The sequence below is a fragment of the Polypterus senegalus genome, chromosome 8 (assembly GCF_016835505.1).
Source record: "Polypterus senegalus isolate Bchr_013 chromosome 8, ASM1683550v1, whole genome shotgun sequence".
In the NCBI taxonomy this organism is placed as follows: Eukaryota; Metazoa; Chordata; class Cladistia; order Polypteriformes; family Polypteridae; genus Polypterus; species Polypterus senegalus.
The window spans coordinates 51,664,780-51,736,868 of NC_053161.1; positions in this window are offsets into that span (position 1 = coordinate 51,664,780).

Here is a 72,089-nt window from a genome sequence, read left to right on the forward strand (position 1 = left end):
TCAGGGCAGCAGTTTGTGGAGACCAAACAGCACACTAACAGACCTATAAACCTGGCAGAGCTCTCAAGAGCAGCATGTTTAAAATTTAGAAGTGTGAAAAATAATGTTTGTTTGCAGTTATTGCTAATGATTTTGACATAGTTTATAAAAAATTGCTTATTGAAGAGAACAATTTGTTTCTTGTTGCTTATAGCATGCAAGGCTTGCGTCGGATTAAGTTTTAGTAAGCTCATATCGAAACAGTGATGCAGCTGGTATAGATTCTAATGGTCCTCTGTAGAACATGGTGTTTCCGATAGGAAAAGGAGATGCTCTCGCCTTAACGAAAAGTGTATAATTTGTTTTTTGGAATCGTAAAGAAGATGAAAGTTCCTCAGTTAAGTGACAAGAGGAAATTGAATTCTAACAATTTCCACTTCTAAACCATTGATGCAGTGGGATTTGAGGAATAGTTATTTCTTGAAGTCCACATTATTCTTTTCCTTTTCGCATTTGATTTCTTTGGTGTGTAAACGTGCTTGTGCAAACAGAGTACAAGGGTGAAGAACGCAGTGGACTCAGTCATGCAGCCCTGCGGACTCTAGTGCCATGTGTGATGTGAAGTGTTGCAGCCCTAAATTCTACTGGGGCCTATAAGTCAAGGTCCGATTCCATTTAGAGTTGGTTCTAGCAACCTGCTTCAGTTTACTGTAAACAGCTTTTGAGGAAAGTGAGGATGATGATGATCTAATAGAGTAGTCATGCAACTCTCTCTTCATGATGTTTATGTGAAAATGCTTTTCTATGTATAACTGATTATCTGGAGTTTTCCAGTCTCAGTTTGGTATTTTTATTCAATTGGTTAAAGACTCCAAACCTTTCATTTTCATCCTGAAACTCATTAAAATCAGCTGCTTTCTTCAAAAAGTTTCGGAAGAGCCTTATCTCCTCTGCATTTGCCTGTCACTTGAACCATTGGCTTACTAATCCAATCAAAATGCATTACTCCTTAGGTCCCCGATATACTCCATCATATTTCATAGGGACCATTATACTTTCATGTTAGAAAATGCTAGGATCTGACACTGCATATTAGTTAATAATTATAGTCGGCAACTGGAGCACATCAGTTCTGATCCCTTTGTTTCCCCATCAGCTAACTTTCAGTTAATATTCTACGTTCTCCCAATTGCACCTGGAGGTTGAAATTTTCTAATAGCCATTCATATTTCAACATTTATCTATTGAAAAGTATCAAAGCTATCAAATTAGGCTTTAAACAGTGGTCTTATCCAAACTCCCTTCCTAGGCTGAATAGCAAAGTGAATTTTTAATGTGGTTCCACAATAAATTTTATCAGCTCAATGATTCCCTACCTTCCATTTGAATTAATTTCTCCAGCATCGTCTTGTCTTTCAAAATTTATCTGAATGGCAAAAGAAAGTGGATTAAAACTAATTTGTTATTTGTCAGAATAAAGTTAGTCCAGCTTTAAGACATTAGAACTTTATCCATAGTGTGGTAATGCGAGTTTTGTCCATGGCTTTATTGAGACTTTGATATCATGAATGTGTCTGCAAAAACGGGGGTCTCCTGCCCAGCAAAAGTCGAGCAGCCATCGCGCGTGCATTGCTGTGCCGGCCTTTGAGACGTTGATTGCGCTTCTGCCTTAAGTCAAAGTGAGCACTTTTAATTTTTTTCATCCTCCCCCTGCGCTATAGCCCAGACAAGTGCAAACACGGGACCCCTTTTCTACACCACGGAAAAATAATATTAAGGCGATTCACACTTTCTTTGCACGTATACGATTATGAGATCCTCACCCTCGGATTATGAAGACACGCACACGAGTGGAGGACTGACAGTGCCATCACAGCCGATTAATGGCGAGGACGTCTCACCAGTCTACACAAGACCCAACGCAACTGTCCCCAAAGGCGATCATAACGTCAGCGAACACATCTCTATACTATATAAAAGAAAAAGGCAACTTTCGTTTCTTTACACCTTTATCCCAAACCAAAGCCTTTCTCTTAACAGTGCAGAGGACACAAACTAATTTTCTTTAAATGCCGTAAGGCACATTACCAGAGGCACAAATTTGAACGTTCACATAGAAAATGTAATTTCTATACCACAGCCGTCGTGTAGCGCCTTTCAAAAGGGATCTACTACCGAGAGATGATCCATATACATTTTAGCTGCTGTTAGTTACTTACCTGTTTGTTACACAGTCTTTAAAATGTAGTTTACCCGCAACCACTCCAGTAGTGCTCAATGTACCTGTACTTCTTAAAACGTTAATGTTTTACTGTTTAATAACTTATAGACTATAATTTATTATTTTTACCTTGCACACAGTGACCAAAGCTATACACACACATATAGACACATACAAACATACACACAAGTATATGTATGTGTATATATATGTAATATGTATATATATATATATATATATATATATATATATATATATATATATAAACACACACACACCCTATCTACATTATATATATATATATATATATATATATATATATATATACACACACACACACACATGCATACATACATACATACACACATATATATAATTTGTGTGTATGTATGTATGTGTGTGTATATATGATGTAGAAGGGTATGTATATATATATGTGTATATGTAGATATGTATATAGATATGTAGATATGAAGATATGTATGTGTATATGTGTGTGTGTGTGTGTGTGTGTGTGTGTGTGTGTATATATATGACAGCAGCAATCCAAGCTGTGAGAAAACACTAAAAAGGAGGCGTGTCAGACGTTGTGGTACATTTTCTGATGCAGGTAGACGAAAAAAACTTTGTGACGCTGCCGCCAAATACACAAAACAATTACTTTGACAATCATGTTACATTATTTTTAAAATGTTTCCTTTTCCTTTCATAACTTCTTTAAACATGACATCGCTAAGGCTGGGTATTTTGCTATATATATATATCACAGCGACACTCATAACAGTGACAAAACAATTACATTGACAATCATGTTACGTTATTTTCAAAATGTTTCCTTTTCTTTCTCTTTCCTTCTTTAACACACTACTTCTCCGCTGCCAAGCACGGTATGTATGTGTATATATATATATATATATATATATAGATAGATCTATCTATCTATCAATCTATCTATATCTATCTATCTATCTCGATAGATAGATAGATAGATATGAGAACAACATATATATATAGATAGATAGATAGATATGAGAACAACACTCATATCAATGACAAAACAATTACATTAACAATCAAGTTACGTTATTTTTCAAATTTTTCCTTTTCTTTTTCGTACCTTCTTTAACACACTACTTCTCCGCTGCGAAGCGCGGGTATTCTGCTAGTATAATAAATAAATAATAGATATATTATGTATGATAATAGTTGTTTAAGACATGTGTAAACAATGACAGGTCAGAAGGTTTCACAGCAGAAGGATATCAAAGAATGTCAAAGTGCAGTGTGCAAAACACTTAAAGGTCAGTATGAGATTTCAGTTTTTTATACATGCCCACTCATCTTCGTAGGAAAGTGGCTTGCATGTATAAAAATTCTGTTTTTGGAGGTGGTTGAGGCAAAGTGGAATATCCCAGGGGGCAGCATGATGTTAAGGTGTCTGACAGCTTTGGTGGCAAAAACTATCCAAAGCCTGGCAGAGCTGGCTCTGATGCTGCAGTATCTTCTCTTGGATGGCAGAAGTGTGAAAAGTTCATGTGAGGGGTGTAATGGGTCCTGCACAATGCTGCAGGCTTTGCGGACACTGCGTTTGTAAAATATGCTCGGTAGTGAAGGGAGAAGCACCCCAATATTGTTCTTTGCTGTCTTCACTATCCTTTGCAGGCGCTTGCGGTCGGATATGTTGTAGTTGCCATATCAAACAGTGATGCAGCTGGTCAGAAGACTCTCAATGGTGCCTCTGTAGAACATGGTGAGGATGGAAAGGGGAAGACTTGCTCGCTTCAGCCGCCTCAGGAAGTGTAGTCTCTGCTGGGCTTTCTTGATTATTGATGAGGTGTTATGCGTCCATGTAAGTTCCTCAGTTATGTGCACACAGAGGAAATTGGAATTCCTAACAATCTCCACTTCTAAACCATTGATGCTGAGTGGGATGTAGGCAGGATGTGATTTTCTGAAGTCCACAATTATCTCTTTTGTCTTGTCGACATGATGATTTGGTTGGTGTTGTGCGTGGCTGTGCAGTCGTGAGTCAGCAGGGTGAAGAGCAGTGGACTAAGCATGCAGCCCTGTGGCACTCTAGTGCTCAGTGTGATGATGCTGGAAGTGTTGCAGCCCATCCGAACTGACTGGGGCCTCTTTGTCAAGAGGTCCAGGATTCAATTGCAGAGGGTGGTGTTCAGGCAAACCTGCTCAGTTTTACAACCAGCTTTTGAGGGATGATGCAGGATGATGATGAATCTAATGCAGGTAGTCATGCAACTCTCTTCTCATTGGATGCTTTGGATGCTGAAAAAGCATTTGACCATGTAAACTGGGATTATCTGTGGAGTTTTCCAGATCATCTAGTATTGGAGATTATTTTATTCAATTGGTTAAAGCATCACATACAAACCCTTTCATTTTCATCCTGACAAACTCATTAATATCACCTGCTTTTCTTTTCAAAACAGTTTTCAGGAAGGGATGCCTTATGTCTCCTCTGCATTTTGCACTGTCACTTGAACCATTGGCCATAACAATTCACAACTCAAAATGCATTACTCCCATTAGAGTCCATGATACTTCTCATCATATTTCTTTATATGCAGATAATGCTGTTTCATTTTTAGAAAATGCTGGATCTGACTTACTGCATATTAGTTAATAAATATTTATCAGAGCAACTGGAGCACATCAGTTCTGATCCCTCTTTTTGTTTCCCCATTCTTAGCTAACTTTCCAGTTAATATTCTAACGGTTTCTCCCCCAATTGACACCTGGAGGTTGAAATTTTCTATTCGCTCATTCATATTTCAACATTTAATTATTGAGGCATGTTATCAGCTATCAAAAAAGGCTTAAAACAGTGGTCTTTATTCAACCTCCCATTCCTAGGCTGAATAGCAGTGGTGAAAATTAATGTGGTTCCACAATTAAATTTTATCAGCTCAATGATTCCCTCCCTTCCATTTTGGATTAATAGCCCAGTATCTGATCTTGTCTTTCAAAATTTATCTGGAATGGCAAAAGAAAGGTGGTTAAAACATAATTTGGTTATTTGTCAGGGGAATAAAGTTAGTCCAGCTGCACCAGACATAGAACTTTATCACTAAGTGTGTGTACGGAGTTTGTGCCATGGCCTATTAAACTCTGGTGCAACTCCAACCCCTAGCCCTCCTGGCTAGCATTAGAGATGTCTTTGGGCTCTCCTTCCCTTTTCAATGAGAAGCATTTTGTTAAAATGAACTTGAAAAATTGTAAAATTCACTTTGGTGTTGCTTTATCATATGCTCTGCAGATCTGGCATACCACAGAAAGAAGGATTGAATAGGAATATTTTACTTTTATCTGTCTCTCCTGGTTAAATAATGGTATTTGCAAAATGGAGCAATCTGTCTGATAACGGTGAAGCGCTCTACATATTCCAGGAGATAACAAATTTTTATAATATCCCTGACACCGCCTTTTTCTTTTTCCTGCAATTAGGATCTGTTCCAAAATCATGTGGTATACAGTCTAATTCCCCACAACATGCTCATCCTCTATTTTTTTTTTCAATTGCATTCCTCAAAGGCAAAAGGATTTCTTCCTTTCCATATTCAATGCTCCATGACTCTTATTGTAAAGATTTACAAATGGCTCAAATTTGGCCATGTGATCTTTAAAATGAAAATACTTGTCACCATTACTGCTGGAATGTCTACCAATATACACTACTTCATTGGTTACATAAGCTATATTTTACTCCTCGGAAATATTAAGCTCTTCCCTGATCCTACTTGTCAGCTTTGTTCCCAAAGACCCCTTTGCATATGATCTGATTTAGGCCTTTAGTACTCCTCTTTTAGAAACACATTTCCAAGGCTCTATCTAATATAATTAGTCATGATCTTCTTTTCATCGACAAATGTTTATCTTGTTAGATACTTCTCTTGACATTCTCCAAGTGCAAATGGTTTTAATGTTGCTGCCAAACTACTTATTGCTTCTCAATGGAAGTCCCCAGATAATCTGTTCGTCAGGTAGCAGTATGCCCAATTTTATGTATTACTTTATTTAAAGTTAACTTCAGCCAAGATTAATACTGCTTCCATCAGATGTCTTGAAAGGTAGCTTTCTGTGAAAATCTTTTTTTAGTGCTGTTAATCTGACATCATTTAACTTGTATACTTCCTCTTTCTATCTTTTTCTCTTCAGTAGGACTGTGGGTGGGCGTGTGGGTGGTAAGGTAGTCATGATAGATTGGGTTAAAATCTCTTTCTTTGATTGATATAAGATGTTTTAAAAAATATTATAAAACTAGCCGACACCCGCCGTAGCATACGTTCCATAAGAATAGGAACGGAAAATGGGGAGAAAGGAATTCAGAAATCAAGTAGAAATAAATACTTCTTGAAAGACGCAGTTGTGAATAGGTGTTTTGGTGGAGATGACAGATAGAGTCGAAAAATCTAACCCTATAAAAAGCCACGTACAACTGACTGTGGCTGAAGACTGGTTGTTAGAATTATTGTGAAGAGTAAACAGCATGTGGGCATGAGGAGGGCCACGCTTCTGAAATTCGATTATGTAAATATAATCAATAACAACCCCAAAAATATGTTGTTGTAGAATGTCTCTAATTCCTGCAGCTAAATCCAAAAGACTCGTGCTACAATATCAGGTCTGTGCTCTGGTCTTTGGGTATCGGACAGTGCATGTAGAATTTCCAGCCAAGCAGGATGACAGGTGAAACTGATAAATAAATCAGGCTCTCCGAATTTACGTACTGTGACCATAGCATCATGATAGTTTTGTTGCATGTATTTTGGACTTCCTGGAAATGTGGATGGTAATATGATCACTTTGCCTACACGTACATTGTTATTTTCAGCGTTTGCTTGCAGTGCGTCTGCCAGTCCTTTGTATTGTTCCACGCGCAGATCTTGTTGATGTAATCTGAGATAGTTGAGATGCGCGCCCTTTTAACATATGCATATACGATGTACTATTGGAATAGTTTGCCGCTGGAGTGCAAAATACTAAATGTATTCCTCATTGCTAATATGTACGCGTAAAATTGGCATTGAGTAAGCCTTATTCGCTTGGCAGTTCTTTTATTAGGAACATGTTGTAAATCTTTGTGCCAGCCAATGTCTCTGTAAGGGATTAAAAGTGGGTAAACCATAGGATCGTAATTCATATTGAACATGGAAATCTGTTTACAGGAGTTGCCTATGGAATATATGCAAATGTCCCTTTTGGCAGGCAGTTCGCCATTTTCTCCGACGAAAATCGATGCAACATTGGTGTGACATGTCAGGGCATTGTATCGTCGTAAATCATGCCCAGGGTTTTCCTTGAAAACCATTCGTACAGATGCTGTTGGCTTAGACTGAGCGATTTCATGCATGTGTTTGTATGATTTAGCGAAGGGGTTGATGGTTCTGAGCATGGAATCTAGCTGGAGAAGTAAATTTTCGCTGCATGCAGAGTTTGCTTTATTTTGTAAGCGTACTTGAGAAGTTTGGCGAGAAATGGCGTGTCGGCTGCATGTGGGCGGGACTGGTTTTGAAGAGGAGCCACTGGCAGCGTGGGGAAGGCTTTGCAAGAGGATGAATAGGAATCAAGAAATGCCATGTTGGCTGTGTGTGGGCAGGACCGGTTTTGAGGTGGAAGCAGGACGAACCAGATGAGAAATATATATAAGAGATAATGTCGAGGTTCTCATTTGTTTGTACTGTAATTTAGTTATAAATAAAAACAAAAACAATACAAACTGATCACAACAAAATAAATAAATAAATAAAACCTAAGAATATCTGTCTATTAACATTACTGTTGAATTATGGTCAGTTGATGATGGAGAAAGGAAAATAAAACTACAGACAGCATCATACCAGGAGAAAATAACCCTCTTGGGGGTCCATAGTCTTTTATAACAGATACATTTGGACAAAGTAGGCCACCTACTCCATCCTCAGCACTGAACAGTAAAGTCTGTGCTGGGCTGTCTAATAAGATGAAAAATGACAGACAGGAGGCTTGGACCATTGAAAGCAAATGAAGCCTCAAGGGTGTAGAGTCTATGGGAGGTGGTGGAAGGAGTTCTAGCCTGGTGGCCCTGGGATACAACTGGAACGTATACCTATTTCGAACCCCAGAAGTGACACTGGTACGTGTCTAGAAGTAAGAATTGAATGGGGTTTAAAGCCACCTCTATGCCAAAGGCTGACTGAATTAGGAATTGGGGGAGAGTTAGGCATACAGTCAGACACAGGAAGAAGAAATTCTGTGGAGAGAAAGAGGGAGCACTTTAATGTAATATTGTGGTGGGCAAGCCCCCTACCACAAAGACTGGGAATCCAACCTGGAAAGCTAGGCCTAGACAGGAAACTGTTTTTTTTATTTTATCTCACAAATAATTTGGGAAAATTATATAGAAATAGCCGGGCTGAACAACTATAGTTCTCAACAGGCTGGAAAATGACAGTGATAGGAATTATTCTGTTACAGGCAATTGTGTTATTAGGACACGCAGTGGTTGCTATGGGCATGTCCTGGAGGTCATGACCTGAATATTACGACACAGCTGATATAACAGGTTTTTTCCCTATTTGAGCTGTAAATTAACACTAGAATTAATAGAGCCTACAAAAAACTCAAAAATCCATTCCACCTTAAATCGCTTCTCACCTCTCCATCAGCGTCCTTTGTCCTGTAGATATGTGGATAAGCAGCTAACAGCAAGCAGCCTACTATCACATCCCCCCACCCCGCACAAATTTCCCAGCTCAAGTCTGTTTACCTGCGTGTCAGTTGCTTAGAGTTGTACAGAGTGAGAAGTCAAGCAAAATGACACCTTTTATAAATACTATATCGTTATTTGGAACACTTGCATTTCATGTGTGTTCTGTGTCTACAACGATCTATGCACAGGAAACACATTGTTAAAACAGAAACATTTTTCATGTTTTAGTAATAATTGACAAAATGTAGACATAAAGTGTATAATGTGTGAAGCCTGAAGTCCAAATATCAAAGAAACACTTTCACAAACGGTACAAATATAACAGAACAAGTGCGCTTTTATTCAAAAATATAACTGCAGAAAAAAAAGGCACGTTAGCGTGAGACGTTCACACACATTCACTATGATTGCCTCCGTGGTGTATCAATAGGATTGTTAAGCCTTAAGATAATGTTCCCACACGGAGGGTTTAGAGAGACGCACCAGGAGAAGCATAGAATAGGGAAGCCCGTGTGACTGTTCTGGCTTTAACTACTGTGAAATAAACAGACATAAACTGGAAGTGTGAGTCTGTGCCTTTTAATAATCTCGAGAGAGAAACATGGTGTCAGCATTGGTGACGGAACTGCGCAGAAAGTCATACCAGTTTGCTGTGGAAAGTTCGGGACGCGGAGACGCTAACACGACAGGAAAATGGAGGGTCTGAGACATTAAGCCTCGATGCTAAACACCAGGCGAAGTCATGGAGAACATGGAACGAGAAGTTCAGATTATGCACGGAACTTGCTATGCCAGAGGCAGAGGAAAACACTAAGGTCAGATTATTCTGTTATCTTAGAGAGTGGCAGAGAATTGTGTCAAGTGCTGACCGGTGATGTAAGACCTGATGAGTTAACCATGAGCTTGATGATATGTAAATTTGATGAAAATTGCAACCCGAAAATAAACGAAATTGTAGAGAGGTACAGATTTTTTTCAAGAAATCAGGCAAGGGGAGAAAATATAGACAACCACGTCACAGATCTAAGAGTGTTAGCAGGCACATGCAATTTCGGGGAGATTAAAAGACCCCTCATACGTGACCGAATTGTGTGCGGAACCAGTGATGTAAGTCTGCAACAAAGATTACTGAGAGAAGACAAATTGACTTTAGAGAGGTGCATACAAATATGCAGAGCCAAAGAACTGTCGAAGGAGAACAGCATAACAACTGAGGGCAATACAGAAGTAATACACACAGTGAAACAGGCATCAAAAGAAAGAGGACAGCGAATCACTTATAAGTTTTGTGGGAAAACAGATGAGAGGAGCAAAAAGAACTGCCCAACCTTAGGAAAAATCTGTAAAAAGTGCGGAAAAGCCAATCACATTGCAAAAGTGTTCAAAACAGGGATTAACACTGGAAAAAGACACGGTGCATGTGGTGGATGAACAGAGAAATGACGACTGTGAGGATATTCTGAGCATCACGGCAATACGGAAACCTACTGAAAACATAAACCAGATACAAGAAGAAGAAACACAGAGCGACAAACAGCTTTATGCAGGCATGCTACTAGGCGAGAACCTGGTAAAATTTCAGATAGACTGTGGTGCAACCTGCAACATCGTCCCAATAAATAGATTAAATCCAGATACACAGATTGAAGACTCAGACAAGATTTTACTAATGTATAATAAAACAAAATTGAAGCCAGAGGGGAAATGCAGACTCAAAATTAGAAATCCAAGGAACTAGAAACTATATAGATTAGAGTTTGAAGTAGCAGATGAGACAGCTAAAACACCACTATTGGGCAGAAAGGCAAGCAAAGCCATGAAACTCATCCGGGTTGAATATGGAAACATTTATGCTGTAGACAGTATAGTGATGAGTGAGAGACCAGAAGAGAACAAATGGTCACTGGACAAAATTAAGAAAGAATATCAAGATGTGTTTACAGGAGTTGGCGAGCTAGAAGGAAACTACAAATTAGAGGTTGACGAAACAGTGAAGCTGGTGAAACTACCGACGCGACGAGTACCAGTCGCCATGATGGCACCCCTCAAGGAGGAATTGCAGAACCTGGAAAAAAGTAAGATCATTGCACCAGTGCAACACAGCACAGACTGGATAAGCAGCATGGTCATAGTGAAAAAACCAAATGGTAAATTAAGAACGTGTATTGATCCAAAGCCATTGAATAAAGCCCTGAAACAAAGTCACTTCCTACTTACCACAATTGAAGACATCCTCCCAGATTTATGAAAAGCAAAAGTGTTTACTGTCTGTGATGTCAAGCATGGGTTTTGGCACTTAAAACTGGATGAAAACTCAAGCTACCTCACCACATTTTCAATTCCTTTTGGGAGATACTGATGGCTGCGAATGCCAATGGAGATAAGTCCAGCACCAGAAGTTTTTCAGAGAAAACTGATGCAGGCCCAAGAGGGTCTACAAGGTGTGTACCTGATAGCAGATGATGTGCTAATCACAGGTGAGGGGGAGACAATAGACCAGGCAGTAGGGGACCATGATAGAAAATTCAAAAAGTTCTTAGATAGATGCCAGGAGAGAAATATCAAACTGAATGCTGACAAGTTCAGACTCAGGAGGCAGGAAGTTGCCTTTATGGGACATCTGTTAACAGCAGGACTGAAATTTGACCCAAGAAAAGTCAAGGCAATCACAGAAATGCCACAACCAACAGATGTGAATGGAGTACAACGGTTAGTGGGCATGGTGAATGACCTATCAAAATTCTATCATCATCTGTCAGATGACTGTGAAGTTTTACGGCAACTGACACACAAAGACACAGTATTTGAATGGACTGCAGTTCACAAAGATGCATACAGACGGCTGAGAGAGAACATTGCCAGAGCACCAGAGCTCAAGTATTATGACCCAGTAAAAGAACTGACACTTCAGTGTGACGCAATAGAAACTGGTTTAGGTGCTGCTTTGACACAAGAGGGCAGGCCAGTTGCATACGCCAGCAGAGCACTAACACAGACAGAGAGGGGCTATGGACAAATAGAGGAGTGCCTGGCCATAGTTTTCAGCAAGGAAAAATTCCATCAGTATACATACACTCACCTAAAGGATTATTAGGAACACCTGTTCAATTTCTCATTAATGCAATTATCTAATCAACCAATCACATGGCAGTTACTTCAATGCATTTAGGGGTGTGGTCCTGGTCAAGACAATCTCCTGAACTCCAAACTGAATGTCAGAATGGGAAAGAAAGGTGATTTAAGCAATTTTGAGCGTGGCATGGTTGTTGGTGCCAGACGGGCTGGTCTGAGTATTTCACAATCTGCTCAGTTACTGGGATTTTCACGCACAACCATTTCTAGGGTTTACAAAGAATGGTGTGAAAAGGGAAAAACATCCAGTATGCGACAGTCCTGTGAGCGAAAATGCCTTGTTGATGAGGAGAATGGGCCGACTGATTCCAGCTGATAGAAGAGCAACTTTGACTGAAATAACCACTCGTTACAACCGAGGTATGCAGCAAAGCATTTGTGAACCCACAACACGCACAACCTTGAGGCGGATGGGCTACAACAGCAAAAGACCCCACCGGGTGGTGGAATGAGAGCTTCGTGCCCTGGATGTGCATCCCACAAATCTCCATCAACTGCAAGATGCTATCCTATCAATATGGGCCAACATTTCTAAAGAATGCTTTCAACACCTTGTTGAATCAATGCCACGCAGAATTAAGGCAGTTCTGAAGGTGAAAGGGGGTCAAACACCGTATTAGTATGATGTTCCTAATAATCCTTTAGGTGAGTATATGGCCGACAGGTAACTGTGCAGAATGACCACAAGCCACTGGAGAATATTCTTAAGAAACCTTTACTTAGTGCTCCAAAACGTCTGCAAAGAATACTACTACGGCTCCAGTATTATTGCATAACAGTTACTTATGTTCCAGGCAGAGAGATGCTGTTGGCAGACACATTAAGTAGAGCATACCTACCAGAGGGCACCCAGGGAATGTTGGAAAAGGATGTCGAACATATGAACATTATCAACTTTGCACCCATTTCAGGGGAACCAATGGAGACAATTAGGCAGGCTACAAAAGGCGATGGTTGTCTACAGATGCTGATAAGAACTATGCAAACAGGCTGGCCACAGACGAAGAAAGACACACCAAACAAAATCAGGCAGTACTACTCAATGCAGGATGAGCTCAGTGAGCAAGATGGAATAGTATTCCAGGGAGAACGAGTGGTAATTCCACGTGACATCAGAGGAGAGATTGTTTGCAGAATTCACTTATCTCATCTTGGCACGGATGGACACCTCAGACGGGCAAGGAAATGTGTTAATTGGCAAGATATGACAGAACAGATAAAAAACTATATTGGAAAATGTGAGACATGCAAGTCGTTGGACACAAAACAACAAAAAGAGACACTACACTCACATGAAATACCAGATAGGCCATGGTCAAAAGTTGGGACAGACATTTTTACATGCAACGACAGAGAGTATCTGATAACAGTAGACTACTACTCCAACTTCTGGGAAATCGATTATTTGCCAGACACCAAGACAGGCACAGTTATCAGGAAGCTGAAGGCACACTTTGCGAGACAAGGCATACCCAACACAGTAATTTCAGATAATGGCCCACAATATTCATCTCAAGAATTCAAAAGATTTAGCCAGTTATGGGAATTTAATCACATAACCTCTTCCCCAGGCTACCCACAGAGTACTGGCAAGGTAGAGTCAGCAGTCAAAACAGCGAAACGGCTGATGGAGAAGGCCAAAGCAGCAGGTGAGGATACTTACTTAGCTATGTTGGATCACAGAAACACACCAAGACAAGGCCTATAGGCCAGTCCTTCTCAAATGCTTCTGAGCAGGAGGACAAGAACACTACTTCCGACAAAACAGAGCCTTCTACATCCAAGAGTGCCACAGACAGCATAATGACTGAAAAACAACCAAGAACGACATGCCAGATACTACAACAGAACAGCAAAGGACATGGACAAGCTGAAGCCATGTGACAGGGTCAGAGTTCTGCCATTCGAACCATACAGGGTGTGGAGGCAAGCGAGAGTCATTCAGCCAGTCGATCAGAGATCTTACAGGGTGGAGCTGGATGTGGGAGGTGTGCTGAGGAGAAACAGACGACACCTGAGGAAAGACAAGGAACTGCCACTAGATGTCACTAGAGCACAAAGCTTAAAAACACACATATCACCAGACACAACCTCAAAGACAGCAGGAATCAAACCTGTAATCACAGAGACTGCTCAAGGAGTGCCTCAAGGAAACACAGGACTAAATGACACTATCTTTACTAGAACAGGCCGGAGAGTGATTAAACCATTTTACTTAAGAGACTATACTCAGTAAGCCAATGAAATTGAGTATATAGTGGTTGAAGATCTGTACAGATGTACAGTATATGATGTTCTGGGTTTGCAATATATGTAGTAATGTGTAAATGTTTAACTGTAGGTTACCCGTGTTATTATAGTCATAAAAAAAAAGGAAAAGGGATGTAAAAATAGGATTGTTAAGCCTTAAGATAATGTTCCCATACAGAGGGTTAAGAGAGACACACCGGGAGAAGCATAAAACAGGGAAGCCCGTGTGACTGTTCTGGCTTTAACTACTTTGAAATAAACTGACATAAACTGGAAGTGTGAGTCTGTGCCTTTTAATAATCTTGAGAGAGAAACACGTGGCACAACGGTATCAGCTGCTGACTGATAATTAAAAGGTCACGAGTTCGATCCTGCACGACTCCGTTTTGAGAAGTAAACTGCTCTTATGCTTATTATTTTAGAATAAACACATACATTTGATTCCAATCTGTAACAGCTGGTGTAATTTATGATACTTGAAAGGTTAGCTTTTTTTTCTCTCAGCTGCGTTCACGATCCCCACCCCCCTGCATTTGACACTGCTGTTTACATATAGACGCGCTATAACAGAGGTAAACTGAAACCATGACGATGATTTGATTTCCAGTCAGCAGTTGATACCGTTGCGCCACGGAGGCAGTCATGGTAAATGCGTGTCAATGTCACATGCTAATGCGGCTTTTTTTCTTACCGCTACGCCACAGAAGCTGTTGTCTATTCCTTGTACCTTTTGTGAAAGTGTTTATTTGATCTTTGGACTTCAGGCTTCATAGATTATACAGTTTATGCCTACATTTTGTCATTTACTTCTAAAATATGAAAAACTTTTCTGTTTTAAAAATGTGTTTACACATATTACTGTAGAAAGGGAACACACATGAAATGCGTGTATTGCAAATAATGATCTATTATTTCCACTCTAAAATTCAAGGCATGAGCTGGGAGAAGTTCGTGCACGTTCTAAGTCAGTCGGGGGATGGAATAGCCGGCTGCTTGCAGCTTGTCTTTATCGGCACATTTAGAGGACAAAAGACGCTGGCAGAGAGGTGCGAATAGATTTAAGGTGGGCTGGATCTACAAATTTTTTCGTAGGCTCTGGTAATTCTAGTGTTAAAAGAAGAAAAAAAAAATAATTCTATAACTTAATAAAAATCTCCCAGCTTCATTTTTTTTTTGCTTACATCCTTGACATTATTTCTTGCTCTTTGTTTCATTTTGATTTCCGATCATTCTCCTGGTTATTCCAAATCTTGCCTTCCCTTCAGATATAACAAACAGTAACAATTCTTATGGATAATGATGGAAAGTGCAATTCAGAACTAATCAAGACAATTGTTATTTTTAATGTCTGTTATTTAGAAATAATTTTGTTTCCTGACCTGTCCCCTATGCTGTCAGTGGACTATAGTCATACCATGACCTAAGAGTGGGTTGAACTAGTTTAGAAATGAATACATTAACATATTCTTAAATATATTTAATTTTGTTCTAACATCTGAATGCATTTTAAATATATATACTGTATAATGGTTTTTACTTGGCTATACACTAAATGCTATGCTTTTTAAGGGCCTTATTAAATCTTCAACTCGACTATTCTTCATTTTTAGTACATGCAGTCCTAGATATTTATTTAGACACCTGCTTACTGACTTGAATCCCTCCTGGGAAATGTTTCTAATGTTCTTTGTATTCTTTGACAGTTGACACAGTGTTGTTACAGGAAATTCTGTCTGTCAAGTATGAAATAAAGCATGACTGTGTGTTTGGTAAGTGCTAACTGCCTTAACGGTATGGAACAACAGAAAATGGATTGGCTTCAAAAATCCATCTGTTCAGTAGCACTTATCGGGCCAAATACCCTAGAGGAATTCATTTTATTCATAATACAGTAAAACTATTTTTGAAAACATGTAACAATATCTTTTGAAAAATAATTATTTAAATCTTCTTTTATAATTGGCTTGTTTAAGCATTACTGTCTTCATTGCATATTATTAAAATTCAATTCATACCAAACAATAGGTAGATAGATAGATAGATAGATAGATAGATAGATAGATACTTTATTAATCCCCAAGGGGAAATTCACATGCTTCAGCAGCAGCATACTGATAAAAAAACAATATTAAATTAAAGAGTGATAAAAATGCAGGTATAACAGACAGTAAGTTAAATGTTAACGTTTACCCCTCCCGGGTGGAATTGAAGAGTCGCACAGTGTGGGGGAGGAACAATCTCCTCAGTCTGTCAGTGGAGCAGGATGGTGACAGCAGTCTGTCGCTGAAGCTGCTCCTCTGTCTGGAGATGACACTGTTCAGTGGATGCAGTGGATTCTCCATGATTGACAGGAACCTGCTCAGCGCCTGTCGCTCTGCCACAGATGTCAAACTGTCCAGCTCCGTGCCTACAATAGAACCTGCCTTCCTCACCAGTTTGTCCAGGTGTGAGGCGTCCCTCTTCTTTATGCTGCCTCCCCAGCACACCACTGCGTAGAAGAGGGTGCTTACCACAACCGTCTAATAGAACATCTGCAGCATCTTATTGCAGATGTTGAAAGATGCCAGCCTTCTAAGAAAGTAGTCAGCTCTGTCCTTTCTTGCACAGAGCATCAGTATCAGCAGTCCAGTCCAATTTATTATCTAGCTGCAATCCCAGGTATTTATAGGTCTGCACCCTCTGCAAACAGTCACCTCTGATGATCACATGGTCCATGTGGGGGCTGGACCTCCTAAAATCCAATACAGCATAGTCTGTTCATTAAAGCCATTTGCAAAATAATCAAAATAATGTCTATAGCTATCATGCAGATGTTTTTGAAGTAGCTTCTTTATTAATGTAGCTTAGTGATCTCTATGCTACGGTCTTTTGGTTTCACTGTGACATGTCATGACAACAACATACAATAGGTAAATCACAGAACCAAAATTAAACATTTTCCTTTAAGTACATTTTTGCCGTATTTCTGTCAGTCATATTGCAAACATAAAACACTGTGTAATCAGATCAGGTGTCAAGAATTATTTCTGATAGAATTAGATCAGACAATAGTGAAAATGTATAATTATAAATATTACAAAGATTCAGGATGTTGTTAAATTGTTCAGATTTCCCTAGTGATCTCTTATATGACAAATGGACAGGACAACACTGATTGAAATTCTTTGTTTCTTTTGCAAATCTACCTGTTAACCCCCTAATTAACACTAGAATTACCGCAGCCAACGAAAAAAACTCAAGTAATTCCAGATCAGCTGTAAATTATGTAAAGCACTTTGAGCTATTGTTTGTATGAAAATGTGCTAAATAAATAAATGTTGTTATTGTTGTAAATATATGCCATTTCAAAAAGTTAGCTTTTTTCAGATTTATTATACAAAACAATACAATACAATTTATTTTTGTATTGCCCAAAATCACACATGGAGTGCCGCAATGGGCTTTAACAAGCCCTGCCTCTTGACAGCCCCCCAGCCTTGACTCTCTAAGACGACAAGGAACAACTCCCAAAAAAAACCCCAGTAGGGAAAAAATGGAAGAAACCTCGGGAAAGGCAGTTCAAAGAGAGACCCCTTTCCAGGTAGGTTGGGCGTGCAGTGGGTGTCAAAAGGAAGGGGGTCAATACAATACAATACACAGAACAGAACAAAACAAATCCTCAATACAGTATAAAAATAAAGTTTTTTTTTAGAAATACGTAGCAGAATTTAACAATGGATGACATCACATAATATGATTTGGATTGTTTATAGTCCTGAAGACTTTAACCAACAAGCTGCCTCCCCCATTTGGCTATTCCACAGCTGAAACAGAGATGGGCCAGCCAATCCAAAAGGACCTCTCTTTCACATGATTCCAGCGATCCTCCATCAGGGATGACTTTACCATAAGCAGGCAAACAACTTGGCAGGTGGGCCATGGCACCAAGTGCCACATTTGAGTACCGAGAAGAGAAACAAAATAGGTGAGGGTTAGTATCAAATTATAACTATCATGTTACTTATGTTTTAGTGCTAATGACTGACAACAGAGATGCAGTATGTACAGTTAATCAGCAGCTCTAGTCAGGATATGCTAAACTAAAGTAGTGAGTCTTCAGTCGGGATTTAAAAGCTGAGACTGAAGCGGCATCTCTTAATGTGGCAGGCAGACCACTCCACAGTTTAGGGGCCCTGTAACTAAAAGTTCGAACTCCCACTGTTATTTTATTAATCCCAAGCAGACCGGCATCTTGAGATCTTAATGTGCGCTCTGGTTTGTAAGTCATGGTAAGTTCAGACAAGTAAGCCGGACCTTGGCCATTTAATGCTTTATATGTTAAGAGGAGGATTTTGAAATCTGCCCTAAACTTAACCGGGAGTCAGTGTAAGGATTTAAGAACTGGAGTTATATGTTCATATTTTCTTGTTCTTGTGATAATTCTTGCAGCAGCATTTTGGATTAACTGGAGGCTGTATAAAGAACAGTTTGAACAGCCAGTGAACACCACATTGCAGTAGTCAATCCTACTAGAGATAAATGCATGAATTAATTTCTCAGAATACTGTTTATTTAGAAAGCTCCTTAATTTCCTAACGTTTTTAAGATGGAAGAAACATGATTTGTTTGTAATATGTGCTTTAATGACTATTCTTTTGTCATAACTTGTTCTGCTTATGGAATGGGTTTGGAGTTGCTTGTACTGCTTGACAACCCAGAGGCATGAAAGTTGCTATTTACCTCCACAAGAGATTGAAATTGGAAATTTTTTGGACTGATGGCTCTAAACACTATGTACACACGCTGTATGTCTAAAGGGGACCCATTTGTCTTGAGCTCTCCAAATGGGAGTAATTTTCTATTATAGTTTTTGAGTAACACACTGCCTGAGTTATGTGTAGGACATTTTCTCAAATTCTCTGTTGCTGTGCAAGGTAGTGGTCTCCTCCTCTGAGACTTTGATTTCATATTGCTAGAGAGGAGCTGTCTTCTTGGAAAAAGTACTTTTTCAAATATACAAACCCGACACAGCATTGGTCTCATTAGTATTATTTTAAGAAGGAAGCCACTTTTTTAATAAAAATGAAAGAATATTACTATGTTACTCTAAGCTGCACCAAACTAGCCACTCGCCATACAGTTATATTTATAGCTACCTTAATTTCATATGCCTCTAGCTCCATCTGACATTTGGGTTAAAACTTTTACTAGTTTGTTTTCTCAGCTTTACTATAGAATTGCCTACTATGTATTTCTGTCTAGTATAAATTCACATTTTGAAAACCTTTAAGCTCATGGACAGCTTTTTCAAACAAGCATCTCTGTCTTTCACTCAATCAATCAATCAATCAATCAATCAATCAATCAATCAACATTTATTTATATAGCATATATTCATACAAAAAAATGTAGCTCAAAGTGCTTTACAAAATGAATAGAAAAAAAAAAAATAAACATAAGTCAACATTAATTAACATAGAATAAGTAAGGTCCGATGGCCAGGGTGGACAGAAAAAACAAAAAAACTCCAAAAGCTGGAGAAAAAAAATAAAATCTGTGGGGTTCCAGACCACGAGACCGCCCAGTCCCCTCTGGGCAATCTACCTAACAGTCCTCTTTGTATTTAGGGTTTTCATGGAAGGACCTGATGATGATGGTCACGTAGACTTCTGGCTTTCAGTCCATCAATGTTGGTGCATCATGATGCTTTGAGTAGGTGCCCATGTACATTCCTTGTATTGATAAAAGATCCACATCCTCTAGTCAACAGCTTTTATTTGAAAATGGTATAATATGCATATTAATTTCCATCATGAAGCTCAAAGGAAGACATTTCTAAAACACATGGTAATTAGCTACTTAATTAATATGTACAGTATTTTAACAATAAATAACCCATTGAATAACTGTTGCACAAATGCTGCAAATGAAAAGACTGCTATATTCCAAACTGCATGAGATCTGATGTATCTTAAAATCCTGAGAACCTTCAAAATGTTTGTACTAAATGGGTACCACCCAGTAGTGTGGTTTACATGTAGGGAGACTCAACTTTTAATTATATGGCTGCTGGTGCTGTTTCCACTTTCAACCTCCTTTGTGTCTTTTAACCCGCCTGTTCTACAAATATAAGCATCAGCCCAGTATATATAATTTTAATGTTATTAAGACCATCTCCCACTTATTGTCATAAGTTATGAACATGTGGAATATTGTGGACATATATAGTACATAGTCGATTTTTTATGAAAATATATTTTGAAAAATATATGACAAAACTTGACTATTTTTTGTTAGTGTGAGAGGTCTGGTCTATCACTTCTTCATTACTCATATGAACCATCATTTTTATAAAAAAAAATAAAAATCTTAAAATAAGTTAAAGGAAAACATTAAATTCCACAAAAATAATACTTAACGCATTCAAAAATTTTCATTTTGTATCCAGACAAGAGATTGACATCTTTAGCTTTGATGATTAATGCTATAGATTATTGGAGAAGGCATAGCTAGTACAGAAGCCCTAATTTCAAAATTATGCTAGTAATGTACCTTAGAGTTTAAGCTTGCAGCTGCAGTAATTCAAGTGTGAACAGTTAAGGATCCAAGGTACCACACAGCTCTCAGTCTCTTACCCTGGAAACACTACGTGTCACGCACTATCAAATTTATCAAATCACTGAAAAGGGAGTTTTGTTAGCCTTTGGAAACTATGTCTTTTGATTGTCTTGTATACGAGAATGCTGTTTATTATGGAAATGTGCATTGTATATAGAAATAAATAAAAGATAGAGATAACCACTTTGTAAACCAGTCGGATTTACAATTATGATAACATGAAGAACTACCTTTTAAAAAATATTTATTCTGAGCTTGTAGCCTTTGCTCTATGATCCAAATTTCCAGGGAGGTCTCTGATGTGGCACAGGGTAGGCAAACAGTGTATGAAATTGTCTCTGGTGTGAATACAGTATATTTACTGTAATTTTGTGAATACACTTTTTGTGCTCAAATATCATCTGGTACTGCATGTATGATTTTATAATGCTTCCATTTCATAAAAAGAATAAAACAGTAAATATAGTTGATCACAAAAACAAGTTATTTTACAATCAATTCCATGGCTAACATGCATTTCTAGCCCTAAATTTCATTACTAATACTCTTAGATACATTGCATAATAAGTGTTAAATCAAATTTCTTCAGTATATCTAAAAAGAATTGTTAAAAAAAAAGGAAATAATCCCACCTCTGCAAGAAAATTGCTTGCTACACTACACATTTTGAATGCCATACAACTAGAATGACAGCAATTATGAAGCGCTGTATGAATTAATATAATTACTTTTATATTAAAAAAATGTATGTCTTTCTTTATATAATATATATATATTGTGAACGCTGGCCCGGACACACACAGACGGACAACATAGTTCCACCCAACACACGTTCAGTGCACTCACAAACCCCAGTGCCTCCAGCACCGATTCCCCCAATGTCTCTTTCTCCTGGCCGCCTCCAGTCCTCACTCCAGCTCCGTCCTCTTCCACCCGACTTCCGCTAATGACTGGAGGGAGGCGGCCCCTTTTATAGGAACCCGGATGGGCTCCAGCTGCTTCCCGGCAATCTCCCGCGGACACACCCCGCCACTTCCGCCACACCGGGATAATCAGGCACTGGGGCGCCGCTTGGCGGTGGCCACGAGTCCCTACAGGGCTGGGCTTTCAAGCCCTCTACCCGAGGCCTCCAGCATAACCAGGACGGATGCCCCCTCTCGGTCTGGAGGAGGCATAAGCCCTCCTCTGGTCCTCCTGGGCGTCCCGGCCGGGACCACACGGGATATACCGGCATCGGCGCCGCCTGGCGGTGCCACGGGTCCCTACAGGGCTGGGCTTCCAAGCCCTTTACCCGAGGCCCCCAACATAACCAGGACGGACAACCCCTCGTGGTCTGGAGGAGGCACAAGCCCTCCTCTGGTTCTCCTGGGCGTCCCGGCTCCAGCCCCGGCCGGGGACCACTATATATATATATATGTATATATATATATATGTGTGTGTGTGTGTAGGTATGCTCTTCCATCCAGTCTTTCCTATTGCTGAAATGTAACTGTGTTAGAGAGCTAATGCATCATGAACATAAGTTGTCAGTGTCAGTTTATGCCAGTCACTCTCAACTTGATTTTCAAATCCTTTTATGCTAAATTCTCACATGTTGTGTTTCAGTTAGAGTAATTTGAAGGAGCAGGTGAAGGTCTGTCTGAGTCACTAAAGGGAAAAGCCACATTGGAGACTGCTGTTGTTCTGGAGGACCAAACTAAAAGAAGCAGCTAAATGAAAAACACCCAAGGACCAAAGAGTGTCTTTTTTATCTTAGTAAAGGAACTGTACCATGAATAATTCCAGATTACGTAGTACAGTATGTCTTTAAAGCTAAATACACTGTTGTGAAATGTATTTACTTTCATTTTTTTTAAAAATTTGTTTTGCATGTTGTGACTAAAATTTTGCATCTCATTTTGCTGGTTATTATAAGTAGACAGTTGCGATCCGACCTAAGACTCTAGATGGATAGTCTTCACAAACACATTTTTATTTATTTTTTTTGTAGGATTAGAGGGAGTATAACTACGGTGGCCCTGAAGAGTAAGTGACAAAAAAATTGAAAGGTGTGCTGCGCACAGTTAAACAAAAAAGACGCGCACACTTAAGATGTAAGTACATTCAAACGAGGTGACACGCAGAATTAAATGTGGAGCCGCACAATTAAAAGAGGTCACACACACAATAAAATGTGGTGTGCACAATTAAACAAGTAAAAAACAGGGAGCACCCCAGTTTAGTTTAGGATCTTTTTTTTTTATAACTCTTGCATGGGAAACAAAAGAAATGGATGTCTCCCTGTTACTGTACACCATCATGTACATACATCAGGAACTGTGATTGCCAACAATTTAATTGAAAAAAGAATGCTATATTAACTTTCCCTCACTTAGCACACCATTTAAACGGAAACTTCCCTGTGGACTGACAGGCAAACCTTGCCACCAATCAGTGTTTTCCTTTTGTTTTGCCAAGGTATCTACCCTTTCTGTACCCTTTTGCTTGTCGTCACCCCTCTGATTGTGAGCGCGTCGTCTCTAATTTTGTACGGCACGACATTTCATTTTGCATGTTGCCTTGTTTAATTGTGTGGCACCACATTTAATTCTACACATCACCTCATTTGAATATGTGCGTCACCTTAAGTGTACATGTCACCTAGTTTAATTGTGCACATCACCTTGTTTAATTGCGCGCATCGCACTTTTACATTTTTTGTCACTTGCCCGTCGGTGCCACCATATATAACAGTACATCACAAAACAATATATACTCCAGTGATCCAGTCTTGGGGCGGCATGGTGGCGCAGTGGGTAGCGCTGCAGCCTCGCAGTTAGGAGACCTGGGTTCGCTTCCCAAGTCCTCCCTGCATGGAGTTTGTATGTTCTCCTCGTGTCTGCGTGGGTTTCCTCACACAGTCCAAAGACATACAGGTTAGGTGCATTGGCGATTCTAAATTGTGCTTGGTGTGTGGATATGTGTGTGTGCCCTGCAGTGGGCTGGCGCCCTGCCCGGGGTTTGTTTCCTGCCTTGCGCCCTGTGTTGGCAGGGATGGCCTCCAGCAGACCCCCGTGACCCTGTTGTTAGGATATATAGTGGGCTGGATAATAGATGGATGGATGGATGATCCAGTCTTCTGTAGGAGTGAGTTTTACCCTGTACTACTACTCCAGGAAGCCCTAATACATGCCTTCAACAACATCTAGCTAGTTAACCTTATAGAAGAGGTGGTATCTTACACATCTCCTGATCTGCATTTCAAGGTGATCAGGTGTCAATTCAGTTTGTACTGTTATCTCATTTGCTCTTAAACTGTAAATGACACATGATGGATATAATCAGGGGTACAGCTGTTCTAATAGGGAAAATATGACAGAGGTCTCAGTTGGGTATTTCTGTAACAACACCTTCTAATTGCAAGGTAAGTAAGAGAGTGCAACTTAGATAGACATGCTGAACAGATATGTTCCTTAAATTCAGAAAGTAGTACTATTTTCTTCAGGAAAATCCAAGCAACAGGACTGCACCTTGGCATTTTTCTTAGTAAAATGTGGTGTACAGCGTAAATAGAGATTAGAGTGAGGATCAGGATGAGCTGACATGGCATGATAAAACTGTACAAAAGTATTTTTATTAATATGTGCATGATTCAAAGGTTTGTCAGGCTGATGGTCATAAACAAAAGTAGAAAATAATAGAAAAAAAAGAAAATCCCAAAAAAAGCAAAACCTGTCGTAAGCATAAACTAATCTACACCCAAATACAGTATGTATACAATTTAAAGGAATGAAACAGGCATTTAGTGACGACCTTTCTGGAGTAAGGTCAGTTGCAATGATTTCCGTGGTCACAGATACCAACTTATCCTCCTTAGACCTCACCTATGTATTCATGTCTCATGTAGTGGATATTTTGTTTTTGAGTCTGTTGCTCAATTAGTTTGAAATCCCTTACTAATTCCCAATAATACCACATTTGTATGGGTGCAATCATGACAACTTCCTGCTTCATCCTGCTAAACATGGCATCTCTTTCAACAATCACATTTTATGAAAGGGGTATGGTAAATAAAAAAGTAAATGGTGGATTATTTTTCAACTGTAAAATCTATGTATTTTCTTGTTTATGAACAGGTAAGGAATCATAATGTGAGTTCTCAGGTTCATTTAGATATTTGTTATTGAAAATAACACCAAATTTGTAAATGCCCAGTCTAGTGGACAGGACAATTATCTTAATGTTTGACGATTACACTGATGACTTTTATCTGGATGTAGTAGCCTTGACAGAAACAGGGAGGATTCTGTTAAGAATTATTGATGTAGGCTGAGACTTTGAATTTTTTAGGAAACTGCTGATGATGAGTTCAGAACTAATGAAGAAGAGGAAGACAGTTTTAAAGAAAAGACAGAAAGATCCTCAGATGAGCCAACAGGCACAACTGAACATGAAAGGTGTCCTTCACTTTGGGCCAGGATTAGCAAGTATGGACATGATTGTTGTGGAAATAGATGCATGTTTTGCACATGCAAATAAATTATAATATTTCATTTATATTCATAGCAGAATTACCTTGTTCTAAATAAAAATATGCAAAGAAACATAGGTTAATTATGATATGTATAATTATAGATGTACTTCATTGATGTCATTAAATATTCCATTCCATTTAATAACAGTTTCACACTTTTACTACCTAAGCCATCTGGTTACCAAGATGACCTTACAACCTGTGCAAACTGGAGTCCAGTTCAATACATTTCCCAGTACATCGACCACAACATTTTTGAAGACTTGGCAACATTTACAAATCAACAGGAGCTGCAGATTAGAGGAGTGTCTTTGAATTCCACAGTTCAGGAAATTAATATGTTTTTTGGTATCTCAATCTATATGGCCTGCTTGGGGTATCCCGGAATAAAGATGTTTAGGGCCAAAAAAATAAAGGTACCTGTAATAAGCTTCAGAAAGCCTAGAGAGGGGTCATTCAAACTCAGGAATTCAACTGAAAATTGTCAGTGACGTGGATGTGACAGAAGAAACAAATAAAATAGACATTTTGTAAGTCATGCCATTCTTGAATAGAGAAAAGAAGCTCTGCATCAATGAGCAAATCATTCCTTTTATAGGTTGTTGTCCTGTAAGACAGCACATTCCAAGCAGTCCACACTAAGCAGGCTTAAAGGTGTTTGTCCTTGCACCACCAGGTGGTTTAATGCTAGATTTCAAAGTGTAACTAAGAAAGGGCACATTTAATTGCAAACAAATGGGAATTGAAGTAGCAGCAGTATTACGCATGGTAGAATCCATCCCGACAGGAAGGCAGCTTTTCTTCAAGCGATACTTAACAGTGGTCACTCTCTTGGATGCATTGCTAGAAAAGAGCCTTTCAGCAACTGGCAACATAATGGACAATTGGGTCCCATAGCCATGTCAAGTCACCAGTGACAAAAAATTGCAGCAGAAATGAAAATCAGCATCCATGATTGTGAACAGAAAGAGTCCTGAACTGGCTATCACAAAATGGTATGACAACAAGTGGGTGCTAATGGCCTCTGCCATACATGGGAAAGAGCCTGAAGATGTCTGCACGAGACATACAGTATAGGTCCAGTAAAGACAAAGCATGAGTCCAGCATAGAAGACCTGTGGTCATCAAAAAATATATCAGCATGGGTGTTGTGGAATTATATGACCACAAACTGATCTTTTACCACTCAATCAGGACCAACAAATGGAATACATGTGTGATTTGTCAGTTCTCTGACATTTCTAATAGTATAGTGCAAGTATGACAGTGTAGCCCTGAACCTATTTGCAAAGAATACTCAACAGTACCTGGATTTCAAATTGCATCTGGCTGCAGAACTGCTGAGAAATGTAGAACTTGACACCAGTGCCAATGCAGAAATGGATGATGGCTATAAACCACCAACAGAAATAAAATTCCACAGTTAGATTCATCTTAGCATGAATATGGAGCAATGTGCATGCCAGAGATTGCAAAAATGCTGAAAGATCCAAAAATACAGTAGGTGGTGTAAAAAGAAGACCAACATGAAATGCACCACATGCCGGATGTTCCTTTGTCATTTTCTAACCTGCTTAATCAAGGCCAGAGTCATAGGGGCTGACTGGAGCCTATCCCAGCTAACATAGGGCACAAAGCAGAAACAAACCCTGGACAGGCTGCCAGTCCACTGCAAACACACACCAAACACAAACTAGGGCCAATCTGCATCATCAATTCACCTAACCTGTATGTCTTTAGACAGTGGGAGGGAAGCGGAGCACCCGGAGGAATACAGACATGGAGAGAGCATGCAAACTCCACACAGGGAAGACCTGGGATGGGAACCCTAGTGTTCTTACTGTGAATCAGAAGCACTACCACTGCGCCACCTTGCCTCCAATTGCATTATTAAAAAAAGAAATTGCTTCCTGGATTGTCTTTGCTGAAAACAAAAACTGAAAAGTAACATAAAAAACAATGAGAAAATAAACTTTTGTTTTGAAGGTCTTTGGTTGTTCTGTGTAGTCTAAATAAGCAAACTCAAAAACACTTCAATTATTCTAAGCAAAGAAATAATAAAGTAGCACAAGATTTTAGTTCTACCACGGCAATGGTTAAAGGAAATGTAAAATGCAAATACTGTACGTTTTGAGTTTAACACAAAATGTAATATAAATTAACATTTTATTCTGTATTGTAAACTAGCATCCACTGAAGATTTTATATTAAGCTTGAGTATTTCTTTTTACACTAAAGGTACCAAATTGTCCACTGTAGTAAACGTTGTAAAAATTAAACTAAATGTAATTTTGAAAAATTGCTTTATTTATCAAAACTGGTAAAAAAATAAGAAAAAAACTACATTCAAATATATTTTTTCCTTGGTTCTCAGGAGGCTACAGTTAAAGGAGCAGTGCAAAAAATAAAGAAAGAGTGAGAGGGAGCAAAACAAAACACAAACCTTTGCTGTGGATGTAACAGGCACAGACAATCAAGGACCAGATTTCTCACACGGATATTGGATCACCTTTTGTTTTAGAGTGGGCCACCTTAGTTCAGCCACAGCAGCCAACATAGTCAAATATTTTCATTCTTGGAGGTATATTGTACCTAGGGGTGTGGAGATTTTATTTTGTCAAAAGCACATGAGGAGCTTTGGGGAGCTTCCCTTTGATTCCGTGAGGTGGAGAACAAGAACCCCCAGATATAAGGGCCCATTAAGCATCCTGGAGCAACCTGAGGAAGTAAGACCTTTACTGCATTGGTAGCCATAGGTGTGGACGGCATACATACAACATTTATTTATATAGCACATTTTCATACAATAAGATGTCTCAAAATGCTTTACAAAACAGATATTAGTAATAATGCACAACATCCACATCATTGATGAAGTGCTTGTCCGTTACCACACATACCGTGTTTCTCTTCAGAAGAAGCAGATAATAAAGAAAAGATAAACAAGATATTTGCTGAAGTGAGTATAGAGCCTTCAATACCTTATAGACACTTGGGCTGTCCTGGTTTTCTTAGTAAAGCCTGATGGATTCTTGTTGTGTGGACTTCAAAGGATTGAATGCTAACCCCCCCCCCAGGATGCCTATCCCATGCCTCAGTTGCATCAAATACCAGAATCATTGAACAGCACTGCCATCTTCAGCACACTGCACAGTAGATATTTGATGTATGCATGACAGAAAACAGTACGCACAAGAAAGCAGTTACGACTCCTGAGGGCTTGTTCCAGTTTTGCTTTGTGCCTTTGCCCTGAAAAACACTGGTGTCAGTTTTCAGCGCCTAATGGAGTGTAAAAGGCGCTATATAGCGCCTGACCCGGCACAGACTACGCAGAGGCACATGTAAAACAAACAGGCTTTTTTATTTCTCTTCATCCATGGGTGCACGTCTTCCCCGTGTCCCACAGGCCCAACACAGTCCCAAAGCACTTTAACACAGAGCTCTAACAACCATTCCTGGCACCACCACTCCTCCCAGGCAACCTTATCCTCTTCCTCCCGATTCTGGCCTCGAATAAAGGGAGGCTGGCCCTTTTATAGCCCACCTGGAAGTGTTCCAGGTGCTTGACCAGCTGGTCCTGATTGCACCTCCGGGTGGGGCTGATAACTCGTCCATCCGGGTTGTTGGCTCTCGGCAGCACCCCCTAGCGGCCACCCCATCTCCCAACCAGGCTGTGGAGGACTCCATGAATGAAAAACGGCCAGGGAGGCTGCCCCCAAGCGTCCCGGGAGAGGTATTGAGCTGTCCTTGGTGGCTCCCCCGGAACATATGCAGCAGGGATGTCCCGGCCGGGCATGGGACCCGGCTGTCCGTCACAGTGCCCCTCCCTCAGATGGGGCTTGTGGGGCTCATCGCTCTCCCCCCTTTACCTGCTTCGCCCCTCGGCGTCTAGGAGGTAGGATGACCCACATGCGGAAAGACAGACCCGCGGCCCATCAACCTTGGGCCCGTCACCTACCTCCAGCTGCAACTAGTGCGGCGGACTAGCGTGGCGGCGTCTGCCAGTTGGCCTCTGTGTCCGCTCGGCTTTTTTCTTTCCCATGTACACCGTGCCTGCAGCAGCTCCTTGGTGGCCTCGGTTGCGCTCTCTTGCGCTGTGCGGCGCGTGCTGGCTTGCGGCTCCTGCCACGTGTGCGCGCTTTGCCTTCCTCGCGCTGTGCTGCGCGTGCCGGCTACCGGCCCCTGCCGTGTGTGCACGCTTCAGTGCGCTGTGCTGTGCTTGCCTGCGGCTGCAGCGGGAGCACAATCTCCACGCAGGTGAGTCAAGCACGTCCCTCGCGCTGTTGCGCTTCGCTATGCCGGGTCTTTTCACCAATTTTATTGCAGGTTCTGGCCCAAATGGACAGACCGGGATCCTGCCGGCTACGCCAGTTGTAAAAGGTGCTATATAGCGCCCGACCCAGCACAGACTATGCAGAGGCACGTGTAAAAGAAACAGGCTTTTTTATTTCTCCCCATCTCCCAACCATGCTGTGGAGGACTCCATGTCCCATGGAGCCACTTGGGAGACTGGGAAATGAACAACGGCCAGGGAGGCTGCCCCCAAGCGTCCCGGGGGAAGTATTGAGCTGTCCATGGTGGCTTCCCCGGAACATATGAAGCAGGGGCGTCCCGGCCGGGCATGGGACCCGGCTGTCCTTCACAGGAGCACATTTTCAGGAAGTTGATAGGAAAACTCTTTTTTGTGTACATTGACAACAACATTGTTTTCTCCTCTACTCTGGAACAATACCTACAGTACTTGGAGATTGTCTTTCAGTGGATCTAATTGGCTCAGTTCATGCTTAAAGTGAAGAAATATCACCTCATTCAATTTCAAGTCAACTTCTTGGGGCACAGAGTGTCAATGGTAGGAGTTAAAGTGGACCAAAAAAAAGAAAACAATGCCATGGAGAACTACCTCACACATTTAGACCTCAGGAGCCTGCAGTGGTTCCTTGCAATGGCAGGGTGATATCACAAGTTTATTTCTAAATTAGTTGAACCTAGCTGTGCCTCTTAACCACCTAAAGGAAAAGGATGTGCCCTGGAATGGGACTGCTAAGTGCTAGGATACTGTGGACCAACTTAATGTAGTTCTTTAATCTCCGCCCATCCTAGCTCAACCAGACTCCACACTGCCCTTTCAAGTTCAAACTGATGCCAAAACTTGGGACACAGTCACATTCTATCTCAGAGGCAGGATGGATTGGAGTGATCACCTTTGCTTCACAAGTCTGCATGGAGTCAAGATGAATTACACTTCTGAGGAGTGCTTAGCAGTGGTTTTGGGCAGTGAGAGGGCTGAGTTTGAGGAATATGCCAACTATGCCCTAACCTGGTGTCACACACGTGTGCATGGGAAGCAGCTGAAGGGCTTAGACAATACTGTTTATACATCTGCCCGGGGGGGGCGGGGTACGCTGACGCTCTTTCTGAGTTCTCTGCAGGTCTTACCGGAAATCCCACCAGGAGCCGCCATTTCCAGGAAGGACACATCACTCGGTTCCGGCCCCAAGAATGAGGTCACTTCGGTTCCGGCCCCAAGGATGATGTCACTTCCAGTTCCGCCCAGAGGGCGACATCATTTCCGCCCTCTGTGCTATAAAGCTCACTGCCTTTGCTTAGGCAGGCAGTTCTGTTTTGGACTCTGTTGTGTAACAACTGTTTAAAATGCCTCAAAGACTTTTCCAGCCGGGAAACCGCATTAAACGGGTGGCTGCCCCAAACCTTTCCACGCCTCTGGTCTCCAGTTCTTACAGTGGCGTAGCCGGCAGGATGGTGTCCCCGAAGAACCCGGGACACGAACTTCAAGGAACCAGGTGGGTGAGTACGGGGCGAGTTTGGGGCAGGGAGTGCGCGGAGGGTCAGGAAGGACGCGGTGCAGACTCTGCTCCACGAGCATAACCCGGGGCTACCAACCCATCTCGTGGAGAAGGTAGAGGGGACCCACAGGCGTGGGCTGGCTTCTGGGGAAAACACACGAGTGGCTCAGTATGCTCTTCTGGGTAGGAAAGCCAACCGCCCATGGGACCAAGGTCCCTGTTAGCGATGGGCTGTCCCCAGGCCGGCAGGGGAAGAATATAATAGACTGGGAGTTTAACCCAACAAAGGGCTGTCAGAGCAGGCTATGGCTCTCTGGCAACAGGTGGGTGAGTGGCTACGCCATTTGATTTGACCCCTTGCAAATAGTGCAGCAAGTGGCCTGTTTTTGCTGCTACAGCGATACCCCAGGAATTTGCCCAGCCGGCCTGGGGGAATTCCATTCTATGGACGAGCTGCTACAGCTCTTGCAACCCAGAGGCCGGCTGTGAAACCTGGGAGGCAGAACAGCCGCTCTGTGGACTACCGGGAGTTATGTCCTACAAAGCAGTCCCTTCCACGCAATCCAGAGCCTGTTCGAAGTCGCGGGCCGTCTGGCTTGCGACCTGTCGGGAACAAGGCGGACCGTAGGGGACAATGGCGGGGTTGTTTGTGTGCCCTTAGCAATCCCTGGCGGATAAACATACGGGAGAGCTTCTTATTAATGGACATATGATAACAGCGCTGTTTGATTCCGGCAGTAGCGTGTCTGTCGTTGCTCGCCGTTTTGTTCTACCGCAACAATGGATTAAGAAAAGACCAGTCTAAAATGTATACGGAGATATCCGCTCGTACAATACCGCCCGATGTTACGTATGTCTCGGAGGAACCCTTCGGCAGCTTACCGTAGCGGTACACCCGGATCCTCCGTTTCCCGTAATCCTCGGGCGGGACTGGTCTGACAGTAACCGCGGTAGTTTAGAAAGCATTCCCCGAAAAGCTTTTGGCCTCGTTATAGATGATAAAGATTCATCTCAAGCTGCTTCCACACCGTGTAATCAGCCGACAGGGAGTGGGGCGGTAGGCCAAGAGAGTGACGAAGACTCCCGGACCGTCGCGGGCTACTACGTCATCCACTAGCGCCCGGCAGCGAGGAGGATTCTCCGCCCCTTGAGGTCAGACCGGACCCTCTCTGAGTTGCACGTTCAGTTTAGAGCAACACCGGCTTCTTTCAAGAGAGAACAGTGGAATGACGACTCTCTGAAGCACATAAAGAATGCAGTGGTTCTCGTTAATGGCCAACGCACGCATTTGCCCATGCCACAGGGACCTCACTTTGTCATGATAATGATTATTGTATCGGGTTGCTGAACATGAGGGAAGGTCCGGAAGTTGTTGCTAGTCCCGCGGACCTACGGCGGCAGGTTTGCGAGTTAGCACACTCCACCTTCTTGGAGGCCATCTCGGCTCCGATAAAACATTAGAGCGCATTAAGCTCCGTTTTTTGGCCGGGATTAATGAGGAGGTTCGCGCTTTTGCATTTCCTGTCCGAGTGTCAACTGCGGCAAATTCCTAGGAAGGACCGTGCTCCTCTGATTCCCCTTCCCCTTATTGGCGTTCCTTTGACAGGATTGGGGTGGATATAGTAGGACCCTGAGCCCTCAGCCGAGGATATAAATATATACTCGTCCTCGTGGATTATGCAACCCGATTCCCTGAAGCCGTTCCATTGCTCGGCTACCACTAAAAATATTGCACGGGAACTAGTAGGAGTCTTTTCACGGTGGGCATTCCTAGAAGTCCTGACGGACCAAGGGCGCCTTTCACCTCGGAAACGTTCAAGGAGACTGCCAAGTTACTGAAAATAAAGCATTTAAAAACCTCGGTGTATCATCCTCAAACCGATGGGCTAGTGGAGAGATTTAACCAAACTCTCAAGCAAATGCTACGTAAGGTAGTCAGCAAGGATGGGAGGAATTGGGACCAACTCCTCCCCCTTGTCCTCTTTGCCTACGGGAAGTTCCTCAAGCCTCTACGGGTTCTCTCCCTTTGAATTACTATACGGAAGACAGCCCGGGGCTTATTAGATATTTTAAAGAGGGCTGGGAAGGGGAGGCACAGCCCTCCACTAATATTTTGGAGTATATCGCCCAATTGCGCGATAGATTTGATGCAATAAGACCTATTCTAAAAGTCATATCGAGGAGGCACAATCAGCACAGGCCGCCTGTATGACCGTGGTACGACTCTCCGGGAGTTCCAACCGGGGGATCGCGTCATGGTATTGGTTCCTACTTCACACTCTAAACTGCTCGCACATTGGCTAGGCCCCTACGAAATTAAGGAGAGGAAGGGATTGGTCGACTATTTGGTGAAACAGCCCAATCGCCGACCAGCTGAGCGAATATATCATGTAAACCTGCTGAAACCGTGGAAGGAGAGGGATCCCGATCCCTCCTCGGACAGCCCTGCTCTCTCTTGCGGAAGTAAGTTCCCTTAATTTCGTGAACAGCTATCTCCCAGACAGAGACAGGAGCTCGAAGCAGCTATCCGCTCGTCCCAGAGGTGGTAAGTGAACAGCCAGGTCGGACCTCTCTGATTGCGCACGACATATTGACTGACCGGGGTGATCGTCCGTGGCGACCCTACAGACTCCGGAGGCAAAGAAAGTAGAAGTGGAACTGGAAATCAAGCGAATGCTGGCACTAGGAGTGATCGAGGAAAGTAGTAGTCCCTGGTCCAGTCCCATCGTCTTGATTGCTAAGCCTGGCGGCAGTTGGAGGTTTTGCAATGACTTCCGTCGGCTCAACCAAGTTTCCGATTTGATGCTTATCCCATGCCTCGCGTGGGCGACCTCCTCGAGACTGGGACCAGCCAAATTCTTGACTACACTTGACATGACAAAGGGGTACTGGCAGGGTCCTTTAGCGGAGTCCGCGAAGGAAAAAAACGCGTTTAGCACTCCTAGCGGACACTGGCAGTATCGTGTCCTTCCATTCGGGTTACACGGGGCGCCTGCGACTTTTCAGCGTCTGGTGGACAAAGTGCTCCGGCCCCATAACTCGTTCTGTGCTGCCTATCTGGATGGCGTTGTCATCTATTCCAGCACCTGGAAGGAGCACATACAGCAGGTCACAGCAGTATTACGGACATTGGGAGAGGCGGGCTCGCATCAACCCCAAGAAATGTTTCTTGGATTGAGAGAAGCCAAATATTTGGGCTACCTAGTGGGCGGGGTACTGTGAGGCCACAGTGTTCCAAGTTGCAAGCCATAATGGCCTGGCCCGTCCAAACCAAGCGGCAAGTCCAATCCTTTCTCGGTTTGGCGGGTACTACCGCCGGTTTGTGCCTCGCTTCTCCGAGAGCGGCGCCCTTGACCGACTTGACAAAGAAAAGAGCTCCTAATACGGTGGTATGGTCTGATAAAGCGGGGCTGCATTCAGTGACTTAAAAGGGCTCTGACTTCAGCACCTATCTTAATCTCCCCTAACTTCTCTCTCCCTTTTGTCCTCCAGGCGGACGCCGGACACAGGCTTGGGAGCCGTGTTGAGCCAAAGCGTCGGCGGTGTTGAACACCCGTTATGTACCTGAGCGGAAACTGTTGGACGGGAGACCAGGTAGCGGCGGTGGAGAAAGAGGCTCTGGCGATCAAATGGGCGGTGACTCAGCTGCGGTACTACCTCTTGGGTCGCGTGTTCACTCTGGTGACGGATCATGCGCCTCTGAAGTGGATGGCCCTTCACAGGGAGTGAATCCACGGGTCACGAGGTGGTTTCTTGACCTGCAGCAGTACAAATATACGCTCGTTCATCGACAGGGGTCCCTTCATGCCAAGCGCCGATGCCCTCTCCGGCCCACGACCTCTCGGTGCAGGTCGCCCGACCCACGGGTCTGGGCTGAGGGGGGAGTCTTGTCACACACGTGTGCATGGGAAGCAGCTGAAGGGCTTAGACAATACTGTTTATACATCTGCCCAGGGGGGGGCGGGGTACGCTGACGCTCTTTCTGAGTTCTCTGCAGGTCCCACCCGGGAAATCCCACCAGGAGCCGCCATTTCCAGGAAGGACACATCACTTCGGTTCCGGCCCCAAGAATGAGGTCACTTCGGTTCCGGCCCCAAGGATGATGTCACTTCCAGTTCCGCCCAGAGGACGACATCATTTCCGCCCTCTGTGCTATAAAGCTCACTGCCTTTGCTTGGCAGGCAGTTCTGTTTTGGACTCTGTTGTGATACAACTGTTTAAAATGCCTCAAAGACTTTTGCAGCCGGGAAACCGCATTAAACGGGTGGCTGCCCCAAACCTTTCCACGCCTCTGGTCTCCAGTTCTTACACTGGATATTAAGCCAACTCAAGGGATCATCCTGGCTGACCAGGTACATCTCCAGGGCTTTACCTTTAGGGTGTTCTACAGGGAAGGGTGTGATAATATGGTCCCAGACACATTGTCATGGATTCTTCAGTCATCAGTCTTGGTGTGTGTGGTTATGACTCAAAGTCAGTGAACCCATTTGGGCCTGAAGGACGTGGTTGAAGCGCAACATGCCTCTCCTGTGTGCCAAAGCTGTAGAGAGGACTCTGGCAAATACAAGTCTGGCTGCATACACTTTGAGGAACTGCAGATTTTAGTATTTTGATTAAAACTTGTGGAATCTAAACTCCAGCTAGTGTTCCCTGAAAGGTATGTCCCTGAAATCCTCCAATATTACCATGACAGCCCTTTCAGTGGACACCTTGGTAGGCTGAAGACTCTGTTGAGTGTATCGGAAGTGGCACAGTGGCTCTCTCTGTGAGAGGATGTGTGGGATCATGGGAGAGGTACCAGATGTACCAGATAATAAATGTCTCACCTAAAAAACCACTGAAAGAGGTACAATTAACTATAGCATCTGAACTAGAAGAAATGTTGGGAGTGGATTTGATGGGACCCTTGCCTTCAACTCACACCAAGAAGACAGTCTTCATGGTTCTCGAGGATTATTTTTCAAAGTGGATTTACCATAACAGATGTCAAAGCCTAGAAGATCTGCTCTACCCTGAAGAATGAAGTGTTCACCCACTGGAGAATCCCAAAGTATTTGGTGTCTAATAGAGGTACACAGTTCACCAGTGACTTAACAGAGAAAGTTGGGCTGTAAAGCAGACATTGACCACAGTCTATCATCCACTGACCAATCTGACAGAAAGGATTAACTGGATTTTAAAGACTATGCTTGCCTCTTATATTTGAGAATGCCATCAAGACTGGGACAAGTTGCTCCCACAACTGTGGTTTGCCATCAATACAGTGGTACAAGAGGCTATTGGTGCAACAAGTGCCTTGATAGTGCAGTGTTGTCAGCTTAAAGGAGCAATCAACCATTTGATAACAGCAGCTCCTTTAACAGATAACACTCCATTACCATACATTCACTACCCAGGAACAATTAGGAGGAATGATGAGTGTAATAGCCAGACATACCAGATACTTCAATGCCTTCCATTTAAACTGTACTATTTTGTGTGCGATGTTGTCTGGGTTAGGACTCACCTTCTCACTGATGCAACTAATAAAAGATATATTTCAAAGTCTGCTCTTAAATGGACAGGACCAGTGATAATTTTAAAGCTTCTAGGAACAAACTACTACTGAATGCAAGGTAAGGAGCTTGATACTAAAATAGATACTATGATGTGATCAACCTTAAGCCTTACTCAGACCCTCTCTGAGAGAGGCTAAGGATGAGGGATTATGCAGTGTTGACACAATATTTTTCACTGGTTTGACCTCTGTTTCTGTTGTGTCATCCAAAATGTGAACTCTGTCTCCACCCAAGCATATATAAAATTGGAATGAATAGAACAAGCTTTTTGGGCAGACTACAATAATGAGCCCAATTTGTGTAGTAAGGCCAGTTGCGATTATATCTGGTGTTGTCATGGTAGTAGATGCCAGCTTATAGTTATATGAGGAGTGTGAAAAAGAAAGAGAAGGAGCAAAACAAAACACACAAGATTGTTGTGGATGTAACAGACAGACTATCTAGGGCCACAGAGATGATTTCTCACTTTGATACTGGATCACCTTTCATTTTGAAGGTACCCAGAACAGCTATTTGTGGGCTGAAGAATTACAGCAAGAAATGAATGGGATGGATTGGTGGATTGAGTGATTGTATAAGCTGTATGAAATCATTTTACTAGGGGATAGCATCTGGAGACTAAAATAGACTATGACTCCACATAACAAGTGACAAACTTTGTGTACATTGTGTGTTGTTTATTGTCTAGGTTTCATTTGCATACTGTATGTGTTGAGGGAGTGGGACTACATATTTGACTGATATCATTTGTTTCTTATGACTTGGATATAATGTTTTATTACATTTTTGTCCTACTGTATGTTCTGTCTGTTTCACTAGGTCATTTTCTTTATATTGAATTATTCTTTTATTTATTCTGTTCAGGGCTGTGGGAAGGGTCCATGTTTAAGGTTGACTAGCAATCTGAACAGAATACATCACCTAAATAGTGGTGGATTATAAGGGCAGTATGCAGGACAGGGCAGAGTGTTATATTTTTGCTGTCAAAATAGAGGTCATGCAGTCTTTTACTATTTCTGCACCAGGAAAGGGTGTCATATGTTTACTTAAAACTCGAGTAATTCTGTTGCACAGTCTTGTCGATTAATTATTTTACAAGGGCTTTTCAATGCATATTTAATATGGTTAGTCTTTATTCTGATCTCTATATTTAGGGATACATAAAATTATATGTTTATCGAAAGCTACCATAGCACTGTATATCAAACACTTTGGCTTAGAACTCTTTCAAAAAAAGACTGAAGGCATCATTTTTGATCCAGACATGTTATTTTACACCTTTGAACCAGAAACATAGCATAGGATAGATTAGTCTATTGATTGTTTGATGGCATTGGTGCTGACTGATGTCAAATTCTCATAAGGACAATACAACAGAGTCTCACAAAAACCTAGAACTATCAATATTTTACCAATGCCAGTGGCTTGAATAAAAACACATACTCGCTAGATGAGAGCCACCAACCCATTAGGTTTGTGAAGTAGATGAGTTTATGTAACATTGTTCAAATTTCTTGATGTTTCTTCTGTCTGGGGCACTTTATGAGATATTCCTGCACTGTGGTGTAATGTAAACACTTTAAGCAGTGACATTTATATAATGTGTGATTTTAGAAATTGAATATGGACAACACAGACAAATTTAATTTAATCATTCCAGGGAAAGAAGCAGGAATGTAATTTCAAGGGTAAAGATAAATAAAGATAAAATAAAAAAAATATACTAAGGGATTGTGTGTGATTGATCCTAATGCTAAAAGTCCAAATCAAAACAGCAACCAAAATAAGTATAAGAAACTGTCGGAGGCACGATTTATTAAAAACAGATGGGCAGGTGTGTCAGACTCCAAATGACATTGTGAAGGGAGAAGAACACTGCTGCCTAAAATTAGTGTGCGAAGAACCAGCATTAACACTAGAATCCCTGAAGCCTACAAAAATATTCATAATACCGGGCCACCTTCAATTCCCTTGCACCTACTCACCAGCGTCTTTGTTTTGCAAATATGTCAATGAGCATAAGCAGCAAGTAGCCTGCTATCCCATCACCCACCGAGGTAGCTGCAAAATTGTTGGGAGTTAGGTGTCTGGAATTGTATAGGGTAAATAATATATTGTTATTTGAAATACATACATTTCATGTATATTCTGTGTCTACAACGATCTGTATAAATATATGATGACAGGAAATGTTATGCAAGAAATGTTGAACACATAACTAAAACAGAAACTTTTTTCATGTTATAGGAATAATGACAAATGCTGATGTGAAGTATATAATGTGTGAAAACTGAAGTCCAAATATCAAATAAATACTTTCACAAAAGGTATAACAAAACAAGTGTGCTTTTAATATTATTATTCCATACAGTCAAGACAAATTTAACAAATCAAAGCAAAATTTGACTCCCACCCAAGAGTAAGAGAAGGGAGCCAGCAACTGAAGCATCTCTATAAAAGGAGTGAGAAAAGAAGTGTATCCTTTTCTCTGAAATGGAAGCTTTTTCTAAAATGTTATTGATTATATCCTGCCATATTTAAAAAAAAATTTGAACAGATTCTCTAAGTGAGAATTAGATTTTTTTCCAATTTCAAGTAGTATAGAACATCAGTTAACCATTGACTTAAGAGTGGTGGGGTGTCTATGTGCTAGTAGCGTAGTAAAGGGAATCATAGTTTGTTTGTCCTTCTCCACTTTAAGGCTGTTTGGGAGAACACCAAACACAGCTGTTAATAGGTTAGGAGGGATTGTGACACCATAGGCATGCAAAGATTTTTGTCCAAAATGTTGTTAATTTGGTGCACACCCACAACATGTGTCTCCATGAGGATGGAGCTAGACTGAAACATTTACAGGTTAATGTTGCCCTGGAAACATTTTGGACAATTTTAAATGAGATAAATGTCCTTGATAAAAGATTTTAAGTTGAATGACTGAATGCTTTGCACATAGGGAGCTAGAGTGTATACTTCAAAATAATATTACTCAAGTAGAAGTAAAAAGTAGTCATCCAAAAAACTACTCAAGTAAGAGTAAAAAAGTATTTGGTGAAAAGACAACTCAAGTACTGAGTAACTGTTTGATCATAATAAATGATTTATTTTTTAGAAATGTAGTAATAAGACAGACAAAAATATAAAATAATATGCATATTCTGCTATTTCCAAATAATAAAATAAAAAATGAGTAAAAATAAATTACATGTTTACAAAATAAAGATACACAAATAACACAAAGTTCCAAATCTCAGTTTTTCACAACAAAGCTTTTGAAGCCAATACCTACAATAATAGGTAATATTACTCTTAGAAGTACAATTTTTTAAAAAGTTACTCAAGTAAATATAACGGAGTAAATGTAACTCGTTACTACCCACCTCTGATTATCGGTATACAGCATCAAGCACATGCTGCCTCAGCCATGCTGTCTGTTGAACTGCTCTCATACAGCAAATGCTTCAGAGCCTTTCCTGTACTGACCTCGCGGCTCAGAAACAGTTTCATCCCAAGAACTATAAACACACTGAATCAGTCCATCAAGTGCTCCTTGTAGAACTGTTTGTACTTATAAGTACAATTACCTCACTGTAAACTTGCGATACAGTTATAATATTGCACAACCTGAGCCACTTTATAAAGCACGTATATATTTACATATGATGACGATATCATTTTTAAGATTAAATGCAGCAAAATAAAATTTTAACTTAATTTATATAATCTATATTCTTAATAAATAAACATGTGGGGACACAGTGTTGCAGCACCATTCACGGATTGTTCCTGCCTTGTGCTGTATTCTTGCTGGGACTGGCGCGACACTGGATGGACAGAATAATTTAACATGTACTACAAAGATATTTCAATGTTCCTTAAAAGTTTTGAAGAATCTGCATTCTAAGCTTACAGATGGCTTAACGTCTATTACAGAGCTGATTGTGTGGCAATTGGGTATTTGGAGAAAGAAAAGTAAGGACAGGAATTGGGGGTTAGTATGTTTGAAAGAGACAGTACAGCTGCAATAAATAATTTAATCGAAGGTAGCACATGGCACAGCAAGCATCTTGCATGAGGCATGAACAATCACTGCACCACCGTGTTCCCATGTTTAATAACATGCTCTAACTCCTATCATCTTGAAAATTATATCACGTATACATCTCAGTAATTTAATTATTCAGAGAGCTGTTATATCACAAATGTAATGGATTCCGTGTCCTGTCAGAGGAAGGGAAAGCCAGTTTAAGAAGCACGTAGTTATTCACACACTTAGAGCATAAGAAGATCAAATACAAAACAAAGCATTTAACGTGCTACTTTAGTTACGATGGGATTTGAGAAAGCGGCTGAAATGAGTTTCCTCCACAGGGTGTCTGGGCTTTCCCTTAAAGATAGGGTGAGAAGCTCTTTCATCCGGGAGGGGCTCAGAGTAGAGCTGCTGCTCCTCCGCATCGAGAGGAATCAGATGAGGTGGCTCGGGCATCTGATCAGGATGCCTCCTGAATGCCTCCCTTCCAACCGGGAGGAGGCCCCGGGGAAGACCCAGGACATGCTGGAGGGACTATGTCCCCGGCTGGCCTGGGAACGCCTTGGGATTCTCCCGGAAGAGCTGGAAGAAGTGGCCGGGGAGAGGAAAGTCTGGGCCTCTCTGCTTAAGCTACTAGCCCCGCGACCTGATCCCGGATAAGCGGAAGAGGATGGATGGATGGATGGGATTTGAGAAACTAGTACATTAAACGATTTTAAGATGAAGTTTATGATGTTCTGCTTTAATGACAAAATAAACTACATGATTAAAGTGGAAATTTAGAGATTAAAGTTGACATTTCATGCTTTTTTTCCACTGTGTGTCTATTTTTTTTCTCTGTACCCTAATAAGCTTTCATATGACACTCAGACGGTGGGCTACGACTCGCCTTTTCACGGCGACTTTGATATCTGACAACTTCTTTTTTATTTTGGGCACTGTGTGACTTTGTGAACTTGAGTTTTTGAGTTTCTCCAACACTCTATGTCACTCGATCAATTTCCTTTTGTTGTTTATACCACTGTTTAAACCAACAAATAGTATGTTTTTCCTTGCCTCCACTTGGTATTCGCTGAAATTCTTCTATTTCCCCCCGTGCTTTTGTCATTGCCTTTTCACAAAACGCTGAGCTTAAGGGCTATTTATATTGATTTGCATATTCAAGGAGGCATAATTCTTGTAGGAGATGGGGCGGGACAGCAGGCTCGTGCACATGCGTTTCTTTTCACACAGACCGGGATTTATGTAGTGGAAGAATATGGAAGTTGCCTTTTGCACAGATTTATGTATCTGGAAATTTTTGTGCGTAAGCACATTTACGTTTTTGTCAGTACGCCATGTTAGAGTGTGAATTCTACGCATAGCGTTATGCATGAGGCCCCAGGTCTTTATAGCTTGTATACTTGTCACCCCCTAATAAAATTGAAAGTTAGGTAGTACCATGTCCTCTTCTGTTTTAGGTCATTGTAGAGTTGCCCTTTGGATGCATGGATGTTTTGAATTCCAAATAAATGAAGTTATGATTGAGTCTAATTTCTTAAAAAATGATTTGTTAATGTATATGGGGATGCTCTGAAATAGGAAGAGCAGCTTGGGAATGTTGATTCTCTCTGCTAACATAAAGTGGAGGGTAGACCATCTAGTCACATCTTGTTTAATAATTTCCATGCAGACAGCAAACTTTTGTTGAAAAACAGCTTTATATTTACTTGTAACATTTACCCATAGATATTTAAATTGATCTGCTAAGATAAATGGGAAGGTGTCCAGTATGATATTATGTGCTAGATAATTCACTGGAAAGAGCACACTTTTATTCAAATTGATTTTAAGTCGAGATATCTTTTGAAAATCTGCTAATATCTTAAAATTTTGAGGGGTGACAAAGTCACTAATAGTACAGTCTAATGATCATGACACTGTTCTTTAGAAAACAGATGAAGTTAGTCCAACATTAGACACCTACTGTATTTTATGAAGATAATTGCACCAGGAAATTTGGCAAAATTGTAATGCCTTACAAAAAAAACAGCAGAATATATTAAACTATTTACAAACAGTCCTTCTGAGGTGCCTCTCTTCTTTGAACATCGCTGTGAATTAAGTATGGGCCAAAAGCTCACAGCTTTGAGTTAAAGTTTACAAAAGGAGTCTTCATTTTTAGGATATTTCAGAATGCCTGTGCTTTATCCACCACTTCCAGTTTAACTCTTTGAGGGCTGAATATTTTTTCAAAAACTTTCTTAATTTTCTTAAAAACACACAAAGCAATGGTTTCATACATAAATCAACATAAAACGTCTTTTGTTATGTGCTGTGGCTGCTGTTGACGCATGTTCGGCATCTCTGGCAGCAGTGGCTACGCAGGGGTGCCTTGATGGTCAGCAGAAATACACAGTGGGTCGGTTGCCTGGCTGTCTTTGCAAAGCAGGTGGGCAGCAGTGTGGCACAATATGGTTTGTACATCTTGTCATCATATGTGGTGGTCCTCCCAGGTGAATGCTGCTGTAGGCGCATCAGCTACACAAAAGTGTTAATCACCAAGATCATCTGGGGGCCGATCAGATGATGCTGGTACCTCACTTTTGTTTTTGAACTCCATCTCCAGGTCACTTGCATTAAACTGAAAATCCGAAAAGTCATAGTCCTATTCAACAAAATTACATAAAACGTCCATGGAGTATTTTGCTTTGCACATTCGCTTTGGTCTCTTGCCAGATGTCGATGCCATTTTAGAGGTTGTTTGCTCTTCACTGCTCACACATGCATAGGGAATCGAGGTTAAATCAGCAAAGCTATGTAACTTTCCTTCTAGCAAAGAGAGTCGAACAGTCAAGTTTTGTCGCAGTTTACAGCCAATTACTGTCCTCTAGCCCTGAATTTTGACAAAAGTTGACATCAGCCCTGAAAGAGTTAAACTATGTGTTGAGGTGTCTTTTGGGTTTGTGCAGGGTTGTGACTCACCACCATATTCAATAGGAAAGGGTTGAGTGCTGTTTGTAAAGTGTCTCGTGATGGTTGGCCATGGGACAGTTTAAGCAATCGACAGTGATCCTCTATGACTTTCAGAGCCAATTGTCCATGAGAAAACCCCCCATGACTTTCAGTAGCAGTAATTCTAAAAGAAGGATCTGAGGGGTCATCATGGATTGGGTCTCGAAGACACCAAGAAGGGCAAGTTTGGGTTGCAAGAAATAACAAATTTTAAAAACACTGATACAGTGTAAGATAAAAACAAACAGATAAAGACTACACTACCCCTAAGACCCTGTTCTCCCCTAAAAGCCAAACATAATGGGCCAGACCCCAATATTATCTCTACAATCCACATTATACAACATTACACTGAACAGGACATGTGGCAAACACTTTGTTGCTACCTTTGTATGCTGTAAACTATACATTTTTGATATACTTTCAGCTGATTTTTTCAACCAGTCATTCTGGATCATTGTGATGTTGATAAAAAGTGTACAATCATCATTTTGGGCCTGCAGTCACTGCATTTAAAATGAGTCTGAAATCTTCCTAATCTACAGGATGCTTAGATATCCTGCAATAAACTATATATGAACTTGAACTTTTATTTACCTATTGAGATACACAGAATGTTTACTCATTAAGTATAGCTCAGACTATTTTTTTGATTTATTCATGTATTGTGTCAAAGTATTCTTTGTCAAACTGAACAATGTAATCTATACTCATTAACCTGAGAGGACAAATTTATGGTTCAAGGGACTTCAAAGGACATTAATTGATTTTTTGACAAACATTAGACTCAAAATGCTAAATAAAGGGTGTTTTTTTGGGGGGAGGAGGCAAAGCTATCAATCATTAGAAGAATTAACTAATTATTTATGAATATTTGTATCAAGGACAGATTGCCTGAGGTTGAGAAAGAGACTTCATCCAACTGGACCTGAGAGACATTTTTTATGCATCAACTTGACTTGGATTTTAACTGCCTTCAAGGGCATTCCCTCACAGAGATTCTATTCCTCATATTTCTCAGATTTCATATCTTTATTGAAAGTTTCTTCATTATTATTTGACTGGTGTGATATCTTTGGATGACCACAGGGGCTTTTTCATCCAGAATTTGCAACTCCTTTACTATTATTCATTTATTTTTTATATTATTCATTGCCTTTTGCTATTATTTATAAATATTAAAACTTTTGCACAGTTTTAAAACCTTGTCTGCACATCTTGGGTGATTGAGGTAATAACGTAAATACAGGGCATCTGGTTTGGGTGGATTTCCACTTTTCTCCTAAAGAGTTAGCAGCCGAGGAGTGACACCTTCAATAATTAATAGCATCTAAGGGAGTAACACAACTTCATAAATTTACATAAGTAAGGTGTTAGCCTCTACTGCCAAACGGACACCAATCTGGTTTGCTTAGTCCAAAGCTAATGACTCCCTTTTGGGAATGATAGGATGTGTATACATCACTCATAATTAGTGCTTCAGTAGAGAATGTGTGCTTACGTTAAATAAAGGGTGCACAAGAGTAGGCCAGTCCATAACGAAACTGGTAAGTTACACTTATTCCAAAACAGAACAGATGTCTAGATCTGGTTTTATCTGTCCAAACTTGCTCTATTTTGTCATCCTTAAAGCTATGAGGGTACCCAAGCTGGGGTGCTCTATGTGATTATGAAGAACTGTCTATTATTCTATTTTAGAAAAAGAAATTCTACTGCAGGAATTCTTATTTTTGATCTGCCCTCTAGCACAAGTACACTTTCTTTCTGATGATGAAACTTTCCAAACTCTAGTAGTAAGTTAAAAGTATTAAATTGAGGCAATACAAAAAAAACCTGCTATTTCTGGGTACCCTAGGTCAACCTGTAAAACAAATAAGATCTATTATCAACAGTTTTGGATATAGGAATACTTTAGTTACTGCAATGCTTTGCAACTCTCTTTAAAGGTTTGTCCATAACAGTGTGTTGAATTTGCATGAAATCCCTCAGTTTTTTTGGTTATATTTTAGGTCTGTTAATTCTGTATTTTAAAACTGACATTTTTGTACCTGTCATGTTCTCACAATGATTCATATACTCAGTTATCCCTGATAAATATTCAGTTCAATGGATATTATTTTTATATTATTAAAAGTTGGTGGGCATCTGCAGAAGAAAGAGTAAAGCATACAGAGGCTGCTGGCTTTTACTCCAATCAATATCTGAATATCAACTTGTTTTTAATTGAATTTCTTGTTTAATCGTATAGTTTACTCTAGCGCTGGTTACAGTCTCAGAAGAATTGCATGAATTATGCCTCTCTTTCAAAATCAGACTGAGGACTATTACTGGTGTGCGTTTTAGTGCACAAGATCCTCTTAATGGTTTACTTTTTTGTTAATTTTAATTCACTTGCTTGTCAACATTCTTAAGTTCTTTATTGTTGCTTTTTATTAACCAGAAGGCAATTAATCATGAGTCACAAATAAAAAGGGAGACAACAGTTAATAAGCAAAAGTGTTTCCCTTTTTCATCTGCTTTTATGTGTTTATCATTAATTAATGTCTTCCAAAACTCATTTGAAAAGTAGAAAGAAAACAGATAGAAAGAAAATACTGCACAAAGAAATAGCTGAGCGTTATGATTGTTTCTTTGAGGGGAAGGAAAAATTGTTGAAAAACCTAGCCACATAAAAATAAATCTTATTAAATTTCATGAAAAGAAAATTAAAAAATGATTGTTCAAAATGCAAACTTTAAAAGTATTGCATTACCAATAACTAAATTCAAAAGAAACCACAAATCATTTTCCCTAAGCAACATTGGAAAACAAAGGCAACATCGAAGGATCCAGCAAGTTCAAATAAAACGGATCAAAGAGATAAGGACACGAAATGAAACTAATACCATCCACCTTTGGTGAGGCTGATCAGGCTTATTATGGCACCTTGGAGCATACAATCAATTACAGCACATACATTTTACAAGTTAAGGAAATGAGGAGGAAAATTAATTACACTAATTGAAAAGACTAGCATTAAGTATAATCAACAAGACAATTAACTTATAAGAGAGGCAAATTAACCAAATTCAAACTAAAACATAATGACATGAAAAATGCAAGGGTAGAGTACTAAAGAAACAAAAACCTATCCAGGGCATGGTCATGGGGTATCTGGAGCCTATCCTACCATAGTATGAAAGGCAAGAGCAATCCTTGGACAGGGTGCTAGACCATCACTGCATACACACACACACACGCGCACATATGCATGCACACACACACACAATTACACACTAGGATCCATTTAACAACAAAAATTGTCTTTGGACTGTGAAAGGAAATCACAGCACCCATGCAGATACAGGGAGAATATGCCTCTAGTCTTCCTACTGTAAGGCAGCGGCACTACCTATGCATCATTGTGCTACCACTCATTATGATCATTTTCTCAAAAATGTTGAGTCTAGTAAAAATTTTTCGGTAGATTTTCAATTTTTAAAAATGGCTAAATCAAAATGCCTGTAGCCACTGCAGATATTCTGGATCAGGATTACCCACTCTTGATCTAGGGCAGTGGTGTCAACCTAAGATCTAGGAGGTCTGTAGTGGCCGCATGTTCTTATTCTAGCCACATTCTTAATTAGTAACCAATTACTGCTGGTAATGGAAAGACATCTATTGCCTTAATTTTAATTGACTTACCTTTTAAGATTAAAAACCCTTAATTGCTTTTTTTCCCTTAACTGGCAGCCAAATAATACTGAGATGTAAAGTGAACCTAACTCGATCCTATGTGTCCCTCTATAAAAGAAATATTTGAAAAGAAAACTGTGAATCTGTTCTAGTCCACAAAACATTCTGAACAAATAAAATCAAATGTTTTGAGAAATATATTGCTTATTAATTTAGAAAGTGCAGATACAGCAGCCCTTCCAGATCGGACTTTGAGTCTCAGTATGTCCAAGTGATCGGTTTTAGACTCGGATGATTACAGAACATTTTATTCTTATCTTGTGTGTTTTGTGTAAAATTCTCTACACTAATACTATGCTCACAATGAGAAAATCTGTACAAAATAAAGGCTGAGTAATAATTATTTAAAACAACTTACTGTAGGTGAATACTTCTGAAATACCAACATAGCACAGTCAAATATTACCCAGTCACAGATGAAGTTGACAGTCTTTGTTTTCTTTAACCATCACAATGAGATTCCTATTTTTACCTGTCACACTCCTCAATGAGCCATATAATTATACAAAATGAAAAGGCTAGTGCATAGCAACATCAAAATTAGTGCACATGTAGAGTGGCTAATACAGAACTGGAGACAAAGTTGGACAATAATTTATTTGGATAAAAAAGGAAACAAATGTCCAGAGACGTGCACTGTTACATGGAAGTGTATAAAAAAGGGTCAAAATGCTAATCAAGGGAATAAGCCATAAACAAAAATGCAACAGAAAAATCACAGACAAGGACAAAGTGTCACAAATACTAAAGGATAAAGGAATCACTCTAGATTAAGACTCTCAATAACAAATTACTACTTGTTAGTAAAGTCTAATAAATACAAACACAGTAAAGACTTTATGGGCATCACATGACTGCAGAATGGTTTAAGTTGTTTTGTAAATACAAACAAGAAGTATGAATTTGATGAATAGTAAGTAGAAGATGTGTCCAAATGCATGAGAAATATGAGGTGTGGCAGATAGACTGAAGATTCTACAACTGAAGCAAAAATTCATAACATACAGTAATTGATTGAAAAGCTCTTTTCCTTTTGTACATGGCAACCAGGAGGAGGCTGGGGCTTGTGTGTATTCTGTTCTGTTCTGTTAAGCAGTTGAATATTTTTTACAATAAAATCCAAAATATTTTATCTGAAAAGGCATTTACCTACATGTACACGTGTTGCTTATGTACAACTAAAAGTAAGCTGGACTGCATATTACTATCCCAGATCTCAGTCATATCATTTTCATACAAACCTGTATTGATTTAAACAGACACAGCAGCAAATGTAAGCTATCTAGGTGCCTAATTATTTTAAATAAGTGCAAAATTTAATATGTTTAAACAAGTTCCATGAATTCAGTAAAACCATTATGTAAAACCTCTTGTGACTGCACTCTCTGTGAAGAGACCTATTTAAAGTTTGCTGATTTTTATAGTCCACTTAGTTTTTTTGCCTTTAAAGTGCTAAAATAAAGAGTACATACAGTAGACCTTTTTACATGCAGAATATATGACCTATTGGTGGATTACTTACATCCCACTCCATTGGCACTAATTTGTCATAAACACTGGGGGTGGCAAAAAATTGTAGTCTACAACATAAATAATAAAAATTCAAATAATAATTAGCTGCATTTGACTCATTCTTTAAATTCAGAGATTGACATGGAACGATTCTGTAGCAGAGGCCTGGTCTTTATACACAATGGACCAAAGGCTGAAACACATTGTAGGCTACTTAGGAGATTTTTGTTCCTTTCATTTTTAATGTATAGAAAATACAAGTATGCTATATGAAATAACTAGGTAAATAAAAATTCTTCACTTGAGACCTGTATTTGTAGTGCTTCAATTTTCATAAAAAATAACAAAACAAACAATAAAATAAAACCATCTAAGAACTGTAGTTAAAACTGATTTAAATCAAAGTAAAATCATCTCCCTAACAGGTTTACATTAAAAGTTTTGTTAAAACCTGGCAAATATCATCCTCCATTGTTCAGTACCATCTGTGAATTGATCTATGACACTCATATTCACTTCTTGCATACTAAAAGTGTCTGAAGTCAGACCCTCATCTGAAAAACTCTTTGACGTTGGACATTGAGCAGATGGTGTTCTTTCCATATGCTGATATTGACACAGTAAACAGGAATTGTGGATCAATGTTTAAGTATGATTATTATATTTCAGTCACATTGGACTATTTACTTCAGGGACATAAATTAAAAGGATATGTTTATGTTTAAAATAATTTGGTGAAATTGTGATTTTGCTATTGTAATCTTAGAATTTTTAATGTTAATATTAGAATTGCTTAATTTCAATAACACGATATCAGTTTCTTATACCTATTTAGAATATGGTATAGTCTTTTGCCCTGTGTTAAGTTAATATGAAATAGAACTTTCTTAACTGTATTAGTATACAGAGTGTTAATTAAGACAGTTAGGAAACAGTCTCACTGCTAGCATGGATTGTTAGATAAGTTTGGAGTCTGCAAACAGGAGGTGGCATATAGTTTTCCTGTTTTCTGTCTGTGCGTATCATGCTTAATGTGCCTAAAGTACAACTGTATGACCAAACAGAGAAATAAAACAACACAAATTAGCCTTAAACAGAACATTTCTTAAACAAGAATTTTTCTCTATTTTTTGTGTTAATTGTCCTGCTTTAAATTTTACTAAAACTTTTAAAACGAAGATATTTGGCCTGTGGAATTATTTGGAACACATGTGACACTATTGCCTAAATCATCCTATGAAGCAATCTAAAACCTGCAGAACTTTGGTAATTTCGGACGAACATGTTGTGAAAAATACTTAGTAAATAAAGAAAAAGTCTTGAGCCATTGTAATCTATGATTATATATAATTCCATTTTTTTACACCAACAGATAGAGCCCCAAAATACTTTGTTCAGTGCATCACTGCAGACTGAAGAAATATAATAGGAAGCTTCCTTTTATCAGTTAGGTCCATTTACATATAAAGACTACAAAACATTTCAAACACACCAATCAGCATACAGATAAATGGTACATTCCAAAAACAAACCTCTGCATTAAAAACTATGTAAAGTCCCAAAACAGTTAATCATTAAATGTCATGGGTGAAAACGTGGATAAACAAAACAAGACTTTTTATATGTGAACTGTCATCACATATCAGAACAAAATATGAAGTTAAATGTTATATATGATCTCATTTTGTAATTTAAATGTACTTGTACAAATATCAGAATACTCTAGTTATATAGCCAGGAAGTTCCAAATACATTTTCTCTTAAAGCTGTCATTTTCACCTTAGGCTGCCAGTGTTATGCCTGGTACAGAGTAGGCAGAAATGATTTTTGATGTAGGATCAGAAGATAAAATTGTACACAAAAGAACAGAAGATCAAAGAACTGAGAAATCAAATCCAAATGTTATATTAAAGTTGTTGTCAAAAGAGATAAAAGACAATATACATTGAAGAACCAGAAAATTAAAATATAAGCACATGCAAGTGGTTTTAAGTTTTTATCCACAAACTTGGACAAAGTGGATACAGACCTTCCAATCCTTAAAGATTTGCCACTAGCAACCAACCAATGCATCCATGATGGTGGAAACCACAAAATGGAAACAAACTCCAAAAACAAAATGTCACTGTGATGTAAATAAATCATTATGTTATTAAAAATTAACATAGTTCAAAACTAATAAGGAGTAAAAATAATAATGCATTCCGAATCTACATAACTCATAACCCTTACAAAGTACCTTATAGCATGGCAAAAAAATGCATGTCTAGGATATAATATATTCAAATGGGGATATTGCCTATCTAACTTTAGAGTTGTGATGTTAGTTAACTCAGTGACCCCTAAGACAACACTAACAGCCCATTACCTGAAATATTAGAACTTGAATAGGCACAAGATGGCCATATAATGCCCTACTCTAATCAGAGGTTTGTATAATATTGAAGTTGCAATGCACTATTCCTTTTATATGTGAGGGCTGAGAATGCAATTAACTTTTAGCTTAATTCTAAGATTTTAATTAAAAAGATGTTAAATCCAATGTAATTTAGAATTAGTGATAGCTAAATGCCTCTGCTAAACTCTCCTAGGAGTGAAAATACAAAGCCAGTATAAGTAGGCTAGTTGGTCATTTAAAAGTAGAGAAGGTAAGGACAGGAGTATCAATGTAAGCAAAAGGTGATAACGTAGAAACCTTTATTCTAAAGTGACAACAGTTTGACTAATCAGGTAATCCTTCTGTTAAACTGTAGGAAAATGAGAGTAAAAATGGAAGGCCAGTATACGTAGGTTAGTTGGTTAAATAAAGTGTAGAATACCATTAGGTAAGATTAGACAGAGGTATTCAGACAAGAGCATCAATGTAAACTAAAGAAGACAAGGTAGAAACTTTCATTCTAAAGCAACAAGTAGTTGACTATTCATTAAATCCTTCTGTTAGACTGTAGGGAATTCGAGTGTGTCAGATAAGATCATTTTAGTTATATCAACAATTCACTCCTGTTTAATAATTGACAGGGAATCCTGCTTTAATCTGGCCAGAACACAGCTATCCTCATGACATAAATACAGTATCTGCTCCCACTCAAGCGAACAGACATTCGGCTTGAACTATCAAAGATCACTGGAATTAATTTAAGAATTTCCACAACATATGAAATATTTTCATGGACATATTTGATCATAAACAGATGTCAGTGTTATGGTGAATCTTTTGGGGTCATATTCAGAAAGGTCTGCTACAACTATAAAATTCCTTAAAAGCAATGATGGAAAGTAATGAAGTACAATTATTTTGCTACTATATTAAGCACATTTTTCATGTATCTGTTCTGTACTTAAGAAGAATTAGCTGTGAATACTTTTACTTTTACTCCATTTACTCCTTTTACAGTACATATCTCAAGTTTTTACTCCATTACATTTCTACATGGCAATACATAACATTTTAAAGTCACTTGAATGGTTTGTTGTTTTTGAATAACTCTTTTCAGTCAATCATGGGAATCAATTCACAAGCACTGACAATTTGATCCAGTAGACCTCTATAGGAGTGCTAAAACGCATGCCATCAGCCTCTTTCATTTAGAGCATATTTTCTTAAATATGGGTCACTGACGTGTCTGTGATGGGTCACTGCATAATTGTGTGGTAAAATTAACAAAGTTTATCCAATCACAAATTGTATAACGAGTGATAAACCACCCACTATCTAACATAGTATGTGAAACAATGCTGTTGATGCATCATGGACAGCTTTTCTTTCTCTGGCACTAAAATATAAGAAATATTCCTACGATCCCATTTCACAACCAGTGAAGCAGTCAAACTGAGAAGACTGACAGCAAAGGTACATATAAGAAAGGGGGAGAGAGAAGGAAATGACAGCACACGGATGTGATGACCTTCTGAGTTTTGTGAGGGGTGAGTCATTAGAGTGAGGATATATATAGTGCCATGGCAGTGGTTTATGCTAAATGAAGTTTTAATGGTCACAGAAAAATGGTTGGTCCCAGATTATGTGTTCGCCTTTATGGCATACATTGAATCTAATATCTGCAACTGAGGTGCAAAGATGACTGTATTAAGTTTAACATGCTGTGCTGAGGAAGAATTCCTTCTTGTCACACTATTTTAAAGTAGTTTGATAATTATCAACCTACAGGTAGTATAAAATACATGTTTGTTAAACCACTGAGAACTGCAAGAACACCAGAAAATATCAAAATAGTGAGACATTCAGAAGACATTCAACACAACGTTAGTCAGTGGACTGAACAGAATGAATTATTGAGCAAGATTTATCCTGTCACTTGTATAAAGTACACATAATGTATATATTTTTGAGAATACTTTCTTTTTATTTCAGTGAATTAACTCGGGGTATATTAAAGTATTTGCAAACCAATATAGAAAAATAAATTGTTAATGGTGGAGTTCATTTGAAAAACAGATTTTTTTTATGTCTTTAAGAAAATGGAAATAAGCTGTATTGATTAATTATTTTTATAACTTATTTATTCTTTAACTGATGCCATTAGTCGAATGACAAAGTTTAGTCACATTTCTTAGTATGCTTCAAAAATCATCATATTCTCGCACCACACCCAAAGAAATTCTTTTTCTCAGCTTTACTAAATCTTCAACTAAGCATTTCCACTGGCAGTAACATAGCTCCAAAATGTATCCCTTTTCTGAATGATAATAGCTGTTTTAGGTTTAAGCCCCAGATGCTTTCTGTGTGAAATTTGTATTCTCCCCGTATACGTGATAGATTCTTCCTGGTTCTCTGGTTTCCTCACACAGTCCTAATATAGGCAAGTTAGATGGATTGGCAATAATGAATTACCATGTGTGTGTGTGTGTGTGAGTGTAAGAGACTGTGGAGACTGTGTTGGGAGACTGATCTGTTCATGTTGGTAGTGACACCCTTTACAAGCTCTACGACACTGTGATAGCCAGTGCAAGTTTTTACACAGTTGTGGGCTGGGCTGGTAACATTACTTCAAGTAATGCAGCAGTGGAGAACAGAATGAAGACAATACCAATTACAATTATGCACAATGCTGCACATTGTCTCTTTGAAACACTATAAGTAAGTACTTTAGCAATGATGAACAAATTATTCACAAGTATTGTGTAAAGAAACTGTATTGGGGCTCCATCATATCTCTGAAAATATGCCTTTATCCTCAGCCAAGTCAGAAGCATTTCATTTTTTTGTAATTCTTATGTGTATTTGTGGGGGGCTGTAGTTGTTTTTTTGTTGTAATATTTCTTGAGCTTTTGTAAAAAGCAAAATTTTTACCTTGGGACAGATGAAGTGTTATGTATCTATCTGTTAAAGTGGGAAAATAAAGCCGATTTATTTGCTAAAACAGTGAGGGTTACATTTCTGTTGCACGCATTGAAATGGTTCATGTCTTCTCAAGAAAACTCCAATTAGCCTTAATACACTTTCCTGTTTTGTAAGGATGTAGTATTAACATTTCTTCTATGGTGGCAAAGCACTTTTCATTCATAAGTTTTCCTTTAGTTATTTCAAAATAATGTAGTACTTTCTTCCCTTGCTCGCTTCATTCTAAATGTAATTCTGGCAGAATGGCTCTAAAGTGAAAAGTAAGTTCAAATCTATTCATCTTTGCTGAAAGATCAAACAATCAAGATCAGTATTATAAGATCAATATCTCCTCTGTACCTTTGTGCTGTTGTCTGCACCGGAGCCTTTTATACTCCTAAAGGATTTTCTGATCCTCAAAGACTGTCACATCATATTACTTTTTCTTGGTGATCAAAAGTACAGAACTGAACTGCATTTACAGATACAAGAAAGAGGAGGTCATCTTCATAATACACCTCTTCAGTTTAAGTACTCAAAGATAGTGGATTTATAATGGAGTAGCAGTACAAAAGCCGTAAATTCTTGTGAAGAAGCATTAAAATGTGATTATCGAGAAGATGCCGTATCCCAAATATTAATTACATGAAATGGTTCAAAATATCTCTACTGCTACTTAAGTGCCTCACAATTTTCTATGACCTTTGAATAAATTATAAAATGTTTTGTAAAGCCTGTGCTTTTCCAACTATTCATTAATATTTTTCTTTCCAAGAGTGCTGATGTTCATGACAATGAAAAAGAAGGCACAATTAAATCTTAGCAACCTATATGGCATTTAATATTCCTGTAACACCTTATCAATGTAACACATATTAAAAGGGGTCTGATATTCATTAATATATTAATTAATATTTTATTATGCATGAATACACAATTTAGCTCTCTTCTGTAGTTTACCAGGCATTGTGATCTGACTATTTCAAATAAAAGCCATTGTTTTCCTGATATTAGAATGTGTAGCATGTGATTTTTATAATTGTATTAACTCCACCTTTGACATCTAATTGGTTTCAAAAAAATCTTGCAGCCATTTATTTTTAAAATATTGTTTTACAGTGTAAAAACCTGAAATGCTAGTGAGATACAAAAAAAGAGCAGTACTCTTATAGATTTGGAAGGAAACAAAATTGAAGGTAAATCTTTTAGCAAACAGGGTGCGAAGGAATAACTCCCAGTAAATAGTAACACAATAAGTGTATTTTAGAAGAGGTAAAAATACAGAATATTTTACAACTTTTTCCCAAACTATTGTTGAAAGTTAAAAAGTATTTTTTGATTAATAAAATTACAATTTTAAACCAAATAATTATGTTCCTGTTCAAAATTCTGTATTATTTATAATCCAAACATATTTAAAACTAATCATAATACATAACACAGGTTAGTTAATGCATATTATATTTTAAAAACCATAACTTAAAAGAAATTTATGAAAATTGTAGTGCTACCTGACAGGTGTTCCAAAAGACACATTATTTTTGAAAATCCTACTTCGGGTAGAAGTGCTTCTGTGAAAATGCATGATTTATTACATCCTTGACATATTATGATATTTATGACTGATAAATGGCTTTATCACTTCTACTGATTTAAACTATATTTTGATTTTAAATCTCCTGGGGGCCATCTTAATATCTGGTAACCGTTTATTACTTTGTGTGATGTCCTTATTTGCACTGCAATTTAACAATGTTAACTATGAACTGGATGACATAGAATATAAATTACTTTATAGTGAGTTTGTCTGAAGTGTCTCAACAGAAATTCTTGTGAAATGCACTATATATTTATTTCTTTGTATAGTATAGATTTGCTTTTAAAATATCAGTGTTCACTATGGTTGAAGTGGCTGGTGACAGAACTTGTGGCAAAAAGTGCTGATGTGTGTATGTATAATATAGGGGTTGTCTGAGGAAATGACAGATTAAACAAAATAAATGTTTAGGCGCCAACCTGGTCACCTCTGTTTACTTTAACAGAAAAACAAAAAAACAGACAATTGAGGGCATCACAATGGAACAAAAACAACAGCTTCCAATTATTGCAAGGTATAATAATATACAGGTTTATTTAAGTTATGGAGGAGCGACATCTATCTGTTCACTTGGTTGTGAAGTGACGGTCCTTCTGTGTGGTCATGTATTATGGCCAGGGAACTGGAAGGGACAGAGTCAGTTGCCTTCACTGGGTGGTTTCTTAGTACTGTGGAGGAAAAGGAAGACAACACAGTTAGTTGGCAGTGCCTCCTCTTGGTCCAGGGTGGATCAACATACCTGGGAGGAACTGGGAAGGTGACCATCTAACTCACATGCGTGAGTATATATTGTGGCCACTAGGGGGTGCACCAGCTACCCAAACCTGACACAGACAGTCGTGGACACAAGTTCATGAACTCATCACATGCTTTATTACATGGGAAACACTTCCCTCATTTCCCACCTGCACAGCACAACACAATAAAGTACCAAGCACGTGTTATGAAGTACTATTAAACAACACTCTTCTTTCTTTCTTTTCTCTTTCTTTCTTTCTTCTCTTTCTGCCTTCACTCCTCTTCCAACAAGCTTTGTTTTCAACCTCCTGGTTTCTGGAGCAGTGCTAGCAAGCTCCTTTTATCTTTCACATGGGAGCACTTCCGGTGGCCCATTATCATGGTCCAGAAGCCCGACAAAGTAGCGCTTCACAGTTGCTGTAGCAACCTCTGGTAGCACCCACAGAGGTCAGCAGGGTTGTGCCAAACTCAAACTCCAATGGAGCACTGTGGGAGTCTGAGGCAACCCTGCAAACCAGTGTGGCTGCCATTTACCTCTGTGGGGAAGACAATGCCATCTGTGTTCTCTCCCCCATTCCTTCCATTAAACATATACAGTATATATATATATATATATAAACTGACAACGTCGGGGTGTGCTCCTAATGAGACGACAGATGGTGTCCTGGGGGATCTCCTCCTAGATCTGGACCAGGGCATCACTGAGCTCCTGAACAGTCTGAGGTGCAACCTGGCGACATTGGATGGACCAAAACATCATGTCCCAGAGGAGTTCTACTGGATTTAAGTCAGGCGAGCAAGGAGGCCAGTCAATGGTATCAAATCCTTCATCCCCCAGGAACTGCCTGCATACTCTCGGCACATGAGGCCGGGCATTGTCATGCACCAGGAGGAACCCAGGACCCACTGCATCAGCATAGGGTCTGACAATGGGTCCAAGGATTTCATCCCGATACCTAATGGCAGTCAAGGTGCCGTTGTCTAGCCTGTAGAGGTCTGTGTGTCCTTCCATAAATATGCCTCCCCAGACCACCACTGACCCACCACCAATCCGGTTATGCTGAACGATGTTACAGGCTGCATAATGTTCTCCACGGATTCTCCATACCTTTTCACGTCTGTCACATGTGCTCAGGGTGAACCTTCTCTCATCTGTGAAAATCACAGGGTGCCAGTGGTGAACCTATTCTGGTATTCTATTGCAAATGTCAATCACGCTACATGGTGCCGGGCATTGAGCGCAGGGCCCATTAGAGGACATCGGGCCCTCAGACCACCCTCATGAAGTCTGTTTCGAATTTTTTAGTTAGAGACATTCACACCAGAGGCCTGCTGGAGGTCATTTTGTAGGGCTCTGGCAGTGATCATCCTGTTTCTCCTATCCCAAAGGAGCAGATACCAGTCTTGTTGATGGGTTAAGGACCTTCTACAGCCCTGTCCAGCTCTCCTAGAGTAACTGCCTGTCTCCTAGAATCTCCTCCATGCTCTTGAGACTATGCTGGGAGACACAGCAAACCTTCTGACAATGGCATGTATTGATGTGCCATCCTGGAGAAGTTGGACTACCTGTGCAACCACTCTAGGTTCCAGGTATTGCCTCATGCTACCAGAAGTGACACTGACCATAGCCAAATACAAAACTAGTAAAAAAAAATGTCAGAAAAAATCAGGAGGGAAAAATGTCAGTGGACTCCACCTGTTAAACCATTCCTGTTTTGGGGTTGTCTCGTTGTTGCCCCTCTAGTGCACCTGTTGTTAATTTCATTAACACCAAAGCAGCTGAAACTGATGACCAAAAACTCTGCTACTTAACTGATCAGATCAATATACCAGAAGTTTCATTGACTTTATTCTATACTCTGATTAAAAAGTGTTCCTTTAATTTTTTTGACAACAAACAAATAAAAAAAAAGACAAAAAGATAAAAGACAGAGTTTATAGGCTATGCTCAGCTTTCTCACTGAAATAGTAAAAATAATTTATATAATGTCAAAAATAGAAGTTTGTGGTATTTTTTCTTGTTAAGCAGCAAAAAGCAGTATAGTACCATTAGCCTTCCTGTTTTATAATGGTGTCCATGACTATAAAACCCACATCACAGTACAAAATACAACACAAACAGCTTTGAGCATACTTACTCTACCCAAATACTTGAAGTTTAGTTAATTAAAGGTCCCAAACTTTAAACTATTTTAATCATATTTTATAGCATTTTCTAAGGTTGTAGTTTTGCAAAATAGCGCTGCCTCTTATGGTTTTAATAAAAAGTACTCACTTAATAATTTGATTAGGGTTTTTCTACCAGGCAGCTTTTAATGTTTTAGTCACACTAAGGGTTTATATGTATAAATTCTGTTTTTTTTTTTTTATTTTCCATATGGATGAGTTTGAAAATATAATGGAAGCAGAGATGTTGAAGATGGCAGAGGAAGATTACCAGAGTGCTTAACTGGCTGTTGAATGACAATCATGCATAGAAAAATAGGATCCGGAGCAACTCAGGTATAGGGAGTAAATTTACAGCTGAAGAAATTTTTACAGGTGAATTTGAAGGCCACTAATAAAAAGACCACTTCCAAGGTGACAACATGATTGTCAAAACTCTGCAAACTTTCGAATATATGTTACACTGGGGAAGTTACTAGCACATCAGTGTTGGCACAAAATTATTTTTCATTCCTTGGCCCTACATAAAGGTATGACTTTGTCTTTTTTTAGATGTTCATCAATCCACAGAAAGGCAAATTGTCTATAGTTGGAGTAAATTCAGTACTGTTGATGCTTTCCTTAAAGATGCAAGTCCTGCAAAGATCTTGGCAACAGCATGACATGCAACATGGGACAAAGTCTCTGTTCATGTGTCCCCTATAAGAAAAATATTGAACAAGAATGGTTTTCACAGAAGGAACCACTGCTCTGTGAAAGAAACATTGCTGCACCTGTGAAGTTTGCAAAACAACACAATTCTGGGACATTGCAAAATGCTCATCTCAGCTGAAGGTATAGTTTGGGGCTGCTTTTCTCAATTAGGGCCTAGACAGCTTGCTGTCATACAGGAGTCAAAACATTTAAAAATATAATTAAGGAATTTTAAAGGAAAATGTTAGTTTTGTGCTTGATCTCCTGAAGTTTAACAAAAGTCATATGATGCAACAAGACAATGATCCATAACATAGAAGTAAACTACCAACAGAAGGGTTTCAACAGAAGAACATTCTGTTCTGGAATGGCCATATTAGATTCAAGATCGCATTCTAGAAAGCAGCTTATGCAAGAAAAGATAAAAATATCATGAGCTAAAACAATTTTGTAGGGAATACCTCCTAACCATTGTAGGTTAAGTCTAGTCAGCAGCCACATATTTTTGTCTAGTCTGTAAGTTTATTTAATGTGTTCATGTTGATAAGTACATTTGTTTGTAAGTGATTGGTTTAAGCAAATGTCTATTCTAGTGACCTAGCTGAAGATCAAATATTTTTTATGAGTATTTAATCCAGAAATGTAGGTAATTCCAAAAGGTATACAAATTTGAATCCCTGCATTCACTTAACAGAAAGAGCTACGTAGGTTACAGATCTTCTTACTTTAATCACAACATGTTGGATGTGAAGTGCAGTACGGCCCTGGAGGCCCACTGTGGCTGTAGGTTTTTTTCCAACCAGCTTCTGTTTTTAATTGGACTCTGGGGCTAATTAAGTGCTGTGTTATTTTCCAAGTTCTTTGTTTTGGGAACAATATAGAAATTAGAAAACTACGTTTATATTTTACCAAGCAGTTATATGGCAATAATGTATTTTTTTCTTTTTACCAATATTTTCATCTTGATTTTCATTCTACTTTTCTAGGTGTCCTAATTGTTTAATTAATCCATTACTCACTAATTAGTGGGTCTGATGCTAAAGTAGTTGCAGCCTTTCATGATTCAGTGTTGTTTGCCAGCGTGTCTGCTCTGCTCATTTTTAATTGTCACTAACAAGATACAACGAAGGAAAAAAACTGCACGGAGAAAGGGCAAAATATAATGAAATCAACAAATGAGAGTTAAGCATTTAAATCTATAGCAAAAGCAGAAATATTTTTAAATGTCTTATAAATGTAAAAGTCATGCTGCTGTGCTTTTCTGAATGTACAATAAAAGAAAAATAATACCAGCTAATTAAATGAGATCAGAGTTATCAGGTGTTGTCACTGATTAGGAATCTGGTTGGAACAAAAACCTGCAGCCACAGTGGGCCCCCAGAGGGCTGTTCCACGAAGCGAGCTAACCTCAAAATCCAGGTTTATTTCGATAATCCCGGTTTAATTTCTCGAAATTCGGTTCCACGAACGAGGCTAACCTGAAGCCCCGCTTAATTACTATGCCAACATATGCTCTTGGACAAGCCTGCTCCGTGGCAGGTTAGTTGTGAAGCTTAGCTTAGCTTGATGAATATGATTGGACAAGCCATGTGATGTCACAGCACGACATTCTGCGGGGCTGGGATTATTCTGCTGCTGTTCATTCCCTCTTTCGCACACATTGACCCTCCAATATAAAATTATTACAGATTACATGCAGGCGATTCTAATTACTTAGAAAGTATAAAATGACAAGGAGTGCATTGAAGGCTTTTACATGAATAACCATGGCGTGCCCATTTATTCATAATCCAGTTGATGAGGGAGCGAGGCTCATTCGTAGAGCTTTAAGGCAACAGGTTCCACAATTACTTTGGCCCAGGATAGATCCGTTGCATTGTGCGGATGATTATTTATATGAGCGCTATAGATTTAGTAGACACAGTATTGCATATTTGTGTCAGTTATTGGAACCTTACATTTCTAAAAACACACGTCGCTCTAAAGCCCTTACGGTTGCACAGTCTTTGTGTATCGCTTTGCGTTATTTTGCCAGTGGTTCATTTCTGTAAGGTGTGGGGGATGCTGAACATTTAAGCAAAGCTACAGTGTGCCGTGAAATCAGGAAGGTTTGCGTTGCATTAAAGTCCTTTTTAAATATATTCATTACCTTTCCTGGCCACCGAGGAATTCTTGCCATTAAGGAAAACTTTCTTTGGAATTAATGGTGCTTAATCTTTAAACATCTACTCATTTACAGCACATAAATCATTACCTGATAAGTAACTGAATTTAATTTGTCAGGCTTTCCTAACATCATTGGAGCCATTGACTGTACACACGTGAGGATAAAGGCTCCAGCAGGTCCAACAGAGCCTGATTACATAAACCGCAAATCATATCACAGTATTAATGTACAGGTAAGTACTGATAATATCTCACATTTATATACAAGAGGTGAAAGTGTAGTTGTCCAACATTAGCAATGTATGTCATTACCATTTCCTAAAATGTTTCAGATGGTATGCACTGCTGAACATCTAATTTCAAACATTGTGGCAAAATGGCCAGGATCAGTACATGATGCCAGAATTTTTCACGAGTCTTCACTGGCTCAAAGCCTCAGACAAGGCAAGTCAACTAAAATTCACAAATATACTATAGTTTATTATACTACAGTCTAATGTGTCTACTTTCCATTATAGGAATTTTTCCTGGTGTGCTGCTTGGTGACAGAGGATACCCATGTCTACCGTTTCTTCTCACACCATATACAGATCCTGCAACACAAGCAGAAAGACATTTCAACCATGCCCATTGTAAGACAAGGGCACGCATTGAAATGACATTTGGACAGTTAAAATCCAGGTTTAACTGCCTGCGGCATCTCAGAGTTACACTAGACAGAGCGTGTGACATTGTAGTAGCCTGTGCAGTTTAAAGTACCTTACAACTGGTAACAAAATGCATATGTAAAAGGAAATTTTAATGACTATACATTTTGAAGGCTTGAAACTGTTCTCATTTAGTTGTTAAATAGTTTGACATCCTTAACACAAAAGTTACTAAAATCATGTTCTTACGCATTTAACTTGTCAGCTATTTTCTGCCATGCAGCCTCACGAGCTTTGATAATACAGCTCGTGTTCCCCTTTCTAGTTATTATAGCTTTGTAGTCCTCATAGGCTTGTAATAATAATTCTTGCTCCGCCTGCGAAAAAACCGCAGCTCTTTCCTTAGTTTCTATTCTTACTTATCCAGCATCGATTAACAAGGCTGCCTTTTATATCGCGTGGACGCGCACGAGCCTCGCTTATCAAGCTTGGCTTGAATTAGCAGAGATTAAATACACCTGAATTTTGTTCGTGGAACTCAATGAGCCTGAAGTGAACTGTTAGGCTAACTCAAGCGAGGCTATTACAAATAATCCTCGATTTTATAAGCTCGCTTCGTGGAACAGCCCTCAGGACTGAGGTTGGGAAACACTGGTCTACCCATTGGATGGCCACAATACTACCAAGTCTCTGCAAAGTGATAGTGGAACAGATAAGAGAACATTTCTGAAAAATCATAATAATAATAAAATAATAAGCCATATCCATTTTAGAATAGAGTAACAAAAAGGTAACTGTTCAATTAATATATATTTTATTTCAATGCAATGTCAACATATTTACTGTAGCCGCCAAAGTGTTAGGCAAGGCCAAACCCGGGTAAAACACATGCCAAAAGAAATCTCTCAGTCCAAAAGCTTATTATTTTGTGAAAGTTAAAAGCAAATAATCCACACAAGAATAAAAGAAAAAATAGTTACACACGTAGAATAAAAGGCAAAAAAGGGAAAAATGTATCTTCTCTAAACAGCTTTTCTTGAGAAACTTTAGTTATTTCTGTACTTAAAAGTTCTTTACTTCTTCTCCTTTATTTAAATATTTTTAACTTCTTATATACTTAAAGATTCTTAGCTTTTTCTTCTGTACGCTTTAAACATACGGCACAGCACATAAATTAAGTGCTGTTTTCTTACATATTTACTTCACCCACTCAAAAGGCCAGTAGGCCGCTTGGCACGGTTTAAAACCGTATGCCTTCCACACCTTACCCATGGCAAGGCTGGTCACTAACTGAAGAATAATGTTTACTCAAAGCTGTTAGAAATGGTAAGAATATACCAATACAATTCTGCTTATGGGGGTTATAGGAACCTACCATAGATTATGCATTGTCATCCAGTAAAATATTCATGAATCTTATAGAACTAGGAAAATGGCTCTTACACATCCGTCCCCTAATTCTTTTATGCTAGGACAGAAATCAATTACTTTAACTTTACTTACTAAGAGCCTTCACTACTTTACAGAACTTAAACCAAACTAGAAACTTAAACCTTAAATTCTACTATACTAAACTTAAACTTAAGAAACGTAGAACTTAAACTCTACTGTAAAAACACAAACACAATTAAAATTAGGCATTCAAAAAGAAACATTCATCATTTCAATCATTGTTGCTTCCTGGAATAAGCACAGTTTGTTTACAGGTCTGTCCAGTGTGTTGGTTTTGGTTTGCACACAAACTCTTCTGACTGCCCTTTTTGCATCTGGCATTGTCTTTACCCAGGAGTTTCAGGGTGTAGCATCTTGTAATTTTGTCCACAATGTCCAATTTCTTTATGAACTTGTTGCATAATGAGAGTAGCAATATGTGAATTCCTCTGAATTATTGTAGGGTGTTTTGCCTTTTCTGGCATAGCTGATTTGCTGAATCTTTCTCCAATTCTCAATATTCCTTCTTGCAGTACTGGGTCCAGTTTGTTGATTTTACTACCTTTTTTTTACAAGCTGATCTTTGTGCTAGGCTTTAACCTCCTCTGAGTAAGTTTGTAGTTGACTGAGGTGAATAAGTTCATCTTCTGCTTTAGAAAAGTCATTTAGAGACAATAGCTTTTGCCTCATTGTTGATTTAAAATTACTCATATGTTCTCAGAGATTAATGTCTTTTGTTTCTCTGGGCTGTGTCCAAATTGACTGACTGTATATTGAATTGCCTTTTTCTCTCCTTTCAGACGCAGTAGCACTTCTTTGAACCTAAGGAACCAAGCTATTACTGTCTTTAAATTGAATCATTCTGAATAGTACTCTACAAGTCTTTTTACTGGTTCAGTTTTTTCTTCAACACTTGTAAAATTTACTACACACCTTTTGATTTCGGGATCATCGCTAGTAGACAGGTCCACTTCATCTGGTCTCTTAGGCCATTCATGCTCTGGCTGTAGCAGGAAGTTTGGGCTTTGTATCCAAGTCTTACTTTTGATGAAGCTTTCTATTGTCAATCCTCTTGATGCATGGTCCGCAGGATTTTGTGAAGATCCGACATACCTCCATTGTGAGGGTTGTGACTGCTCTCTTATCACTGTGATTCTGTTGGCAAAAAATGTTTTGTAGCGTGCACTTTCATTTGCAATGTTCCTTAGTACTGTAGTGCTGTCAATCCAAAAGATTGATTCTTGCAGGGGAATCTGAAGTTCTTGTTTTAATATGTTTTCCATTTTGACTGCGACCACTGCTGCTGTAAGTTCTAACCTTGGTATTGTGACAGGTTTTAGTGGTGCCACTCTTGATTTCCCCATTGGAAATTAACAATGTCTCTCATTTTCTTTGTTAGTCAGAAGGAGGTAGGAAACAGTGTCATACCCGTTTCCTGAGGCATCTCCATAATGATGCATTTGTACGGTCATTATTTGACCAAATCCAGGCGGTTTAATGCACCTGTGTACATTGTAATCCACAAGTAACTGTAATCGTCCATCCATTTTTCCAATGCTGAACATACTTAATTTCCACTTCTTGATCCCAAGCATATTTCTCTTTACACAGTTCTCTTAGAATAAGCTCGGCAGGCAGTATAACTGGCGCAAAAAAATTCCAAGTGGGTCAAATATTGAACTGATCACTGACAGAATACCACGTCTTGTAGCAGGCTTATCTTCCAGCTTTACCTAAAACTTGAAATTGTCAGTTTGCGTGCACCATTAAACACCCAAGGCTCTTTCAACTGGTAGCAAATCATGACTTAAGTCCCCAAGTCTTTTTGATCTATTGGCCTGTCTTCTTCAGGGATGGACAGCAGGATTGCTCTGCTGTTACTTATCCATTTGGTAAGATAAAATCCTCCCTTTAAGCACAGGGTTTGAAGATATTTGGCCAATTTTTTGGCTTGTTCTTCTGTAGCAACTGACTTTAAACAGTCATCAACATAGAAGTTATTTAACACAGTGTTAACTGCTTCCTCTGGAGCCGTGTCTTTTGCATCCTCTGCTGTTCTTCTTAAAGCATAAGACGCACAACTCGGTGACGAACTTGCACCAAAAAGACTGTCATTTTTTATTCCTCAAGTTCATTGCTTAGATTACTTTCAGGCCACCACAGAAAACAAAGAAGATCCATGTGCTTTTTCTGGAGCTTTCACTTGATAGAACATTGATTTAATGTCTGCCATGAGAGCGATTGGTTCCTCTCTGAATCGTGTAAAAAATCCAATGAGTGTATTAGTTAAATCAGGTCTTTTCAGTAACTGTTCATTTAGAGAAAAACCTTGGTAAGTGGCTGTACAGTCAAAGACAACTCTAATCTTATTTTTCTTTGGATGATATACTCCATGATAAGGAATGTACCACACACTCTCTTTTTCAAGGGTTAACTGTTCAGTGGGTACCTTGATGGCATATTCTTTGTCTAAAATGTCTTTCATGAAAATTTTGTAATCCTCATGGAATGTTGGATACTTTTTAAGTTTCCTTTTAAGTCCAATTGCACGTTGTTCTGCAACACGATTGTTTGGTACTTTAAGAGTTTCACCTCTAAAAGGCAGGTTAATACAATAGTATCCATCCATTAGTTTTGTAGCATCTGAGGCTATGCGCATGAATGTAATGTCTTCCTGTGACATTTCTTCCTTTTCCTCACAGCTGCATTCTGAAAAGTCTGTATTATATTGCTGGAGTAACATTTTCTCCACCTCCATTATTGTCACATACTTGACTGAACATCTTTTTAATTTTTCATTGTCTGAATCCTTTGTAAATCCATTAACAATCCACCCACGGAATGTTTTCACAGCATAAAATCTTTCATCTTCACCATGTGTGATTTGCCATGGCTCCATGACTTTATGGGCATTTGTACTTAACAACAACAATATTAATAATAGAATTGTAATTACAATATTATTGCTTTGGTCAGCATTTATCTGGGGTTGATGCACGTCTTTTAGATAAGACAATTTCTTGACATCTTTTTCTTGTATAGGGATATTCTCCCTTTTCACTGTACAGAGTTCAGTGTGAACACTTCTGAAACATTAAAAAATGTATTTTGCACTATCCCACAGACTTGTAACTTTGTTAAGACTGTAGACCATACTAATTTCTGTCTATTCACTTTGTCCATTTCTACAGTGCTGATGTAGATGTGAGACTTTCTTCCAGAAAGATTTAACTGTTCTTGCAAACTTTCTGTGCAAAATATAACTGAGCTGCCAGAGTATTTTAGAGCATATGTTTCTACACATTGTTTACTCGTTTCAGATTTAACTTTAACTGGTGTCACAGCTAAGGCACACTCTTTAATGGCCCCGGTATCAGTACACATCTCTAATGATTCCACAGAAATTTGGGCAGAAGAAATGTTCTTCTCTTCCGACAAAGCCTTCTCCTTTTTTAGGAGGTGTGGCTTTATCGTCAGTGCCTTTTTCCTTTTTCATATGTAGAATAACTGAGAACATATTTGGCATTTAATCTTTTCTTCACAGTCTTTACTAAGATGTCCTTGATTAAGGCACTTAAAGCATAAGTCTTTAGATTTCAAAAAGTCAATTTTACTTTCATAAGTTAATGTCTGAATTGCACTGCATTCGTTAAGATCTTGATTTTCAGTGAAAAAAGACAGAGCTTACCGCTTGTATGTCCAGCCGTCTCTGTCTTTTCGACTGAGGTGTCTGTATCCATTTTTCCGTCAGCAGCAGAAAAGTTTGTAGCAAAACTGCTTTCTCTCAGGACGCCTTTCAAAGGATACTTCTCTTAATCAGTGTTGTACTTTTCTTTTTTGAAGGTATGGCTTTGTATAGCTGAACCGCACACAGGGTTCAAGGCTGATGTTGTCTGTTCATCCAGAAAGTTCACTGAATCGGCGAGAGGGACTCGCCTGCTCTCCGTACATTCAATACTCTGAACTTTGCATTGCCACAGTGCTAGTAGGTCTTGAGGTAGTTTGGAGACTTTAGTATGAAGGTTATCATTACTTTCAAATTGTTGTCAGCTTTGTAAGTTAGGCATAATGTTTGGACATCCGCCAAGAAATTTTGCATAATCACTCTGACCTTCTCCATCGTTTGGCTTTATTTGCGGCCCCCCTTGTCTTTTCTCATATATGCATCTGCTTTTGGTAGCTGGTTTCCATAAAGACTTTCGAGTTTCATTCTGGCTTTTTGATAACCTTCTAACAGTGACAAGTATTTACAGTTTTTAACAATCTCATGAGGTGAACCTTTAGTAAGCTGTGCCAATAAGTCCAATTTATCTCGCGGATTCACTATCACCTCGTCGATATCTCGGTCAAATGCTCCAATAAAATCCACATATTTCAAGGGATCGAGGACACCTGCCCTTCATCTGCCAGGTGTCGGTGTCCTAAATCTTTTATAATGCTAAGCGCAAAATTTGACCTTATGACTTTAGTTGCACAAGAATTTCAAGACATTACATCTTTACAATAATTTTGTTTGGATCAGTAGTTACACAATTTTAAAGGTCATCAGTTGGGCACTTGTTAAAAAATTTTTTTTAAAAACCCGGGAAAGTTAAAGAATGGCCAGAGGCCCAGGTCCCCGGACACCTCCCTTTTTCTTTCCTGCGGGTTTTTAGGTGTCAAATTTTAAATTTTCTTTTTAAAAATTGGAAAGGGAAAATTTTGGCCCTTAAAAAATTTTGTTCCCCAAAAATTTCCCCAAGAATTTTTTTACCCTTTTTTTTCCAATAATTTTGTTTTGGTAGTTTTTAAAAAAATTTTAAGTTTCTTTCTTTTTTGGGAAACCTTTAACTTCTTTTCGTTTAAAAAACCAAAAGGTGCCCCTTGTCGGCCAAAAAGCCTTTTCTCTGGCCCTTTTCACCCAAAACCAAAGAAATTTGCCCCAAAAAAACCCTATTTTTTAATTTTTTTCCCCCCCTTTTTTTTTCTGGGATGAAAAAGGGGAAGAAAATTTTAAAGGGTTAAAAAATATTTTTTAAAAAAGGGGGGAAAGGTGAAAAAATGAAAAAGGCAATTTGGACATTGCCCCCTTCTTTTTGGTGCTTGCCTTCAAAAGAAGCAAGTTAAATTTTAATTTTGGATTTATTCCCAAATTAAAAAAATTTCAACTTTTTGGGACAAGAAAAAAGGAAAACATTCATTTAATTTTGCTTAAAGAAAAAAGGAAGTTTTGGCCCCTTCCCCAAAAAGGGGACAAAACCTCGATTTTTGGGGTAAAGAAAATTTGGATTGCCAAGTTTTTACCAAATTTTTACCTTTTTAAAAAGGGGCCGAGTAAGGAAAATCAGGGGGGGAAAAGGGGATAAGTAAAATAAAAATGGGGAAACTAAATTTCTAAGCAAGTCCTCGGGGGAAGCATTAGGGGGCCAAAGGCATAAAATACCTTTATTTATTTTAATAAAAAACAAACCGGAAAAAAAAAGGGAACCTTTAATTCTGGTCCCCTTTTAACCGGCCCTACGAAAAACTCCAAAGGGGTTTGGGATTAAACCTGGCCCCAAGGGTTTTTCCGAAATGGGGGATTTAGTAAAAACAATTGGAAAGGGGGAAAAGGGAGAAGGGCCCCCATGGGGGCCTTATTAATTTGAAAAAAGCCCCAAAAACATAAAAACCCCCCTTGCAAAAAACAGCTAAGCCTTTAAGGGGGTTTTAATCTGCAAAAAAACCCTTTAAAGAAGTAAAATTAAGGGAAACCCCTTTGGGGTTCTTAAACCTTTAACGGGTCCCAAAAAATTTTAGAGAACGAAGTTTTTGGGGGTTTAGTAAAGCCTGCCAGGGTTTTTCCCCCGCTTTGGTCCTGCCTGAAAAATAAGGGGAAAAATTTTGCCAATTTTAAAAGCCCCAAACCCTTTGGTTTTGAGAAAACAAACCGGGAAATAAAAGGGTTCAAGGAAGGGGTTTAAGGGGAAGAAAAAACCCCAAGGGGTATGTTTTAAAATGGGTCCACCTTTGGGGCCCAACTAAATGGGCCTCCTTCAAACCCCAGTTTTTTTGGGTTTTTGGCAAAAAAACCCCCAAAACCCGCCCCCAACCTGGTTGACCCAAGTTTCCCCGGGGGAAAAGGGCCCAGGTGCCCCAAGGGAAAAATGGCCGAGTTTTAAGGGGGGGCCTTTTTCCCTGTTAACCTGCCTTTGGAACCTTCCCTTTTTCGGGGCCCCGGGGTGTGGACAAAAAAGAAGGCCCTTTCCCCCCGGTATCCCAATTTTTCCTTTTCCGGTTCTCCAACCAGGGCCCGGGTCCGGGGCCTTTTTAAAAACCCTTTAAATGGGGGGCCCCAATTCCGGTGGGGTTCCCCTTTCCCCTTTAAAGCCGGGGGAAAGACTGGAGAAAATTTTGGGCCAAGTTCATTAAAATTTTTTAACCAGTTTTTAAGGGGGGGGTTCTTTCCTGAAAATTTTCCCAAACGGGGATGGTAATTTCCCTGTGTCCTTAACCCTTAAAAGCCGGGGAAAAGAAATTCAATTTTTTGGGTTCAAAATTTTTGAAGTTACTTTATTGCCTTGTAGGGGAAAATTCCCCCATACAAGGCAATATCGGTAACCTTTAGACGGGGTTAGTTCAATAAAATCCATTTGGAGGTGTACAAACGGACCCATAGGGTTAGGAGTAACGGCGGACTTACCTGAGTACCTTTTCCTACATTAAACCTTTCACATAATGCACAGCGTCTACAGAATTGCTCTGCATATGTAGAGAAGCCTACAGCTTCCCAATGTTTTTCAACATCTTGAACCATGGCATCTTTCCCAGCATGGTCAAGGCCATGGGCTATTTTTGCCATACCTGGAAAAGAAGCTTTTGGGAGAAAAGGTTTGTTAGTTTGCTGATGAGTCCAGACTCCATCAGAGAGGGATCCTTCTTTGGACCACTTTTTCTTTTCAATGTCCGTGGCTGCACTCTGTAAAGAAATAATTTGATTATCGGGGTCCTTGTCATTTCTCTGTTGGAATAAAGAGATTGGTGTGTTACTGTATGCGCCTCTTTAGCAAAGTAATCTGCCAATTCATTTCCTTTGCTGACAAGGTCCTGTTTTCCTGTGTGAGCTTGACATTTAACAATCGCTAGTTTTGATGGTTTAGTTATGGCTTCCAAGAGGGATTCGATTAACTTTTGATGTTGGATGGGCTTGCCAGTACTGGTCTTAAATCCCCTCAATTTCCATAATGCCCCATGATCATGGCAGACTCCAAAGGCATATCTGGAATCTGTATAAATTGTTATGATTTTTCCATCGGACAGCTGACATGCTCGGGTGAGCGCTATTAATTCAGCTGCTTGTGCACTTAAACTTGATGAAATTCGATTTGCTTCCAGCAGGCGGTCCCCAAAGAACATCCGTCTACAAAAATATTTTCTCCAATTTCTAAAGGTGTTTCTTGTAGATCTACTCGAGGCTTTACAACCTTTGTTATTTCTGTATGGCAATTAGTGTATTGCCCTAGCAGTAGTGAGATGGGAGGTCTTAGCCTGTACTAAAATGGAATGTACAGCGTGAGGCACCTTTACTGTTAGGGGGCTCATGAGCACTATATCTGTACTGGCTAGCACAGCTTCTGTTGTGGCAGCCACAGCCCTAAGGCAAGGCGGAAGTGCTGCGGCCACAGGATCCAATTTTTTCAAAAAATAAGCTATTGGCCTTTGTTTATCCCCATGTAATTGTGTTAAAACTGCATTCATATATCCCCCTTTTCGTCCCACGAACAGAGTAAAGGGACGAGAAAAGTCCGGAAGGCCCAAGGCTGGTGCCACCGAAAGTGCATTTTTTAAGTCACAGAGAGCCTTCTCAGCCTGCTCGGACCATTGCACCTGACCAGAAAGAGGAAGGCCAGGGGTGTTTGCTAAATTTTGTAACGGCTGTGCTCTTTCAGTGAAATTCAAAATCCATTGCGGCAGTAACCCAGAATGCCCAATACAGACATAACCTGTTGTTTTGTGACAGGTCTGGGAAGATTTTGAATGGTTTAATGCGATCGCTAGAGAGAGCTCTTATTCCATTTGTGATGTCATGACCTAAATATTGTACAGTTGTTTGAATTAATTGCAATTTAGCCTTTGAAACTTTATGTCCATTGTCCCCCAGAAACTGCAGTAGTTTTTAGTATCTTGCACAATCTTCTTCAGTAGCACTGCATAACATAATATCATCTACATACTGTATTAATGTACTACCTCGGTCCGGCCAGAACCCTTCTAAATTTTGAGCAAGCTTGTCCATACACACAAGGGGCTTCAGTATATCCCTG